The 72,089-nt window shown below is 45.5% G+C and overlaps 1 protein-coding gene across 1 annotated transcript; it reads left to right on the forward strand.

Moving 5' to 3' along the window:
* The first annotated feature begins 18,108 nt into the window (after positions 1-18,108).
* Positions 18,109-59,978, forward strand: LOC122946650 (serine/threonine-protein kinase Nek1-like). Its single transcript, XM_044306405.1, has 4 exons — positions 18,109-18,213; positions 33,805-34,946; positions 35,604-35,789; positions 59,213-59,978. Exons 2-4 carry the CDS (start codon positions 33,818-33,820, stop codon positions 59,371-59,373), a joined length of 1,476 nt encoding a protein of 491 aa, XP_044162340.1. The 5' UTR covers positions 18,109-18,213; positions 33,805-33,817; the 3' UTR covers positions 59,374-59,978.
* Positions 59,979-72,089: the final 12,111 nt, after the last annotated feature.

The raw sequence follows: 72,089 nt of genomic DNA on the forward strand, positions 1-72,089 counted from the left end.
GAAGTCAATGAGGACCCGAACTTTTCGGCACTAAAAAGGCTGTAAAATAGCCCAGGAAAGGGCTAGAGGGCTGCAAAAGGTAGGTAAATCCCCTGCAAACAAATGTGGATAGGGAAATAATTAAAATAAAATAAATTAAAATTAACCAATATCAATTGGAGAGAGGTCTCATGGCAGAGAATCAGGCTTCATGTCACCCACCACTGGAACAGACTACTGTCAGATATTTAGGCCCCGGCACCCAGACAGAGGAGAGAGGTCCCATAGCAGAGAATCAGGCTTCAGGTCATAGCAGAGAATCAGGCTTCATGTCATAGCAGAGAATCAGGCTTCACGTCACCCAACACTGGAACAGGCCACTGTCAGATATTTTTAGGCCCCGGCACCCAGACAGAGCAGACAGAGGAGAGAGGTCCTATTGCAGAGAATCAGGCTTCATGTCATAGCAAGGAATCAGGCTTCATGTCATAGCAGAGAATCAGGCTTCATGTCACCCAACACTGGAACAGGCCACTGTCAGATATCTTTAGGCCCCGGCACACAGACAGAGGAGAGAGGTCCCATAGCAGAGATTCAGGCTTCAAGTCATAGCAGAGAATCAGGCTTCAAGTCATAGCAGAGAATCAGGCTTCACGTCACCCAACACTGGAACAGGCCATTGTCAGATATTTAGGCCCTGGCACCCAGACAGAGGAGAGAGGTCCCATAGCAGAGAATAAGGCTTCATGTCATAGCAGAGAATCAGGCTTCATGTCACCCAACACTAGAACAGGCCACTGTCAGATATTTTTAGGCCCCGGAACCCAGACAGAGGAGAGGTTCATTCAAATTTGGGTTGCACCGCAATATAATGGTAAAATGAAAATAAAAAAACGGAATTAGTCTTACCGGTAATTCTGTTTCCATTAGATCATCACGACGGCATACAAGGAGAGATTGACCCCTGACCTCTGTAGGGGCAGGAACAGAGAAAGGTTAAATACCCTCCTCCCACCACCAACACCAGTGTTTCCAAAATCACACAGAGCAACCCGGTGGTGGAAAACAGTGAAAAAAGGTATTACTCCATACCTTCTAGAGACCCACTAGGTGAAACGATTTAAATCATAGGGAGGGAATAACGTGCTGTCGTGATGATCTCATGGAAACAGAATTACCGGTAAGACTAATTCCGGTTTTTCCATAGCATCATCACGACGGCATACAAGGAGATATAAAAAATATATCAGTTAAGGGGGGCTACAGCCTGGAGGACTTTCCGCCCGAAGGACAGATCAGATGATCTGGAAAGATCCAGGCGATAGTGCTTTATAAAGGTATGAATGCTGGACCAAGTGGCAGCACGACAGATTTCCTCCAGAGAAGCCCCAGCTCTCTCAGCCTGAGAGGAAGACATGGCCCGAGTGGAATGGGCCCTAATGTGGACTGGACATGTAAGATTTTGTATTTGGTAACAAAGACTAATGGCTTCTTTGAGCCATCTAGCTATAGAGGACCGGGAGGCTTTTTGGCCCTTAAATCTTCCTCCAAAGAGAACTAGTAAGTTGTCAGATTTCCTAAACTTTTCTGTCACAGCGATATAGTTTAGGACTGCCCGTCTAACGTCCAGAGAGTGAAATGCGGATTCTTTTTCATTAGAGGGGTGTTGGCAAAAGGAAGGTAGGGTAATTTCCTGGCTCCGATGAAAATTGGATACAACTTTGGGGAGAAATCCAGGATCCAGACAGAGAATTATTCTATCATCTAGAATACGGAGGTAGGTTTCCCTGATTGATAGGGCTTGTAATTCTCCTACTCTGCGGGCCGAAGTTATTGCAATTAAGAAGGCCGTTTTCAAGGACCATAATTTTATTGGACAGTCAGACATGGGTTCAAAGGGTGGTAAAGTAAGGCCTGTAAGAACGATGTTCAGATCCCAGGAAGGGACACGGGCCTTAATGAATCTTTTGATCCAACGATGGCCGGCTATATCTTGGTCAAAAAAACAACCCAGGGCTGAGATCTGGACCTTCAAGGTAGAGGGTCTAAGTCCCAGGTCTAGACCTTGCTGTAGGAAATCCAGTATTCTTTGGATGTTGGGTTTATGCAAATGTGGCTATTCGTCCCCACTCCAGGAACAAAAGCGTTTCCAGATCTTAAGGTAGATTGCTGACGTTACCTTCTTTCTGGAGGCTTTCAAAGTAGCAATAACTTCGTCTGACAGGCCCTGAAGTTTCAGGGTTTGGGACTCAGGATCCAAGCTGCCAATTTTAGAAACTGCGGGTTTGGGTGTAGAACTGGACCCTGCTGGAGTAGATCCCCCCCGCACAGGAAGGGGCCATGGATCCTGTAGAGAAAGTTTCTGGAGAGATGAGAACCAACTTCTCTTTGGCCACAGGGGAGCGATCACAATCACCGTGGCCTTGTCCTGGAGAATTTTTTGTACCACCTTCGGAATTAGAGGAAGTGGAGGGAAGGCATAGCACAGATTCCAATGCCAACGGATGGCGAAGGCGTCTAAGGCATGAGGTCTGTCCCTGGGGTTTAGGGAACAGAATGTTTCCACTTTTGAGTTTGCCCTGGTGGCAAACAGATCCACGTCGGGCATCCCCCATTTTCTTACAACTAGCCCGAATATTTCTGGACTTAGAGACCACTCTGTATGATCGATCCTGTGGCGGCTGAGAAAATCCACTTCCTGATTTAGTATTCCCTTCAGATGAACTGCCGATATTGAGGCCACCTTCTGTTCTGCCCAAGCAAAGATTTTTGTTGTCAGTGCCTGTAGGGTTACGGACCGTGTTCCCCCCTGATGGGAGAGGTAGGCAATGGCCGTAGTGTTGTCCGATAGCACTTTTATGTGATGATGACACAACATTTCCTCTGCTACCTTCAATGCTTCCCAGACTGCTCTCAGTTCCCTGAAATTTGATGACTGGGATCTGATCGAATCTGGCCAAGTGCCCTGGAACATACGATCCCCCACCTTTGCGCCCCAGCCGGACAGACTTGCGTCTGTTATTACCTGAACCTGGGGAGTCTTCTGCCAGGGATTTCCTGTGATAAGTTCCCGTGGTCCTTCCACCAATTTAGGGACTGTAGCATCCGAGCTGGTGGACTTACTTGATGATCTAGCAAGGATGGGCACCTGTCCCAGACACTCAGGATCCAGGACTGAAGGGGTCTGAAGTGTATTTGACACCAGGGAACTGCCGGAATACAAGATGTTAGCAGGCCCAGCATACTCATCGCCTCTCTGATAGAGATCTTCTTTTCTGAAAGGACCTGATCTTTTGTTGGAGAACTGATATTTTGTCTCGAGGTAGGAATACCGCTTGCTTTCGGGAGTCTAGGATCATACCTAAGAATCGAATTTCCCTTGAGGGGGTGAGGACGGACTTTTCCTTGTTTACGATCCACCCCAGGTCGTCTAGGATGGAGAGAAAGAACCTCAGATTCAAATTGACTTGGCTGAGACTTTCGCTGATCAGAAGGAAATCGTCCAAATAAGGGATTATCATAAGTCCCTTTCTTCGGGCGAAGGCGACCATCTCTACCACTACTTTGGTAAATATTCTCGGGGCTGATGAAATCCCGAAGGGAAGGGCTCTGAACTGGTAGTGATGGATGTTCCCTGATATATCCTGGATTGCAAACCGGAGAAAACTCTGTGAGTTGGTGTGAATGGGAATGTGGTAATAAGCGTCTCGCAGGTCTATTGTGCACATGAAGATGTCTTTGCTTAGCAGAGGGATTGTAGATGCTAGGGTCTCCCTCCTGAATTTCTGATAACGAATGAACCTGTTTAGTGGTTTCAGGTTTATGATAGTCCGAAAAGTACCTTCTTTTTTCCTGATTAGAAATAGAGTTGAATAGAAACCCTTGCCTCTTTCTAGAGGCGGGACCGGTGAGATTACGTTCATTTGATGAAGTTTCTGGACTCCTTGCCAAAGGTTCGTTTGGAACCGTGTCAGTGAAAAGTTGTTTGGGGGTCTTGAAGACCACTCTATTTGATAGCCTGCACCGACTACCTTGGATATCCAGGGGTTCTGGGGAGATAGATTCCCATGACCCCAGGAATTTTGAGAGTCTTCCCCCCCACTCCGGCATCATTGCTTATCTGAAGATTTTTGGTGGGAGAAGGATTGGCCTCTTCCTCTTCCCCCTTTTGGATAGCTCCAACGCCCTGATTTCCCTTTCCCCCTGTAGCTTTTTTCTTGACCCAAGGAGGGGCGAAAAGGAAACCGGCGTCTGGAGGGGCGATCTTCCTGAAAACCCTTCTTTTTGTCCGCGGCCTTCTCTAGAATTTTATCTAGCACCGGGCCAAACACATATTCTCCAGAAAAGGGAATGGAACAAACTTTTAACTTAGACGTCTTGTCCCCCGACCAGCACTTCATCCAGAGGGCTCTTCTGGCTGCATTGGAGAGCGCCGCATCTCTGGCGGAGAATCGGACTGATTCGGCAGAGGCATCCGCCAGGAAGGCCGTGGCGGATTTTAAAAGAGGGAGAGAATTAAGAATCTGCTCCCTAGATGCTTTATCTTTAATATGAGTTTCTAATTCTCCCAACCAAAGATACATGGATCTGGCGACTGAGGTAGCCGCAATATTGGTTTTAACATTAAACATGGACGCCTCCCAGGATTTCCTGAGAAGACTGTCCGCCTTACGATCCATCGAATCTTTAAGTTGGGAGGCATCCTCAAATGGAAGGGACGTTTTCTTGTTCACTTTGGCAACCTGTACATCGATCTTGGGAATTTCATTGAAAATTTTAGACTCCTCTGGATCAAATAGCAACCTATTTTTGAACGCCGCCGGGACTCCCAGTCGTCTTTCTGGGTCTGCCCACTCATCAAGGACCATATCCCTAATACTTTCATTGATGGGAAACACACGGGTTTTCTTAACTCTTAGGCCCCCAAACATTTCTTCTTGTACTGAATGGGTACGTTGCACCTCCTCCACGCCCATGGTCGACCTTACTGCCTTCAATAGGTCGGACATTCCTTCCGTAGAAAAGTAATATCTACGACCGTCGTCCACTGAGTCCGAGTCAGAGACTCTCTCCCCCTCTTCCCATGACCTGACGGAGTGGGCACTTTCATCCGCAATGACTTCTAGTTCAGAAGGGGATGGAGATCTAGCCCGCTTCCTCTTTGGTTGCGGCAAATCGGGGGGACTAGTGGACAAGTGGGCCAGGGATGAACGAATCTCTTCCTGAATCAAAATTTTTAATTCCTCTTTTAGAGAGGGTGCCTCATCCCGTACAATATTTGAAATACAAAGCTTGCACAATTTTTGGAGGTAGCAGTCAGGGAGTCTACTATTGCAGGAGATACATTTGAGTGATTTCCTGATCTTTTTCGGGGCTTCTTTAGCCTACAAGAGAGGAGAAGGCAACGTATAAGGGTATGCCACTAGAGGGAGAGAGAGCAAGGGAGGGGGCAGAAGCAAGCTCCTTGCCGCAGACAGCTCGCAGCATGGAAACAAGTGCCCTCTCTCTCTCCCCCCTTCACCTTATTACAGCAGGAGAGGGGGATCAACAGACTCCCTGACCCGCTCATATAATACCCCCGAAGGGGACTCACGGTTGGAAGCAGCGCCGGTGGCTCAGCTCTAGGGGACCGCTCTGATGCCGACATGGTCGTCCTCTTCTGCAGGCAAGGGTTCCGCAACCAGTGGGGACCGATCCTGGGAGCGTTTACCAGAGTTCAGGCCTCGGTTTTAAGCCAGGCCCCACGCTGCCGCCGCGACGTCACTTCCGGGTCGCCGGCCGCGACGTCAAACATGCGCCCCATGCGCCGGCGCGCAACCCAGCTGCCGCCTTAATAGGCCAGGAGGGAGGCTGCGCCAGGGAACAGGCCCCGGAATTACCGGGACGAGATAGAGCCCTGAACCCCTGCCCAGCGTTAGTACTGGACCGCGGGAGGGCAGGGGGACGCCATGCAGGATGCCGAAGATTTTCTAAGGTAACAACCAAAAAGAAAAATTCAATTTCCTTAGCTTCATCTCCCTGCATACAGGGAGACCTTTCTCTGCCCTGTCCTCTGTAGGGACAGGAAACACTGGTGTTGGTGGTGGGAGGAGGGTATTTAACCTTTCTCTGTTTCTGCCCCTACAGAGGTCAGGGGTCAATCTCTCCTTGTATGCCGTCGCGATGATGCTATGGAAAAAAGGATTGAATGAGGAAGTGCCCTGGAGTACAATAATATATGGTTAAGGGGAGGTAGTTATAAATGTCTAATCTGCACAAGGGATGGACAGGTCCTGTGGGATCCATGCATGGTTAATTTTTATGAACGTCAGCTTGTCCACATTGGCTGTAGACAGGCGGCTGCGTTTGTCTGTAATGACGCCCCCTGCCGTGCTAAATACACGTTCAGACAAAACGCCGGGCAGGCCAGCACCTCCAAGGCATAAAAGGCTAGCTCTGGCCACGTGGACAATTTGGAGACCCAGAAGTTGAATGCCGAACCATCAGTCAGTACGTGGAGGGGTGTGCACACGTACTGTTCCACCATGTTAGTGAAATGTTGCCTCCTGCTAACACGTTCCGTATCAGGTGGTGGTGCAGTTAGCTGTGGCGTGGTGACAAAACTTTTCCACATCTCTGCCATGCTAACCCTACCCTCAGAGAAGCTGGCCATGACACAGCTGCGTTGGCGACCTCTTGCTCCTCATCTGCCTTCGTCTTGGGCTTCCACTTGTTCCCCTGTGACATTTGGGAATGCTCTCAGTAGCGCGTCTACCAATGTGCGCTTGTACTCGCGCATCTTCCTATCACGCTCCAGTGCCGGAAGTAAGGTGGGCACATTGTCTTTGTACCGGGGATCCAGCAGGGTGGCAACCCAGTAGTCCGCACACGTTAAAATGTGGGCAACTCTGCTGTCGTTGCGCAGGCACTGCAGCATGTAGTCGCTCATGTGTGCCAGGCTGCCCAGAGGTAAGGACAAGCTGTCCTCTGTGGGAGGCGTATCGTCATCGTCCTGCGTTTCCCCCCAGCCATGCACCAGTGATGGGCCCGAGCTGCGTTGGGTGCCACCCCGCTGTGAACATGCTTCATCCTCATCCTCCTCGTCCTCCAGTAGTGGGCCCTGGCTGGCCACATTTGTACCTGGCCTCTGCTGTTGCAAAAAACCTCCCTCTGAGTCACTTCGAAGAGACTGGCCTGAAAGTGCTAAAAATGACCCCTCTTCCTCCGCCTCCTTCTGGGCCACCTCCTCTTCCATCATCGCCCTAAGTGTTTTCTCAAGGAGACATAGAAGTGGTATTGTAACGCTGATAACGGCGTCATCGCCACTGGCCATGTTGGTGGAGTACTCGAAACAGCGCAACAGGGCACACAGGTCTCGCATGGAGGCCCAGTCATTGGTGGTGAAGTGGTGCTGTTCCGCAGTGCAACTGACCCGTGCGTGCTGCAGCTGAAACTCCACTATGGCCTGCTGCTGCTCGCACAGTCTGTCCAGCATGTGCAAGGTGGAGTTCCACCTGGTGGGCACGTCGCATATGAGGCGGTGAGCGGGAAGGCCAAAGTTACGCTGTAGCACAGACAGGCGAGCAGCGGCAGGATGTGAACGCCGGAAGCCCGCACTTTATGCAGCAGCTCTGACATGTCGGGGTAGTTGTGAATGAACTTCTGCACCACCAAATTCAGCACATGCGCCAGGCAAGGGATGTGCGTCAAACAGGCTAGTCCCAGAGCTGCAACGAGATTTCGCCCATTATCGCACACCACCAGGCCGGGCTTGAGGCTCAACGGCAGCAGCCACTCGTCGGTCTGTTGTTCAATACTCCCCCAAACATATGAGTTTCAGAATGGCCTGCTGACGTTTACCCCGGGCTGTGCTGAAGTTGGTGGTGAAGGTGTGTGGCTGACTGGATGAGCAGGTGGAAGAAGAGGAGGAGGAAGCCGAGTAGGAGGAGGAGGTGGCAACAGGAGGCAAAGAATGTTGCCCTGCGATCCTTGGCGGCGGAAGGACGTGCGCCAAACAGCTCTCCGCCTGGGGTCCAGCCGCCACTACATTTACCCAGTGTGCAGTTAGGGAGATATAGCGTTCCTGGTCGTTCTTACTGGTCCACGTATCTGTGGTTAGGTGGACCTTGCCACAGATGGCGTTGCGCAGTGCACACTTGATTTTATCGGATACTTGGCTGTGCAGGGAAGGCACAGCTCTCTTGGAGAAGTAGTGGCGGCTGGGAACAACATACTGTGGGACAGCAAGCGACATGAGCCGTTTGAAGCTGTCTGTGTCCACCAGCCTGAATGACAGCATTTCATAGGCCAGTAGTTTAGAAATGCTGGCATTCAGGGGCAGGGATCGAGGGTGGCTAGGTGGGAATTTACGCTTTCTCTCAAATGTTTGTGAGATGGAGAGCTGAACACTGCCGTGTGACATGGTTGAGATGCTTGGTGACGGAGGTGGTGGTGTTGGTGGTACATCCCCTGTTTGCTGGGCGGCAGGTGCCAACGTTCCTCCAGAGGCGGAGGAAGAGGCCGAGGCAGCAGCAGCAGAAGAGGTAGCAGGAGGAGCCTGAGTGACTTCCTTGTTTTTGAGGTGTTTACTCCACTGGAGTTCATGCTTTGCATGCAGGTGCCTGGTCATGCAGGTTGTGCTAAGGTTCAGAATGTTAATGCCTCGCTTCAGGCTCTGATGGCACAGCGTGCAAACCACTCGGGTCTTGTCGTCAGCACATTGTTTGAAGAAGTGCCATGCCAGGGAACTCCTTAAAGCTGCCTTTGGGGTGCTCGGTCCCAGATGGCGGCAGTCAGTAGCAGGCGGAGTCTCTTGGCGGCGGGTGTTCTGCTTTTACCCACTGCTCCCTCTTTTGCTATGCTGTTGGCTCGGTCTCACCACTGCCTCTTCCTCCGCACTGTGAAAGTCAGTGGCACGACCTTCATTCGATGTGGGGTCTAGGACCTCATCGTCCCCTGCATCGTCTTCCACCCAGTCTTGATCCCTGACCTCCTGTTCAGTCTGCACACTGCAGAAAGACGCAGCAGTTGGCACCTGTGTTTCGTCATCATCAGAGACGTGCTGAGGTGGTATTCCCATGTCCTCATGATCAGGAAACATAAGTGGTTGTGCGTCAGTGCATTCTATGTCTTCCACCGCTGGGAAAGGGCTAGGTGGATGCCCTTGGGAAACCCTGCAAGCAGAGTCTTCAAACAGCATAAGAGACTGCTGCATAACTTGAGGCTCAGACAGTTTCCCTGATATGCATGGGGGTGATGTGACAGACTGATGGGCTTGGTTTTCAGGCGCCATCCGTGCGCTTTCTGCAGAAGACTGGGTGGGAGATAATGTGAACGTGCTGGATCCACTGTCGGCCACCCAATTGACTAATGCCTGTACCTGCTCAGGCCTTACCATCCTTAGAACGGCATTGGGCCCCACCAAATATCGCTGTAAATTCTGGCGGCTACTGGGACCTGAGGTAGTTGGTTCACTAGGACGAGTGGCTGTGGCAGAACGGCCACGTCCTCTCCCAGCACCAGAGGGTCCACTAACACCACCACGACCATGTCCGCGTCCCTTACTAGATGTTTTCCTAATTGTTACTGTTCACCACAATAAGAAAAAAAATTATTTGGCCCAATGTATTGAATATTTTTTTTACAGACAACTAACACTATCTGGCTTTCTATTTAGGTACCGTATTACACTAATACAGGCACAGCAGTAACGACAGATTTAGCTGAATATAAATTGTAGGCCTAGTATTTAGGCCCTGGATGACAGGTATACGTTTACGGACAGAATTAGACTTGGAAATGCACGGTAGCGTGTGAAGTTATTGAGGATGACCCTATCAGCACCTTCAATCTAATATACCCTTTTATGGATAGATTTAAAGTAGGCCTGATACAGCAGAAACCACTAATTTAGGGAATTGCTAAGTTGGGAATTGTATTTCAACCCAGAACAAAAATATATCCTTTGCCAGACAGCAGACAGTATGTCAATTGGCTAGCCACAGCTGAAACACCGGATTTAGGGTACTGCTATTTTGGCAATTGTATTTCACCCCTCAATAAAATAGCAAGCACAGCCAAGCCCCTGATGTAGGATATAGCAAAAAAAAACAAAAACAAAAAAAACTATTGATGGTTAAATGTACTTGGTGGCAGCTTGTGCTGGCGCACCACAAGAGACAAAATGGCCGCCGATCACCCCAGAAAAAAGTGACTGAAAAACGCTCTGGGCAGCCTAAAAACAGTGAGCAATTGAATAGCAGAAGATGAATGATTCACAGCTGTAGATCGATCACTTCATTCAGTGTTTTTGCTGAGTAAATCCCTGTCTAGTGCCTAATCTCGACCTAACAGCAGCTGCAACCTCTCCCTACACTGATCAGAGCAGAGTGACGTACGGCGCTACGTGACTCCAGCTTAAATAGAGGCTGGGTCACATGCTGCACTGGCCAATCAAAGCCATGCCAATAGTAGGCATGGCTGTGATGGCCTCTTGGGGCAATTAGTATGACGCTTGTTGATTGGCTGCTTCGCAGCATTTCAAAAAGCGCCAAGAAAGCGACGAACACCGAACCTGGACTTTTACGAAAATGTTCGGGTTCGGGTCCGTGTTACGGACACCCCAAAATTCGGTTCGAACCCGAACTATACAGTTCGGGTTCGCTCATTCCTAGATGTGACGTTTTCACAATCCTTCAGAAGAAAAAAAAAAAAAAAGGCAAGTAATCGCATACCGTTACTACATAAGTACCATCCTTTTAACCCCTGCTTTGATAACATTGTACGTAAACATTGGCATATTTTAGGAAAGGCGTATCCAACAGTTACAGAATTCCATAATCCAGCCCTTATTTGTAATAAACGAAATTCTAGTCTGAAAGATCAACTGGTACATGCAGATATAGGGAGTAGGAGGTGTAATCAGGTACGGAGAACTCTGACACAGCAGAAACCTGGGACTTTTCCATGTCTGCGTTGTATGCAATGTTCCAACGCATTAAAAGGTTCTTTCTTTCTTTCATCATCCACATACTGGAAAGCAGTAGCTATTTAGAATTAGTGACTTTTAAAAATACCTTTATTAGTGATATTATGGGTATAGGTATGTATATACCAACAAAGTGTACTACAGTTTCAAAAGGTAAGTCCTTTTGGTCCTTGAAATCACTGTGATTGTTATTCTCTAGAGCTGTGATGAGTTATTCCATACCTAAGTGTCCGCCTTACCTATACATCTTTTTAGGTATCTTTCCTGTTGGATGTAATCATCATGCCTTTTGGTAATGCTGTATCTACGCCCTCTTCTCTGAACATCTGTAGCTAAGTATCTTTGCATTCATACTATCGCCCTTGTATCAGTTTCACATCTATATCTTAGTTGGACTCAGTCCAAATCTCTACCTACCTCCTGATGAGCCTGATTCCATACAGGCGAAACGCGTTAAGGTGTGTATAATAGGATGTGTTTTTTATTAAAAAAAGTGCGTATTGTATAGTTGAGTGGAACAGATAGTATCCGGGCTTCCTTCCACTCCTATTTTTGTGTATTTTTGATTGTTAGATAAGGGTGGGTGGTGACTCCATATATTGTACCACCTTCCATTCCCGTTATATCATATCATTTAATTTTCCCTGGCTAGGGTCAATCTAGGGATTTGATAGTCTTAGGTTCGGGGACAGGGAACCCCCACCATTAGGAGGTTACCCTGGGCTGAGCAGTTTTCAGGGCTATTTAGGGTAAGCATCGTGTCTGCCCTTCCCTTTTCTCAGACCCTGTCCTTTTCTTATTTTTTTATATGATCCTCGAACCGTACAAGTCTATGGACATTATTGTATCACTAGTAGGGGTCACTACTCCCCTATCAAAAGAAATTTATATATAATCCCTTTTGAAACTGTAGTACATTTTGTTGGTATATACATACCTATACCCATAATATCACTAATAAAGGTATTTTTAAAAGTCACTAATTCTAAATAGCTACTGATTTAAAACCCAGGTGACAATAAAATCCAATAAAAATCTAATTACTAGTCAATTACATACTGGAAAGCCCTTTAAAGGGAACCTGTCATGTGGATATTTGATGATAATCTAACTAATTATATACAATCATTAACTACTAAAAAGTGCCTTAGATGTAGTCACTTACTGGTGTGACAGATGGTTACCTCATAATATACACACAAAGATGCTGCATGCTAATGAGCTGATATGAGTCCAGCGTGATGTCATTGAGTCCAGCATATATTTAATTCGGAGCTATAGCCACTCCCCTGCCCACCTGCTGCTGATTCATATGGAAACAAACTGTCACTCAGCAGCAGGTGGGCAGGGAGAGTCAGGAGCTCATGAATATTCAGGACTCTTCATTATCAGCTGGAGCTTTTCAATACAAGATGTTGGCAGATTGACTGGGTTAATTAAAGAAAGTGACCCAGCATTTTGCTAAGAGAATCAGTCACTTATTTATGCTGCCCTTAGTTAGGACACCATAAAACTGGTGACAGGTTCCCTTTAAGATCAGGGGTTATTACACTTGTGATACCTCAAATGTAATATATCTTGTTAAATGCCCTTGTGGCTTGTTATATATAGGGGAGACCATGCAGACCATCGCATTTGTAAACACAAGAAGAACTTTCTACTACCAATACCCTTTCATTTTCACAACTGCAGACAATCACTTTCCCAGTTGCAATATCAGGTAATAGAGCAGGTTCAGTATCCAAGAAGAGGAGGAGACATTAAGAAATTGCTACTCAGGAGAGAAGCCTTCCGGATCCACACGTTGGACAGATTACATCCCAGAGGTCTGAATAGGGATTATGAGGTTATGGCGTTTTAAATATAATTTTCTAGGTGTTTTTTTATACTTAATACAGGGAGTGCAGAATTATTAGGCAAATGAGTATTTTGACCACATCATCCTCTTTATGCATGTTGTCTTACTCCAAGCTGTATAGGCTCGAAAGCCTACTACCAATTAAGCATATTAGGTGATGTGCAGCTCTGTAATGAGAAGGGGTGTGGTCTAATGACATCAACACCCTATATCAGGTGTGCATAATTATTAGGCAACTTCCTTTCCTTTGGCAAAATGGGTCAAAAGAAGGACTTGACAGGCTCAGAAAAGTCAAAAATTGTGAGATATCTTGCAGAGGGATGCAGCACTCTTAAAATTGCAAAGTTTCTGAAGCGTGATCATCGAACAATCAAGCGTTTCATTCAAAATAGTCAACAGGGTCGCAAGAAGCGTGTGGAAAAACCAAGGCGCAAAATAACTGCCCATGAACTGAGAAAAGTCAAGCGTGCAGCTGCCAAGATGCCACTTGCCACCAGTTTGGCCATATTTCAGAGCTGCAACATCACTGGAGTGCCCAAAAGCACAAGGTGTGCAATACTCAGAGACATGGCCAAGGTAAGAAAGGCTGAAAGACGACCACCACTGAACAAGACACACAAGCTGAAACGTCAAGACTGGGCCAAGAAATATCTCAAGACTGATTTTTCTAAGGTTTTATGGACTGATGAAATGAGAGTGAGTCTTGATGGGCCAGATGGATGGGCCCGTGGCTGGATTGGTAAAGGGCAGAGAGCTCCAGTCCGACTGGAGTACTGGTTTGGGCTGGTATCAAAGATGAGCTTGTGTGGCCTTTTCGGGTTGAGGATGGAGTCAAGCTCAACTCCCAGTCCTACTGCCAGTTTCTGGAAGACACCTTCTTCAAGCAGTGGTACAGGAAGAAGTCTGCATCCTTCAAGAAAAACATGATTTTCATGCAGAACAATGCTCCATCACACGCGTCCAAGTACGCCACAGCGTGGCTGGCAAGAAAGGGTATAAAAGAAGAAAATCTAATGACATGGCCTCCTTGTTCACCTGATCTGAACCCCATTGAGAACCTGTGGTCCATCATCAAATGTGAGATTTACAAGGAGGGAAAACAGTACACCTCTCTGAACAGTGTCTGGGAGGCTGTGGTTGCTGCTGCACGCAATGTTGATGGTGAACAGATCAAAACACTGACAGAATCCATGGATGGCAGGCTTTTGAGTGTCCTTGCAAAGAAAGGTGGCTATATTGGTCACTGATTTGTTTTTGTTTTGTTTTTGAATGTCAGAAATGTATATTTGTGAATGTTAAGATGTTATATTGGTTTCACTGATAAAAATAAATAATTGAAATGGGTATATATTTGTTTTTTGTTAAGTTGCCTAATAATTATGCACAGTAATAGTCACCTGCACACACAGATATCCCCCTTAAATAGCTAAAACTAAAAACTACTTCCAAAAATATTCAGCTTTGATATTAATGAGTTTTTTGGGTTCATTGAGAACATGGTTGTTGTTCAATAATAAAATTAATCCTCAAAAATACAACTTGCCTAATAATTCTGCACTCCCTGTATGGTATGTGTTTTTCTTACAGACTGCAACATTGCACTTCATGAAATAGAAACATATTCCCAGTCATGTGATATTTAACGCCGAGTCTGGGATTAGGCCTCTTTCACACTTGCGTTGTCCGGATCCGTCGTGTACTCCATTTGCCGGAATTACACGCCGGATCCGGAAAAACGCAAGTGTACTGAAAGCATTTGAAGACGGATCCGTCTTCAAAATGCGTTCAGTGTTACTATGGCAGTCAGGACGCTATTAAAGTCGTGGTTACCATAGTAGGAGCAGGGAGCGGGGGAGCGGTATACTTACAGTCCATGCGGCTCCCGGGGCGCTCCAGAATGACGTCAGAGCACCCCATGCGCATGGATGACGTGCCATGCGATCACGTCATCCATGCGCGTGGGGCGCCCTGGCGTCACTCTGGAGCGCCCCGGGAGCCGCACGGACGGTAAGTATGCTGCTCCCCCGCTCCCCGCTACACTTTACCATGGCTGCCAGGACTTTAGCGTCCCGGCATCCATGGTAACCACTCTAAAAAAGCTAAACGTCGTATCCGGCAATGCGCCGAAACGACGTTTAGCTTAAGGCCGGATCCGGATCAATGCCTTTCAATGGGCATTAATTCCGGATCCGGCCTTGCGGCAAGTCTTCAGGATTTTTGGCCGGAGCAAAAAGCGCAGCATGCTGCGGTATTTTCTCCAGCCAAAAAACGTTCCGTTACGGAACTGAAGACATCCTGATGCATCCTGAACGGATTTCACTCCATTCAGAATGCATTAGGATAAAACTGATCAGGATTCTTCCGGCATAGAGCCCCGACGACGGAACTCTATGCCGGAAGACAAGAACGCAGGTGTGAAAGAGCCCTTACATTGATTGATTTAATTGATGTCATGAACACGTGATATAGTTTGTTACCTATAAAATGCTGCTCTATGTCATTATGATTGTACGGTTGAGAAAGGCTACATGAGCCGAAACGCGTCCTGTTGATGGACATTTTTTCTTGAATAAAAATACAAGGTTGAAGCAAGCACGTCTGCTTGGAATAATTCATTGGATTTTGTTGTGGGGACTACCCCTTTCCCGTGCAGCGGCAAGGGGATTGTGAGCGGTTGAATTTGGTTCCATTTTCTGAAAGTTATATATATATATATATATATATATAGAAAAAGCAATGTGGGCAGCACCACTATCCGTATTCTGTAATGGGAGTGCCAGCGGCTGAGTCGGCGATCCACCTCCAAATTATAAAATAAAGAAATTCCGCAGCACATCCACGTAGTAGAAAAATAAAAAGACTTTATTCACCCAGCGTGCGACGTTTCAATCCTCTCAATGGGATTTTCCTCAAGCAGTCACTGCTTGAGGAAAATCCCATTGAGAGGATTGAAACGTCGCACGCTGGGTGAATAAAGTCTTTTTATTTTTCTACTACGTGGATGTGCTGCGGAATTTCTTTATTATATATATATATATATATTTATTTATTTATTTTTTGCTGATAGTCTTGTGCAGGGGCTCATTTTTTTTTTTGGGCAGAAAGTTGACTTTTTTTATTGGTACCATTTTTGGGACATGATTTTTTTTGAACATTCAATATTACACTTGATGGGGCAAGGTGACCCAAAAATTGGTTGTTTTGACAGTTTTTATTTTTTACGTTTTTTTTTAATGGGTTAGGTCATGTGATATTTTTATACAGCAAGTTGTTATTGACATGGTGATACCAAATATGTACACTTTTTTTTATTTATTTAAGTTTAACACAATAAATGCATTTTTGAAATAAAAAAAAGATGTTTTAATGTCTCCATATTCTGAGAGCCACAGTTTTAGTTTTATTTTTGGGGCGATTGTCTGATATTGGGGATAATTTCTTGCGGGATGAGATGTCGGTTTGATTGGTACTATTTTGGGGCGAATACAACTTTTTAATCACTTGCTGTTATACTTTTTGTGATGTAGGGTGACCAAAAAATTGCTTTTTTGGCATATATATATATATATATATATATATATTTTTTTAGTGTTTATCTGACGGGGTAGATTATGCGATATTTTTATAAAGACAGTCGTTACAGATGTGGCGATACCCAATATGTGTGTTTTCTCTTTTTTTTATTATAATATCAGGGGAAAGGGGCTTTATCTTTTTATTATTAAAACCCCTTTTTTTTTGTCCCACTCTGGGACTTCAACTTTTGGGGGGCATATCCTCTGCAATGCATTACAATACATCTGTATTGTAATGAATTGCCTTTTAGGGTATTTCATTGAGTAATACCCTAACAGGTTGCCTGGGGCTGAATCTCCTAGGCTTGATGCCCTTTTCACCCACCGAACCATGTCACCGCAGCGCGGAAACCTGATGGGATCCCTCACCAGCTGAAAACACCATCTATATACTGCTGTCAGTGCCGATACAGCAGGGGCTCGGCTGCAAGTGACTACAGGGCCCCTGCACTGAATGGGCGGGCACTGGATCCAGGGCCGGTGCAAGGATTTTTGCACCCACAAGCGAAGCTACATTTTGGCGCCCCCCCCCCCCCCCCCACACACACACACACACAACTCGATGGGGGTGATGTAAAAAGGAGGGCGTGATGTGACATGGAGGGGGATGAGAAATGTGACATGGAGGGGGATGAGAAATGTGACATAGGGGGGTGATGTGACATGGAGGGGGAGAAATGTGATATTTCTCCCCCTCCATGTCACATCACCCCTTGCTTTTTACATCACCTCCTTTGTGTCACATTTCTCCCCCCCCCATGTCACATTTCAACCCCCTCCTCCCCCCTCCATGGCACATTTCCCCCCTCTATTAATGTGTAAAAATAAACATTTTGCTCACCTAGCCCTGTCTGCAGTTGCTCCCCTTCTCCTCTGTGTGGTCCTGGTATCTTCTCTCTGTGCTCCCGACAAGACTTTGAGGACCTCTCCCACTCAGCCAATCAGCGGCTGCAGCTGTGTCATGTGTCAGACCACTGATTGGCAGAGTGGGAAAGGTCCTCAAACAACTTGTCAGGACTCGGGAGCCCAGAGAGAAGATATGAGGACCACCACACAGAGGAGAACAGCCACAGGAGGCCGGCGGCATGCAAGTGATTAATGAAGAAAAAAAAAAGGTTAATTTTTCCGCCCCCCCCCCTCTCAGCGCCCTAAGGCGGCCGCTTGGTCTGCCTTATTATAGAACCGGGCCTGACTGGATCAACATGACGTAATAGTACGTCAAATTGTGTGAAGACAATTCCCGCTATGATGTACTATTATGTCATTAGTTGGGAAGGAGTTAAGCCTCATTCACATGTCAGTGATTTCCATCAGCGATTGTGAGATAAAACCAGGACTGGAGCTACACAGACATAAGGTATAAGGGAAAGCTCTCCTCCTGCTCTGTGTTTAGAGCCGCACCTGGTTTTGGCTCAAAATCACTGACCAAACACTGAAGTGTGAATGAGGCATAATATTAGTGTGATGAAAATGACCACTGCACATGTAGCAAGCTGTTGTACCTCTGGTCTTTCAAATGTGGTATAAATAATATGTCCCCAATAATGTGCCCGATTTACGCATAAGTGAAACTGACATATTTACATAAGACTATAGACTGCTTATATGGCAGCAAATAAGCTTACACAGTTACACAAGGCAACAGCCAATCACAATATACTTTCTAGCCTACGCTGTAGAAATGAAAACTGGAATGCGATTGGGTATAGAGCCACATGTGCCTGCTTGCCCCGCCCAGTCCCCGCGTCGTCCTGGAGACTGGAAACAAACCAGGCCAGAGCTGTAGTGAGGCCGAGCTCCGTGATGTGACCGGAGAAGAGCAGCGTTCGGCACAGGTATGACCGGGGGCATGCCCATTGACCAGCCGCACCTGAGCACGCAGTCTAGACACATAGGACGCTGGTTACACAGTGCAGTGAGGGCTCAGCCTTTTTCATTTGGATATATTTTCCCTGCCATGGTTGTGAGTATTGTCATGGCCTCTCTGTGACGTTCCTCAATGTATGACGTCACCATCCACATGCGCAAGAGATAAATAGCGTCCCCTACGGTGGGGCATTCTGCTTGGTTGACGGTATCCGCCTATCCACAGGATATGGGGCCCTTCAGTTCTAAGGGAGGTCGGGAGATTATCCCTCCGTTCACCGATCTAGTAGTTAACCAATAGGTTGGTACCATCTGGAATACCCCTTTAAGGTATGTCCAACACCTGGCACCTCCACATCCATTGGATAGGACTGAGCTGTGCTTAACTCCTTCAGTGCCGAGCCATTTTTCACCTCAAGGACCAGGCCACATTTTGGAAATCTGACACGTGTCACTTTATGTGGTAATAACTTTGAAACGCTTTTACTTATCCAGGCCATTTTGAGAGTTTTCTCGTGACACGTTGAAGTTCATGACAGTGGTAAATCGGAGTCAATATATTTCACCATTTTATTTATTTTAAAAAAATTGAATTTTCTGATTATTTTTTTTTTTAAATTAGCACTTTTTATAATTTCAATTTCTCTGCTTTGCTGTTGTTCCATATCAGATTTTTTTTTAATTTTATTTTTCTCTCTAATTTAAGTGCTCTTCCGTTATTCCACAAAACATATCTGTATGGTTTCCATATGCGTCCTGTTTTTTGCAGAACGGAAACAGTAACTTATTAATCACCATACGGATGTGTTCCGTGTGCGTTCTGTATTTTTTTTGTGGACCCATTGACTTGAATGGGGCCTAAGACCATGATTTGCGGACAATAATAGGACATGCACTACTTTTTTGTGGAACGGAAATAGGGAAATGCAATGCACACGGAGTACCTACCTTCCGTTGTTTTTGTGGACCCATTGAAGTGAATGGTTCTGCATATGGTCTGAACCCCCCCCCCAGAACGGAAGTGGAAAGAAAATACGTTTGTGTGCACAAGTAAGGCAGATAGTAACACCTCATAAAATGATTACTTTACAGTTACCATATATCTACTTTAGAAGGCTTAGAATTGTAGAAGAAATTCTTAAAATTGTCTGAAGAGGTGGGTTTTCAGGTTTCTTTTGAAGGATTCCACTGTAGGTGAGAGTCTGATGTGTTGGGGAAGAAAGTTCCAGAGTATGGGGGATACACGGGAGAAATCTTGGAGGCGATTGTGGGAAGAGGCGATAAGAGGAGAGAAGGAGGTCTTGTGAGGATCGGAAAGTGCGTGTGGGGGTGTATCGGGAAAGTATCTCAGAGATTTAGGGAGGGGACAAGTTGTAGACAGCCTTGTATGTATTTGTTAGTACTTTGAAGTAAATTTGCTGGGCAATGGGGAGCCAGTAAAGGGATTGGCAGAGGGGAGAGGCACAGGAGTAACAGGGTGAGAGGTGGATTAGGCTACTTTCACACTAGCGTTCGTCGGTCCGCTCGTGAGCTCCGTTTGAAGGGGCTCGCGAGCGGACCCGAACGCAGCCGTCCAGCCCTGATGCAGGCTGAATGGATGCGGATCCGCTCAGACTGCATCAGTCTGGCGGCGTTCAGCCTCCGCTCCGCTCGCCTCCGCATGGACAGGCGGACAGCTGAACGCTGCTTGCAGCGTTCGGGTGTCCGCCTGGCCGTGCGGATCCGTGCGGATCCGTCCAGACTTACAATGTAAGTCAATGGGGACGGATCCGTTTGAAGATGCCACAATATGGCTCAATCTTCAGGCGGATCCGTCCCCCATTGACTTTACATTGAAAGTCTGGACGGATCCGTACGAGGCTATTTTCACACTTAGCTTTTATATGCTAAAATAATGCAGACGGATCCGTTCTGAACGGAGCCTCCGTCTGCATTATTATGATCGGATCCGTTCTGAACGAATCCGATCGAACGCTAGTGTGAAAGTAGCCTTAGTCGGGCAGCAGAGTTGAGGATAGATTGGAGGGGTGCAAGAGTGCTAGATGGAAGGCCACAGAGGAGAGTGTTGCAGTAGTCTAGGCTAGGGTTGGACGATATCAAAGATATTCAGACGATAACGATATAAAAAAAATGTATCGCGATAACGATATATATCGTGATAAATACCCGTTTAAAAGAAAGAAAAACACAAGGAGACGTTATACTGTATGGGGGGCCACAAGGAGACGTTATACTGTATGGGGGGCCACAAGGAGACGTTATACTGTATGGGGGGCCACAAGGAGACGTTATACTGTATGGGGGGCCACAAGGAGACGTTATACTGTATGGGGGGCCACAAGGAGGCGTTATACTGTATGGGGGGGCCACAAGGAGGCGTTGCACTGTATGGGGGGCCACAAGGAGGCGTTACACTGTATGGGGGGGCCACAAGGAGGCGTTGCACTGTATGGGGGGGCCACAAGGAGGCGTTGCACTGTATGGGGGGGCCACAAGGAGGCGTTGCACTGTATGGGGGGGCCACAAGGAGGCGTTGCACTGTATGGGGGGGCCACAAGGAGGCGTTGCACTGTATGGGGGGGCCACAAGGAGGCGTTGCACTGTATGGGGGGCCACAAGGAGGCGTTGCACTGTATGGGGGGCCACAAGGAGGCGTTGCACTGTATGGGGGGCCACAAGGAGGCGTTGCACTGTATGGGGGGCCACAAGGAGGCGTTGCACTGTATGGGGGGCCACAAGGAGGCGTTATAATAAGGTCTTATGGGAGCGAGGAGGAGGGAGAGCCGGGGCGGCCGCTGCGGGAAGTAGTACGTTTATAACTTCGTCATCAGACAGAACGCACTAGTGAGGCAGCCGCAGGAAAAGTCTCTCCAGAGACAGTACTCACACAGGGGATCGCCACATATACAATAGAGCTGGCGCCCGGCACTGGTGGGTGACGACGGTGATGATGTCAGATGGTGGGTGGAGATTTGACTAAGGGAGGCGGAGCAAAAAGGAGGAAGGCCAGGAGCGAGAGGAAGTAATGTTGTGTTACCCAGCGCTATGCAAGGTGCAGGGGCGGGCGGTAAGTGATCAGTCAGTTCCTGAAGGCGAGTTGTTAGAAGCGGGAAAAATGGGCAAGCGGGCGGATGCACGTTTTGATGACGAAACAAAATACTGCGGTATTTAGGAAACGGCGATATCACCATATCGACGTTTTTTTAATACCGCAGTATATCGTGATACCGGTATATCGCCCAACCCTAGTCTAGGCGGGAGATGATGAGGGCATGTACAAGCATTTTCGCAGATTCAAAGTTAAGGAAAGCGCGGATGCGGGAGATGTTTTTGAGTTGGAGGCGGCAGGTGGTGGAAAGGGCTTGGATATGCGGTCGGAAGTAAAGGGCAGAATCCAAGGTCACTCCAAGGCAGCGGACTTGTTTGACTGGGGATAGTGTTCAGCCATTGATCATGATAGATAGGTCTGTTGAGGGGATGAGCAAGATGGGGGAAAGATGATGATGTTTTATCCATGTTAAGTTTTAGAAAGCAAAAAGCAAAGATGGATGATATAGCAGATAGACATTGTGGGATTCTTGATAGTAAGGTGGTGATGTCTGGACCACAGAGGTAGATTTGTGTGTCGTCAGCATAGGAGTGATACTGAAAGCGATGGGACTCTACGAGCTGTCCCAGGCCAAAAGTGTAGATAGAGAAGAGCAGGGGTCCTAGGACAGAGCCTTGTGGGACACCAACAGAGAGGGAATGAGACAAGGAGGTGGTGCGAGAGTGGGAGACGCTAAACGTCCGGTCTGTGAGGTATGATGTGATCCAGGAGAGGGCCAGGTCAGTGATGCCAAGAGATGAGAGTTTGCAACAGAAGGGAGTGGCCAACAGTGTCGAAGGCAGAGGACAGGTCAAGGAGAAGGCGGACAGAGTATTGTTTCTTGGTTTTGGCTGTTAGTAGGTCATTGGTGACTTTGGTAAGGGCAGTCTCAGTTGAGTGGTGGGGTTGGAAGCCAGATTGTAGGCGGTCGAAGAAGGAGCAGGAGGAGAAAACCGTTCAGAATGGACTTGTTGTTCAAGTAGCTTTGAGGCATACGGAAGAAGTGATATGGGGCTATAACTGGACAAAGATGGGTCAAGTGAAGGCTTTTTGAGGATGGGTGTAATGGTAGCATGTTTAAAGCAGAGGGGAAAACACCAGAGGGTAGTGGTAGGTTGAAGAGATGAGTTAGGGCTGGGATAAACACTGTGGTGAGGTTAGGGATGAGGTGGGATGGGATTGGGTCAAGTGCACAGGTGGTCAGATGAGATTTGGAGAGTAGAGTGGGAAGTTTTTTTCCTTCTGTAATGGTGGAGAAGAGGACCGAGCAGTTGTGTAGAGGGTCTGTGGGGACTGTGTAGTGAAGCTGGAGGCTGCCGGACTAAAAAGTCGGACATGCAGTACTTTTAGTCCTGCAACCTATCGCCGTGCACTTCCGTGCTGCGCCACAGCTCCGCCCCCGTCGCCATTATAGTAAATGGGGACGGAGCGGAGGTCCGGCGAAATAGCGGCAGGACGGATCCGACAGGGTGAACGTCCTGCTGCTAGTGTGAAAGTAGCCTTAATTATGGCATACAATGTAGTGGGAAGCGGTAAAAAAAATTCAAAACTGTTCTAGTCCCTCCTTCCATTCCTCCCCCAGTCCCACTACCTTGACCCCGGTCTCTATCTGCACTGTCTTCCCATCCTATAACCAGTCCACAGAAAATCCATTACTAAATGAGATAGACGTGGCGCCAGATCATAATGAGGTTGTTGTTATGGGCAGAGGTCACAATAACGCCTGTACAAGCGTCATAAATGCCTGTTCAGGCCATTTTACTCCCTGGAAATAGTCTAAGGCGTACCAATACACCTTAGACTTTTCCCTGCCATTAATCAGCGCAGTGAGCGCAGCGATGCTGCTGCCTGAAACAACCAATAACAAGGCTCCTTATAGTGAGGAGCTATGTTATTGGTCAGTTTGAGCCGGCTGCCGGAGCTTCTGGCACACCGCTGTAATGGGAGGAAGGAGACGCGCAATCCTCATTGGCAGGGTAAGTGGGGATCTAAGCGCCTTGTTTTTACCCTATAGTGATGAGTCTGAAGCACTCAGCTGAGCGCTGTCTCTCCTCCCTGCTGAACGCGGTAGTGAAGACGGCCTCAATAGAAGGTCTAGGGCAAAGATCTCAAACTGCGGCCCTCCAGCTGTTGCAAAACTACAACTCCCAGCATGCCCGGACAGCCTACAGGTATCAGCCTACAGCAGGGCATTGTGGGAGTTGTAGTTTTGCTTATAGAAGTCAGCGGTTGTCCCAGCGCTGGATACACCAACAGGAGACCTCCATAACGGACAGACCTGTCACCCATAGACCTCTGTCACCTGTCGGCTTATGAATCCATCAAGGATTCATTGCAGCATGTTTCATCAGACGCTGCTATAAGGATTTCTTCTGTAATGTGGCGGGACATGGTGCTACAAGGACTGCATGTGGCCATTTACAGCCTCCAGGACATACAGTCCATCTGCCAAGCGCAAAGCTGTATAATCCAATTGGCAATTTTGTGGCATGAGATAGGGCAATGGGTCATGGAAGGCAAACTATCCTTTATTGCAAGATGACGCATAACACAAAATGACAGCCTCTAGATCAGGGATCAGCAACCTCTGGCACTCCAGCTGTTCTGAAACTACAACTCTCAGTATCCTCCTTTCACTTCTTTGGGAGTTACAAGAATAGCTGAGCAAGTGTGCATGCTGGGAGTTGTAGTTTCACAGCAGTGCTGGAGTGCCAAAGGTTGCTGCACCCTATATCAGTGGTTATCACTGCGTGATGACATCATCCAGATCCACAACATGTGACTGTGGCGGTGCAAGGTATGCGCCCGGGTTTTTCGCTTGTGCCTGTGTCCTGCTCCGCCAGTGCCTCAGGTATCTTCAGAGTCTACCAACAGCCCCGGTGGCACGACATACCCACCTGAGAGCTCATCTACAAGGACGTAACTTTGATGAATAACAAACCCCAGTGACCAGCGGCACAGAAACAGCAGCAAAAAAATAAGCAAAAAGGGACTGTCCCAAGATCAACACTATTTACCTATCCATACTTAACCCAGAGAACACTAGAACATGGTAACCAAGGTGGGGCCCCCAGCTATCATGTACTCGAAGGGGACATGTCTGTTTTAGTAACGACTTGCATTTCCCATGCAATAACAATTCTGGTGAGTAAATTCTTGTGACTCTATATTGTACCATTCCTCTATTATTCCTACTAGAACTTATGAACGAATTGCTAGTACTCTGCAATAAAGGTCCAGCTGGATGTTACCAGTTGACAGCACTGATTGAATAATGTCAGGCTGTGCAGGGACACCCCCATCTGGACTTTCACTGCAAACTGCCAGCAAGTCATTAACTAATAACAGGAATAACAGAGGAATTGTGCAACATAAGGTCATAAGAATAGATGCTCCAGGATTTTTATTAAATTAGGGGGCGGGGGGTGCAAGTAGTTACCAAAACAGACAAATCCGGAGAGGTGAGGGGTCCTCTTTAACGACGGGTGATAAATATCGATCTTAGGACAAACCCTTTAAACCTCATAAAATCACTGCAACAGTGACCTCAGTGGCGCCGACCCCCTCAGAGCAACAGTGACCTCAGTGGCGCCGACCCCCTCAGAGCAACAGTGACCTCAGTGGCGCCGACCCCCTCAGAGCAACAGATGCAATCATTAAAGAAACTGGCTCACTCTCCAGCCTTGTTCTTTCAAAATGTATTCGCCAGTGCAATGCGACGTTTCGATCTGTGTGATCTTTTTCAAGCAACTAACAATGTGAACTAAAAACCGGATACATATACCCTACTAAACAGGTCACATGACCTAATCAATTATGTTAATAAACAATTGCAAAAAAGTGTACCACCCCTTTCAGTGTTCACCCCGTTATGGGGATGATATTGCATATAGTGTCAATCATCTCACATTATACATTTTAAAACCTACTCACTGCGATACAAAACTCAGGTAGACCAAACTCAGTCAACATGTGCAGCCGGTTACTACGCTACCCTCGGCGTTCCTCTATGTCCAATGCGCCTGCGCGCCACTTCTATGACGTCAACCATGAGCGCCCACGCAGTATACTCCCCCGGCTCCAAGGAAACCAGACGCCTCTCATCCATGCCGCCACAAGCGTATACTGCGCTTACGCGCCCAACGCACATAGTAACAGGATCTGACGTCAGGCCCTCCGTCACCGTGTAGCGTTCTTACCGCCGGCGTCATGGTAACGATATATACAATCATCTTCCGAACATTGTACTAAATCACTCGTATATAGTAAAGGCTAAACCTTCCATTTTCCCATGCGGTGTCTTTACCACATTATTATAGGGCTCATTTACATACATCACACCATCAGGAGCAAATTCGTCAATTGGAATTCCGTAATCGATGGTATTAGGACTCAGAAGGTTGCTAAATATACTAGGTGTCCACTACTCGTCCACAATTTAAGGTTAGAGTACCTAGTCCATTTAAACTGAGTATAGCCTCATGGTGAATCATTTAGGGCTCATGAACTCATATCATCAGGGGGGGCCACTCTCCAAATCAGACCACAAGGGGTAAATACCACCTCAGATCTAGAGTGGATCAGTACCCTCCCCTACCAAGCGACTATGGTAGTCACACTGGTGACTCCATTATGTTATGGGGTCGACGTGCACACCCCTGGACCACCCCATTCAGTTCTAGGAGGGCTAACCCTCCAATCAAGAGGGACGCCCTTCCTTGATTCCAATCACTTCATTCCTGTCCTGTCAGGTAGTAATTATATCCGTCCCCGGGTATACCTCTTTTAACCCAACATTCCCAGGTCTTCTCATTCAAAACAGCCCCCATTATTTCGAATATGCAGACCATATGGATACTCAATAACAGCTATGCAGCTCCAATACCCAAATATAGGACAAGCAATGGAGGCCATATTTTACAGACCAATATTACATGAACAAACCAAAAACTTTCTCCCCCCCCCCCCCCCCCTGTGTGATGAATAGGCAAATAGGCCCAGATCCAAGTCTATAGAGGTGGCTACCATTCTATTGCTTGTGTTCGGTCTTTCCTCAGTCCGTGTCCCCAGGTCTCATCAGCATACGCAGTTTTCTATAAAGAAAAGAGAGAGTGTGAGAAAAATAAATAATACTTATGCATATATACATAATTAATAACTCATCTCAGCCTTTCAGGTTGGGTACAAACTTAATTAAAAAATCCAATACTTAGATAGAGTACAGTATTAAATGAACAAGTGAGGTGAAGACTAAACTTCGTACAGTCAGTAAAGTGGATCAATCCTAAACTCCCTGTTGAGGCCTTTGGGTTTGAGTGTTTGTAACTTGTAAATCCACCTTAATTCCATCCTTTTTAAGTTTTCCCTGTCGCCCCCTCTTTGGGGTGGAACTCCATCTATAACTCAGAAGCGTAGTTGCGAGATGTTATGTTTAAATTTAAGGAAATGCTCTGGAACTGGTAATTCGGTCTTAGAAATATCAGCCTCTTTTACACCTGAAAGTAATTTACGTATGTGGTACCGATGTTGGTTTAATCTCTTTCTAAACTCCTGGGTCATTTCTCCCACGTAAAAGAACCCACATGGGCATTGGAGCACATAAATCACATACTCCGATCTACATGTGTACTAGTTCCTGATCTGGTAGTTTTTCCCTGTCCTGGGATGTGTAAAGGAGCTTCCCTTTAAAATTCCATTACAATTACAACACCCCAAGCAGGGAAAGCAACCCTTTCTCTGAATTTTAGGCAGACTAGGCTGTTTGGTATCTGCACGTACTAGCCTATCACCTACATTGCGTGGCCTTCTGTATGACATAAGGGGAGTGGTACGGAATGTCAGGGAATGACTCTGTGAGAATATGCCAACTGTTCTTGAGGATATGTGATACTTGTCTACTGAATGCTGTGTAGGTCGAGACGAAGGGAACCCTCTTATTCTCCTCTCGTTGTTTCTTATTCTTCAAAAGATCTTCCCTTTTAAACTGATTAACCCTCTGCTTATGCCTCTGTACCATGGTCCTCAGGTAACCCCTCTTATAGAATCTGCTGCACATCTCACTGAGTCTCACCTCCAATTTCTCTTCATCTGTTACTATTCTTTTCACCGTAATTAACTGACTATAGGGCAATGACTCTTTCATAAACCCTGGATGGTCACTCTGGAATAGTAACATGTTGTTCCTATCTGTAGGTTTTACAAACAGATCTGTTTGGAGTTTACCCCCTATACAGTTCACTGTCGTGTCCAGGAACTGTAGGCTAGTTTGTGAGTACACAGCCGTGAACTGTAGTTCCGCATGGACTGAATTTATGTACCCCTGAAACTCTAACAAGCTTTCAAGAGTTCCAGTCCAGACAAAAAATATGTCATCTATATGCCTCATCCAGCCCTTCACCGAAGTAAAGTGGCTGGATGGGTATATAAAGCACTCCTCGAATTTGTTCATATAGATGTTTGCATAAGTTGGGGCCACGTTGGACCCCATTGCGGTCCCCCGCTGCTGTACATAATAAGTATCCCCAAAGAGGAAATAGTTTCACGTGAGGACGATCTCCAACAAGGAAAGAACAAACCTTGCAATCTCCGGCCTGATCTCACCCCTGGAGAGGGTCCATTCTACTGAATCCAATCCTTTGATGTGGTCAATACTCGTATAGAGACTGAAAACATCAAAGGAGACAAGATACTGTCCTTCCTCAACCCGCAATGTTTGCAACTTGTTGAGGAAGTCAGTTGTGTCTTTCACATAAGACCTAGTTGACATGGCATAGTCCCTAAGAAATCTGTCAAGGAAGGTAACTGCTGGTGTAAACATTGAGTCTATCCCAGAGACTATGGGACGCCCAGGTGGATCAATCAAGCTTTTATGAATTTTAGGCAGAATATACAGTAATGGTGTCACTGGTTTGTCTACCAATAGATATTCATGTAATTTATCATCAATTAAATCAGACGCATAAGCGTTATCTACTAGTAATTTAAATCTTCTTTTAATAGCGATTTTGGGGTCCGCATCTAATGCTCGGTATACTACACTATCCTCCAATTGCCGTTGTATCTCCGCTATATATTTATCGGTATCCATGATTACCGTAGCTCCTCCTTTTATCAGCTTTTTTTATTGTGATCTCCTTCCTACTACTAAGTTCTCTCAACGCTCTTTTTTTTCTCCCTGACTCAAATTGTTGTTACTACCATATCTGTTGTTGCTAGTTTTAATTTTTTTTCTATGCCTTTTTTTAACTAGGTCTATATACGTGTTCACTGCATATTTCATGAACAGGGGGTTGGAAATCACTATGCAAGTGTAAACCCATCTCCTTCAAACACAACATATCAGTACTCACAATGTCCTGTTTAACCATAGCGGTAGTCATCTTAGGGGTTTATTTAAAGAAAACCTGTAATTTAATGCGCCTAAAAAACTTTTACAGATCTATCTCATAATTAAACCAATCTACATTGGAACCAGGGCAAAACGATAACCCTTTTTTCAACAGCGAAATTTCATCACTAGATAAAACAGCAGATGATCCGTCTGTTCTTTCATTGTCATATAATCTTGTGATGTCATCATAGATTTCAACTGTAGTTTCAATCCTTCTGTCCTTTTCTTGTTCTCATTAGTTCTTTTTATAAGTACTCCATATTTAGGAGCATTATGTCCATTGAATACCGGTTGGAGATTTGTGTGAACTTCATACAGAAATCTGCATTCTTTGGTAACAGGATTGGCCTCAAATGTGTTCTCAGCCCCCGTGGGATCCGCTCCCCTCAGAGCAACAGTGACCTCAGTGGTGCCGACCCCCTCAGAGCAACAGTTACCTCAGTGGTGCTGACCCCCTCAGAGCAACAGTGACCTCAGCTAAATTTAAAATTAAATTTGCTAATTATGCATGGAAGACTAGGTTCTAGATACTAATAATGGTTCCCCTGCATAAATAGCAACCCCTTAATGTTATGTAGGCCTTCGTATTAACTATTTGAATTACTGTAACTTTCGTACTCATCAGCTAAAAATACTCCTCCAAAATGGTAAGAGGAGTATTTTCACTCTTCCAGAAAAAATGTAGTGTAACCGGATTATGGGGGACTTCAACTGCCCAGATATAGACTGGGAAACTGAAACCTGTATTTTCCCTTCCCCATGACGGGACCACATAGAGAGAGGGGATCCGCCCCCAGGGACAGGAAACCTGCAGAACAAAAAGGCGGAGCCTCTCTCCAACCTCAGTGGTTTCCTGTCCCTGGAGTGGGAGACCTGCAGTTTTCTTTTCAGATACCGCTAATCTGGAAGTCCCAGAAATGTTCTAGAGGGCTATGTGGTAATAACTGCTGGGGTCTATCTTGGGGCCTGGTTGTCTGCCTCATGGCTTTGGGGCCTGGTTGTCTGCCTCATGGCTTTGGGGCCTGGTTGTCTGCCTCATGGCTTTGGGGCCTGGTTGTCTGCCTCATGGCTTTGGGGCCTGGTTGACTACTTTTGGAGGACTGGTGATCGTCTCTGTTGGTCTGTTCAGTTTTTTTCTGTTTACAGATGCCTGTATGGCTAAACATCTTTGCATATATGCCTACTTCCTTGAATGTCCTGCATTATACCTGCTTGTCAAACATTGATCGGCAGAATGCCTGTAGCATCTTTTTGCCTATGCCTGTCTGTCTGGCTGCCTTTGAATCTGTTCTTCTGTCAGGAAAGATGGGTATGCTTTCTAGCACTCTCCTCCCCAGGGCTGAGTTCCTCGACCAGTCCAGGTGGGAGTGCTTCACAAACGTGGGTGAAGCCCAAGTTGCAGTTCTACAAATCGCCTCCTGTAGCGGTACATAGCAATATTCTGCCCATGATGTTGTCGTGGACCTTGTAGAGTGAGCCTTAAGACTCTGCGGTGGGTCCAGACCTTCTTTGTCATAACAGAATAATATGAAGTTTTTTATATAGTTAGTTATAGTGGATTTAGCTGCCCTGTTTCCTTTTGACTTCTCCAAATTGTATGAAAAGATGTTCATCGTTTCTGAATATTTCTGTCCTAGCTACTTAAGCTAACACCGATCTTCTCGCATCTAGGACTGAAGCCTCTAGAGCATTCTTTGCAGAAGATAAAGCCGGAAGAATAATTTCCTGGTTTAGGGTTATAGTGGATGAGACTTTAGGTCTAAAATCTGGTCTTAGTGTGAGTGCATCCCCCAGATCTCTGCATGATGGGGCTTGCAACTCACTGACTCTTCTAGCTGACGCTATTGCCACTAGAAAAGCTGTTTTCCACGAGAGGTATTTCAGATCGATGGAGTTAATAGGTTTGAATGGACTGATCGCGAAGTGTTTCAACACAGTCACCAAATCCCAAGATGGTAAGGGTTTGTGAATCTTAGGGGCAATGTTCCTGGCACCTTCGAAGAACTTCTTTATTAATGGATTATTAGAGAATTGTCCATTTAACTGGTGGTTTATGGTGGCAAACTGCACTTTTAATGTTGTTTGTTTTAGTCCTTTCTCCAGACCTTTCTGTAGGAACTTTAATATTAAAGGAATTGCAATTTCTTCATTCGGATAAGATATAGAGAAAAGCTTCCAAATTCGATCATACAGTCTTTTAGTTCCTGGCTTGCTTGCAGAGGACAGTGTGGTAATGACATTTTTTGGAATGCCCTCTTTCGTTAACCTATCCTCCATGCTGTGAGATGTAAAGATTGCAGGTCTGGATGATAAACTCCCTTCTGGCACAGAAGATCTGGAATTAGAGTTAGATGCCAATATCTGTTGTATAGAGACATTTCTTTCTCTGACCAGACCCCTTGAGCCCACTGATGTTCCATGTGTGCTCCCCATCCTTGGGCTGAAACGTCCGTTGTTAGGATGATCTTCTGCGAGTGACGCAGTGATCTGCTCCCTGAGAGTCTTCCTGGAGCAATCCACCACCTGAGATCTTGGCATACCTTTTCCGAAATCGCTGTTCGTTTGTCTAACGACTGGGTTGATCTGTTCCATACTGAGAGGATATGTGATTGTAGAGGTCTTACATGGCACTGCATCCAACGTTGATGTCAGACTTCCTAGAATTCCCACGGCCTTCCGAATAGACATTCTTCTTTGTTGGTACGTGTATGATCTTCTTCTTTTTATTGTCCACTCTGACCTTTTGATATGGATATTGTCATATCCTCTGAGTTTATGACAACCTAAGAAGAGAATGTTCTGAGATGGTGAAAGTTGCGACTTCTTGAAATTGATTAAAAACCTGTGTCTCTGTAGACACAATTATTATGTTGATATGGAGCAATAGCACCTCTTGTGATGGTGCTCTGAGCCACCAATCGTCGAGATATTGCACAATTGAAATTCCTTGTACGTGAAGTGCTGCTGACAGGATGATGGATATTTTCGGAAAACTCAGGTTACTTAGCATAACCCGAAGGTGAGGCAGCAAAACTGAAGGTGCCATATAGAGTCGTCTTTCCTGATAGCAAACCTGAGGAATTTCCTGTACCTTAAGGCTATTGGCACATGTAGGTAGGCGTCAAGTCAGGTCCAGGGTAGCCATGAAATTTCCATTTTGAAATGGGACTTCTGAATATGCTGGTTGAGGATTGTTAGGTTTCCACTCTAGGGCCACCTCTGGGTGTCTTCATATGTGACATAGCTCCCAATTACCATTCCAGCTAAATCCGTTCTCCAAAAGTCATATGGTGCCCCTTCCACTCTGAAGCCCATACATCATTTTTTGAGCACACATGGGGTGTTTCTGTAAACTCCAGATTCAGGGTAATAGATTTTGAGCTTTGTTTGTCTGTTAACCCTTGATGTGTTGCAGAAAAAAATAGATAAAAATTCAAATTCTGCAAAATTCTGCACAAAAAAAAAGTAACATTTTGAAAATGTATTCCCATTTTCATTTTAATTCTCATGGGGCACCTAAAGGATTAACAAATTCTGTAAAACCAGTTTTGAATACCTTGAGGAGTGTAGTTTCTAAAATGGGGTGATTTGTAGGTGGTTTCTAATATGTAAGCCCCAGAAAGTGACTTCATAACTGAACTGGTCCTGAAAAAATTGGGGTTTGGAAATGTTCTTAAAGATTTGCTTCTAAACTTCTAAGGCTTCTAACGTCCCCCAAAAATAAAATTTCATTTTCAAAATGATCCAAACGTGAAGTAGACATATGGGGAATGTAAAGTAATAACTATTTTTGGAGGTATTACTAACTATTATAAAAGTAGAGAAATTGAAATGTGTAAATTTTTAAATTTTTTAAATTAATTTATTCGTAAATTTGGTATTTTTTATTTTTTTTATTTACCACTGTGACAAGAAAACTGTCTCAGAATGGCCTGGATAAGTAAAAGTGTTTGAAAGTTATCACCACATAAAGGGACACATGTCAGATTTGCTAAAAATCGCCTGGTCCTTAAAGGGAACCTGTCACCGGGATTTTGTGTATAGAGCTGAGGACATGGGCTGCTAGATGGCCGCTAGCACAGCCGCAATACCCAGTCCCCATAGCTCTGTGTGCTTTTATTAAAATCTGATTTGATACATATGCAAATTAACCTGAGCTGAGTCAGGGACAGGACTCATCTCAGGTTAATTTGCATATGTATAAAATCGTTTTTTTAACACAATAAAAGCACACAGAGCTATGGGGACTGCATATTGCGTACGTGCTAGCGGCCATCTAGCAACCCATGTCCTCAGCTCTATACACAAAATCCCGGTGACAGGTTCCCTTTAAGGTAAAAAATGACAGGGTCCTAAAGGGGTTAAGGTTTCAAAGCGCGGTCCTTTCCAGCATTTATTGTCAGCATAAACAGGCAGCACATGTACGGGATGCACGTTTCAAAAAGAAAACATAACGTAAAGAAACTCCTGCTCGTCGAAGCACTAACTAGACAGTAACGTACCTGACTGTCCCAAATAATACAGAGTAACAGCAACCTGTACCTTCTGCTCACACGGAGCAACTACCCTGTTTGGCTCTCCTCACATAATGCAGCCTGGGTAGGCCTCAGCCCAGCTGCATTAATCAAGTGGCTGCAGAGTAAATTGTTCCAGGGCTAGGAACGGAGCCCCTCACCATCTATAGATAACAAACCTAGGTGGAATATATACGCCATTTAACACTTTACCTGCTGCCACCTTACACCACATAGTGACACATGTCAAATAAAAAAAAAAAAATGACCTGGTCCTGAACATGTAAATATAAACTGCTCCATAGACTGCATGATTAAAATGTGCATATGTGAAAGCAGCATATAGCATAGTGCTTCAGATTACATCTTCCCAAAAAGATGAGACATCCACTGGTATTGTGTATAAGCTTCATTTCACCATTGAATTTCTTTGGTAGACAGTGTGCTATATTGTAATTCTTTTGCTAGACTACACTCTATAGTACCTACTTGGGGTCTCCCGGGCAGGTGTTTTAGTCAACATTACATACGTTTATGTTATGTTCACGGTGCTTTCTATTGCATGTAGATGTGGACTCATCATGGAGAACTATGAGAAAATATTGAAAATTGGAAGAGGTGCTACAGCTGAAGTGTTCCTAATGAGAAATAAAGAGACTAAGAAGATGTATGCCGTGAAAGCTATTAAGATAGATGCATCCAAACAAATGAGAACCAAGGAGTGTGTTGTACAAGAAGCAACTATTCTACGTAAACTTATACACCCAAACATTGTCATGTGCTATGAATACTTCTGTGACCCAGAGGATGAACATGTATTCATTGTTCAGGACTATTGTGATGGTGGAGCGCTGGATGATTACATTAAACAAAGAAAAGGAGTTTTCTGCTCCGAAGACATTATCATGGATTGGTTTATTCAGTTGACTATGGCCATTCAGTACATCCATTCCATGAAAATCCTCCACAGAGATATCAAGACTTCAAATGTCTTCCTCACCAAAAAGGGCATGATTCGACTTGGGGATTTTGGCATATCCAAAGTTATGAACAGCACCTTGGATATGGCAAGTACATGTGTAGGAACACCATATTATCTCAGTCCAGAGCTGTGTCAAGATATTCCATATAGCTCCAAATCTGACATTTGGGCCCTTGGTTGTTTACTCTATGAATTGTGTGCCCTAAAGCCAGCATTTCATGCAACCAACTTAATAAGCCTCTTTTACAAAATTGTCAAAGGGGACTATTTTCCACTGCCAGACTGCTACTCCGCTGATTTACACTTATTGGTTAAAACTATTCTTGTTAAATGTCCAGAATCGAGACCAAGTGCAAAAACCATACTGAGTTTAGGTTTTGTTCAGGGACATTTAAAAGAATTTATCCAAAAACACGAATTTCACCTGTACAAACAGAACATGGACAAGAAAGATAGAGAGGTTTGTCCTACAGAAAACCGGAGCAAAACATCACTGACATGTCATGGAATAAACAAAGTTGATTTAAGGTGCAAATCTGCTCCACCAGCTGCCTGTAAAATAGATGTTGGTTCTTGTGAGTTATGGGATCACGATGAATTGTCAAGTACCGGTGATGGATCTGATTACTCTGAGGACTTTGACAAAGACAGCATTTCTTCTATAGAAGAGGATATTGAGGGTGAGACGTCCCTTCGGCACCAGAATAATGATGTTCCAGAAGACATTGGTAAGCACCATACCAATGCGATGCTACGTTTTCTGGCTATTGGCAACTAACCCTGCACTATATACATGGATGAAAACTTTATTGGTATTGAGTAAGATAATGTGTGTGTATATGGGTGATATTTGCATTACTTTTACTGACCTTGGAGTGTCCTTCCTTACCTTTCCTCTTGGGTTGCAATGTAAAGAAAAAAAGGACATAATAACTGATGTCACAGATAGACAATTGAAGAAATAGAACTTATTGTGCATTCTGTGAATTGTTTAAAAAAAAAAAAAAAAACAGCATAATTATTAACTCCTATAAATAAAGTGTGACAGCACAGCACAAAATATGTGAATTGCATTACATGCTTTTGCATACAGTTTTGCATACAGTTAATTATAGAGCTGACTCTCTAGGTGTAATGGCAATGTCTCATTGCTCCTGGAGCCTCATTTACTTAGAGTATATTAAAACATAATTTTTCTTAGCAATGTGGGCCCATATGAACATGGGACTAACACACATGCCTTTAGCTGCCAAGTGCACATGAAACAAGTCAGCCAATATCATAGGTACAGATCTGCTGACAGATATATTAGGGTCTCTTTGGTCACTGAAGAAATTCTACCTTTTATAAAGTCAGTCATTTACATGTTCCTTGTACTCCCTAAGGTTCCAGTGATGAAGACTTGCCAGAATACCCTGATGATTTTGAGGAGGTTGAAGGAAACACTCTGGAGATGATTGTTAGTCATGCAAGATCAGCAATGGATATATTTGCTGATAATGAAACCTTCCAAGATGAAGAAACACACTCCTTGTCAGAAACTCTCAAGACAGTACATCAGCAGTACATAGGTATGAAATAATATTTCCTCTGCTCATTATAAAATCATGTGGGAGCTATAAAAGGTCTACTTTGGAGGATTATTTGATCTAAAACATTATTCAGCTTGTCATTGCAGATACTTTGCATTCACAAAGTCTTTTAGACCTTTTCACCTTTTTTCACATTATATTATGTTGCAGCCTTCTGCTAAAATTTTTAAAAAATTAAGTTTCCCTGTGTTTCCTATAGCAGCAATTATAGCCTCCAGTCATTTTGGGTATGATCCACCAGGTTTGCAAATCTGGATTTGGGGATTTTCTGCTATTCTCTGCAGATCATGTGAAGCTCTGTCAGGTTGGAAGCTTGAAATAAATCTAGCCGAACAATTGTAGCAATGAATTGGGAGATGTCTGGGTCCATATGAGGTACAGGGTTGGTTCTAGCTTTGTTAGAAAGAGGTTGTCATTACTACATGATGTCCGGTTTTTGACTTTTTTACTTTATTCATGCCACTTAAGAACATTCACAGAGTTGTCCAAAGGCCACTCCTGTGTTGTCTTGGCTGTGTGCTTAGGGTCATTGTCTTGTTGGAAAGTGAACCTTAGTCCAGTCTGAGGTCCTGAGCACTCTGGATCAGGTTTTCATTAAGAATATCTCTGTACTTTGTGCCATTCAACTTTTTCTCAACTGCAGCTCTAGAAAGAGTCCCGGTTGTTCCAAACATGTACCATTTAAGAATTATAGAGGCCACTGTGCTCTTGGGAACTTTGAGCAGATTATTATTATTATTTTTGTGGCAGGGGCTGAGGTGTACATTGGCGTGGAGTCGGGAGGGATGCCTATCACCCTCCATAATCCATCTGGCTGAACTGTGCCCGGAGCCAGTGCGGGGTAGGCCTGAATAAGTGGGCCACCCAAGAGAGTGAAATGAAAGAAGAAGGGTCGGGAGGGTGGGGCATGAAGCGACCGTCCTCAGGGGGAGGTCGCGTGGAAAGATATGGCCAGCAGCCCCGCCCACAAATACAGGCTGTAACCAGCCTTAATACTTGTGGCAGGGGCTGAGGTGTACATTGGCGTGGAGTCGGGAGGGATGCCTATCACCCTCCATAATCCATCTGGCTGAACTGTGCCCGGAGCCAGTGCGGGGTAGGCCTGAATAAGTGGGCAAAAAGACTACCCACGCTGTAGGAGGGAAATAGATAATTGGACCGACCGACACGGGAAGTAACAAGGGCCAGAGTGATTCAGGCAGGAGCTGGGCTGTTAAATGACCTGAGCGAGCCGGGAAGGCACTGGGTAGTTGGTAAGTGACGGTCCAGGATGACAGCGGAAGGGCAAGCTTGGGCGATCCAGGATGAGAGAGGCAACGTGGGCCTGGGCGATCCAGGATGAGAGAGGCAACGTGGGCCTGGGCGATCCAGGATGAGAGAGGCAACGTGGGCCTGGGCGATCCAGGATGAGAGAGGCAGAGTGAGCTTGGGCGATGCCGAATGACAGACAGGGCGAGCCTGGGCGATCCAGGCTGACAGGAGCAGAGCGAGCCTGGGCGATCCAGGATGACAGGAGCAGAGCGAGCCTGGGCGATCCAGGATGACAGGAGCAGAGCGAGCCTGGGCGATCCAGGATGACAGGAGCAGAGCGAGCCTGGGCGATCCAGGATGACAGGAGCAGAGCGAGCCTGGGCGATCCAGGATGACAGGAGCAGAGCGAGCCTGGGCGATCCAGGATGACAGGAGCAGAGCGAGCCTGGGCGATCCAGGATGACAGGAGCAGAGCGAGCCTGGGCGATCCAGGAAGACAGGAGCAGAGCGAGCCTGGGCGATCCAGGATGACAAGGGCAAAGCGAGCCTGGGCGATCCCGGATGACAGGGGCAGAGCGAGCCTAGGCGATCCAGGGTGACAGGAGCAGGGCGAGTCTGGGCGAACCAAGATGACGAGAGCAGGGCGAGCCTGGGCGAACCAGGATGACAGGGGCGGAGCGAGCCTGGGCGATCCAGGATGACAGGGGCGGAGCGAGCCTGGGCGATCCAGGATGACAGGGGCGGAGCGAGCCTGGGCGATCCAGGATGACAGGGGCGGAGCGAGCCTGGACGATCCAGGATGACAGGGGCGGAGCGAGCCTGGACGATCCAGGATGACAGGGGCAGAGCGAGTCTGGGCGATCCAGGATGACAGGAGCAGAGCGAGCCTGGGCGATCCAGGATGACAGGAGCAGCGCGAGCCTGGGCGACCCAGGATGACAGGAGCAGAGCGAGCCTGGGCGATCCAGGATGACAAGGGCAAAGCGAGCCTGGGCGATCCCGGATGACAGGGGCAGAGCGAGCCTAGGCGACCCAGGGTGACAGGAGCAGGGCGAGTCTGGGCGAACCAAGATGACGAGAGCAGGGCGAGCCTGGGCGATCCAGGATGACAGGGGCGGAGCAAGCCTGGGCGATCCAGGATGACAGGGGCGGAGCGAGCCTGGGCGATCCAGGATGACAGGGGTGGAGCGAGCCTGGACGATCCAGGATGACAGGGGCAGAGCGAGTCTGGGCGAACCAGAATGACAGGAGCAGAGCGAGCCTGGGCGGTCCAGGATGGCAGAGACAGAGCGAGCCTGGGCGATCCAGAATAACAGGGGCGGAGCGAGCCTGGGCGATCCAGGATGACAAGAGCTGAGCGAGCCTGGGCGATCCAGGATGACAAGAGCTGAGCGAGCCTGGGCGAACCGCGATGACAGAAGCAGAGCGAGCCTGGGCGATCCAGGATGGCAGAGACAGAGCGAGCCTGGGCGACCCAGGACGACAGAACGGGCCAGGGCGATCCTGGATGACAGGGGTAGAGTGAGCCTGGGCGGACCCGCCAGGGGACTTCGGATGACGTGAGAGTGTGTCAAGAAGCAGGGAAGACAGACAGAAGAGGTATGCCTGATACCTGAAGAGTTCGGGAAGCTGATGAGCGGCTACTTGGCTGATCGGGAGGACTGAATATCAGACAGTACCGCAGCCGTGTTTGATTTAAGAAAATAGTGCCCAAAATGGTACATTAGGAAACCGAAAAATAGCACGGCAACTGAACCCCACTACTAAGACAACCTTAGACACTTTTTTTTTTTTTTTTTTCTGTTCCCAGGAATAGAAGCTCTGGCATACGCTCCCTCCCCTCTCTGTCTTCATACTTGAACTCTCCCCCCAGCAGAAGCAGGACCAGCCCACTCCCACCAGAATGGAAAAACAGGCCGGCAAGCCCCGTGCCTGCCAACTGATGCCAACCATGGCTCCTCGGCTGAAATGCACTGTGAAATAAATGAAAAATAGAAAACAATACATGCAATTATACCTGATTACAGTTGGAGATGCCCCCAGGTCCGGTGTACTGAGGAAGTACTTGAACCAATTAGATTTTATTCTTATTATTTTAATGGACACCGCTTTAGGAGAGACAGGAAGAGAAGGAAGATGGGGGAACGGAGGGCCGTGGACAGGGAGCAAGGAAGGATGACAGAGGCAGCGTGGGCCTGGGCGATCCAGGATGACAGAGGCAGCGTGGGCCTGGGCGATCCAGGATGACAGAGGCAGCGTGGGCCTGGGCGATCCAGGATGACAGAGGCAGCGTGGGCCTGGGCGATCCAGGATGACAGAGGCAGCGTGGGCCTGGGCGATCCAGGATGACAGAGGCAGCGTGAACCAGAGACAGCGTGTACCTGGGAGATCCAGGATGACAGAGACGGAACGAGCCTGGGTGATCCAGGGAGACTATAGATGAAGTGTGAGAGCGAGACAAGAAGCATGGAAAACGGACCAAGTGACGTGTGCGTGATACCTGAAGAAATTCGGGAAGCTGAGCAGCAACTTGGCCGAACCGGAAGACTGGATATCAGACGGTACTGCAGCCCTATTCATTTTGGAAAAATTTATCAGCACCTAGATGAAGACAACAAGCTCATGAAGACAGCCCCGAGCCCGAAATGGCACATAAGACAACCGGAACAGCTGCTGCACCTGAGAAAGGAAGGGCCCGTTTAAGGGTTATCGCGCCCTCCCCCATACATGTGGCAGGGCGGAAAAACATGGCAGAGCCACACGCATGTGCACAGGAGGGCGGCACGAGACAGCTGTGCCAGGTACCCGAGCATGGAGGGTGGCACAACACCGCAAGCCGTGTAATGCGCCCAGGAGGGTGGCATAAGATAGGGGTGCCGCACACGTGTGCACAGGAGCGTGGCATCACACCACTGCGCTATAACCAAGTGCTCAGGAGGGTGGAATGGAGAAACAGGCCGGCCAGCCCCGTGCCTGCTAACCATGGCTTCTCGGCTGGAATGTACTGCAAAATAAATGAAAAATAGAAACAATACATGCAATTATACCTGATTACAGTTGTGGATACCCCCAGGTCCGGTGGACTAAAGAAGAACTTGTACCAATTAGCTTTAATATTGTCATTATTTTTAAACATTGCTTTAGGAGAGCCTGGGTGATCCAGGATGACAGAGGCAGAATGGGCCTGGGCGAACCAGGATGACAGAGGCAGGACGAGCCTGGGTGATCCAGGATGACAGAGGCAGAACGAGCCTGGGTGATCCAGGATGACGGAGGCAGAATGAGCCTGGGCGAGCGAGGTAAGAAGCATGGAAAAACAGACCCAAGTATAGACAACAAACAATAATCAGCACCCAGGTGTAACACGGTGGTGCCACACGCATGTGCACAGGAGGGCGGCGGGGCAGCTTGTGCCAAACCTGAGCATGCGAGGACGGCACTGCAATGGTGCCAGACGCATGCGCCCAGGAGGGCGGCAGACACAGCCGCCAGTCCTGTGTGCACAGGAGGGCGGCACCACGCTGCCGCGCCATAAACCAATGCCCCGGGGCGGAAAACATATGGAGTGATGCACAAGCACGGAACAAAGGTAGAATTCGCAAGAGCAGTTTGAATTTAAAAGAAAACATTTAGAAGGAAATCTTTAAGGAAATAAACTCTTGGCTCCGAATCAGAAACCCTTTTCCAGAATATGAATGTATTATTCAATACTCAATTACTTTACTGTACTGACGGGATGAAAAATAAAAATGCAACGTTATTAGCCGTACAAGAAATGTTTTATCCCAAGATGGCTTGCTTTATAGGCCGATTTAGCCTTCTTGTGACTAATGGACAGAGAAGGGCGTTCACACTCTTCCATGTCAGTTACATCCGGCCATTCATATCCATCAATTACAGAGGCCAACCTGTTGTACCCATGATTGTGGTTGTGGTGGGGGGTGACCATGTGGACGGGTGGACTGGGGAACAGGGCCCCCCGTCCCAAGTCGCAGGGAGAGCAGGAGACCCAGATGTAGGAGCAGGTATCGGCGTGCGTTCCACGCTGGAACGCACGCCGATCCGACCACAAGAAGCCCGGAACATGGGGGCCCGGATGGCATATGGGGAACCACATAACATTTGAGGAACCTGCTGGATAAAACAAAAGCATAAGAAAATGGAACACGGGCAGCAGAGCAGTGTGTGCTTTTTTTTTTTTTTTTTTTTTTTTTTTAACACACTCCAGCTCTGCTACACCGCTGAAGACCTGAGGCGCAGGGGGAGCCGAGCGGAACAGTGCGCCCCCACCTGAAGCGCTGCAGGCGCCGGACCCGCCGAACCCTGCTGAGGAACAAAACCGACCTGAGAAGAGGAGGCTCCCTCGGAACTGGAGGGAAGAGAGAGACCGGCCGAGCCCGGCCGGGCGATGGACGAACGCTGCCCCGAGCCGAGACTCACCCGGAAGTGACGCGACCGCGCACCGGAAGTGACGGGCGGAACGGAGAAAGCCTGCATGAAGCGACCGTCCTCAGGGGGAGGTCGCGTGGAAAGATATGGCCAGCAGCCCCGCCCACAAATACAGGCTGTAACCAGCCTTAATACTTGTGCCACCGGTGAACTCCAATCATGTAGAAACATCTCAAAGGTGATCAAGAAAAATAAAAGGCCCCAAGAGATTTCAAGTATCATAGCAAAGGGTTGAAATATTTGTCCATGCAAAATTTTTGTTTTTTCCTTTTTAATACGTTTTCAGACATTTCTAAAATTCAGTTTTCACTTTCTCATTATGGGGTATTGAGTAGAGATTGATTGAGAAAACTAGAATTTTGTATTTTATTTTAACACTAGGTTACAATATAACAATGTGAAAACTGAAGGGATCTAAAGACTTTCTGTATGCACTCTAAATTATAACTGACAAATTTTAGTGTTCTTTTTATACTGCATCTTTTGTGTCCATTTACCATATATACTAGGAAATCTCCTAACAAATATGGTTTGTGTATTATATTTTTTTTTGTATCAGATCATTTTAGAGTTTTTATAACATACAAAAATGACAGTAATAACCCCATACAATATTTCACATTGATATCCCCCTAAAGCTACAAACCTAAACCACCCCCCCCCCCCATGCAGCAACCACTAGCAAATGAGAAAAAAAATAGTCCCTATTAGGCCCCATGCACACGGCCGTGTTTCACAGCCGTGTGCGGGCCGTGGAACCGCGGCCTGGATCCCTCCTGAGAGCAGGAGCGCACAGCGTCACTGGTTGCTATGACGCCGTGCGCTCCCTGCTGCCGGCACAGTACAGTAATACACTGGTATAGATCATACCAGTGTATTACTGTATTGCGGTGGCAGCAGGGAGCGCACGGCGTCATAGCAACCAGTGACGCCGTGCGCTCCTGCTCTCAGGAGGGATCCAGGCCGCGGTTCCACGGCCCGCACACGGCTGTGAAACACGGCCGTGTGCATGGGGCCTTATACTTAGAGGGTAACATTTTATTCATTCAGTCATTCCTAATACACTAAGATTGTGTGCTTCCGATTCTAAGGGCAGACGATCCATAATATTCTATTCATGTGTGCCATAGATCAATCATATCTTTTTTGTGTTCCCCTTTTGATGAAAATTCCTTATTCCCCCCTCCCCCCCCCCCTTAACTTCGAGATTATTTTCATGAGGATGCAGAGAATAGGGGCCTTCGGGTCTTTCCATGGAGATGCTATTAGTTTTCTAGCCTGGTATAACACGTTTGCTATTGCCATTTGAGTTAATTCATCAATGCAGACAACATGTAATAAATATGCCAGGGTTCCTGATCATCGTGCACATTTGGGCTTGTCACGTACCCCGATTTTTGTGTACAAAAAAAAAAAAAAAAAAAAAAAAAAAAAAAGGGGGTACAGTGCACTCTATGGAGTAAAAACTGTTGAGTTTACATGGTGTGCAGGACTGATGGACAGATACTTAGTTTGTTGTAGCACCCATTCCCAAATATCAAGAGATATCTCCCCAACATCCTGTATCTATGAGTTCTTGACTTCCTGTAGACACGAGGCTTGTTGCCTCATTAAATGTCTGTACACCGCAGAGATCAGCCCTTTTTATTGAAGGGTCAGTTTTCAATAAGTCACAGGGCTCCAGATGGCAACCAAAATGGTCGCCAATGCGACTTAAAATTTACAAATGGCGACAAGACTTGTTGCCCACCAATGTTTGTTATACTGGGTGGGGGGGGAAGCGCACTGCGCCACCATTGTTTATTATATAGGGGAGTTGCGGGGGGCGCACTGCGCCACCAATGTTTATTATACTGGGGTGTATATAATGTTTATTATATTGACCTTCTGCTAAGCATTCTGTATTAAAGAATGCTATTATTTTCCCTTAGAACCATGTTATAAGGGAAAATAATACAGTGAATAGACTTTCATCCTAGCACCCATGCATGAAAATTGCACCACATCCGCACTTGCTTGCGATTTTCATGCAGCCCTATTCACTTCTATGGGGCCTGTGTTGCATGACAAACACACAACATAAAGCATGCTGAGATTTTCGCGCAACGCACAAGTGATGCGTGAAAATCATTGCTCATGTCCACAGCCCCATAGAAGTGAATGGGTCCGGATTCAGTGTGGCTGCAATGCGTTTACCTTACGCATTGCACTCGCACAGAAATCTCGCCCATGTGAAAGGGGCCTAAGGGTGAATAGGACAAGGGTTCAGCCCCTAAGGGGGCTAATAGTAAGTATAAAAAAAAACACAAACACTAAGACTACTTTCACACTTGCGGCAGTGTGATCCGGCAAGCAGTTCCTGCCTGCCGATCTGGATGTGACTGAAAGCATTTGTGAGACGCATCCGGATGCGGATCCGTCTCAGAAATGCATTGCAAGAACGGAACCATCTCTCCGCTTGTCATGCTGACAGACGGATCCATCTTGTATCTTTTTACACATTTTTACCAGTCTGCGCACGCGCAGACTGGAAGGACGGGTCCTGGGTTCCAGTAGTTTGAATGCCGGATCTGGCACTAATACATTCCTATGGGGGAAAAATGCCGGATTCGGCATTCGGGCAAGTCTTCAGTTTTTTGGGCTGGAGATAAAATCGTAGCATGCTACGGTTTTATCTTTTGCCTGATCAGTCAAAATGACTGAACTGAAGACATCCTGATGCATCCTGAACAGATTGCTCTCCATTCAGAATGCATGGGGATATACCTGATGAGTTTTTTTCCGGTATAGAGCCCCTGTGACGGAAGTCTATGACGGAAATGAAAAACGCTAGTGTGAAAGTACCCTAAAATATTAAGTTTAAATCCCACCTTTCCCAATTTTATATATAAACAATAAATAAACATATTATATAGCGCTGCGTCCGAAAAGTCCAAACTATTAAATTATTTAAAAATATCTCCTATGCGGTGAGCATTCGCCATTTTTTAGTCACCTTGTCACCCCAAAAAATAGGATAGGACTGTTCTATTATGGGCCGAACGTTTCATAAAATGCGAAATGCACACTGCTGTTTTTGGTGTTTGAGTCGCGGTATTGAGTATCGCAATACTTTTTTTATGGTGACGAAAGCGAATCAAAATTTTGGTATCGAAACAACCCCGATCTGATCGGCGTAGCGTTGTCACGATACCCAAATTTTTATTCAGTTTCGATTTGGTGACTACATTTTTCAGTTCAGGAGCCAATGGCTACTAGGTATTTTTTTTTATTTTTTTTTGTCTGGAGTCATATATAACACATTTGGTTGGGAGAATAGATCTAAGTTTATTCTGGGCCTGCAAGGCATGCCTAACCTGAAGATAGTAATAACATGTGGTGTGGGGTATCTGGAACTCCTGTAACTGGGTGAATGATTTAAGAACCCCATCCCTATACATAGCTAACCATTACAATGCCATGTGAGTGCCAAGTATCAAGTTTGTGATAGTTTATACACCTGGCGTTATTCCAAAGAGGTGCACAATACACATTGCCCTCCATTCCCTGCTCCTGTTTGCCCCTATCCCAAACTCTGTACATCAACTGAAAAATTGGACTTGCTTTTCAACAGGTGGGAATAGGATGTTTTTGAAAAATGGGACTGTAACCTACCAACTTCTGGATAACATTGGCATTAGAATCTACAGAATTGGAAGAGCCCCACCCAGCAAAATGTTGCATCTGGGAGGCTAGAAAATAGAGCCACATATTAGGCAATACTATACCCTTTAATTCTAGGTGGGCCAGCATTCTATATTAATGAACTAAACAATTTATTTATCTTTTGGTAGATGTGACCTGGCACCGATACTGGGGAGGTACAGTGCTGCCCATAATTATTCATACCCCAGGCAAATTTTTTACGTTACTATTATTCAACCGGCAAGTAATTTTTTTGACGGGAAATGACATAGGTTTCTCCCAAAAGATAATAAGACGATGTACAAGAGGCATTATTGTGGGAAAAAAACTTTTATTTACATTTGAGCAAAATCAATAGAAAAGCCTTTATTGGCTATTACAGCTTTTTGCATGTCTCCACAGGTATTTTTGTCTATTCATCTTTGGCAATGAGCTCCAAATCTTTCAGGTTAGAGGGTCTTCTAGCCATCTGATCTTTAGCTCCCTCCACAGATTCTCAATTGGATTCAAGTCTGGACTCTGGCTGGGCCACCCCAAAACGTTAATATTGTTGTTTGCTAACCATTACTTAACCACTTTTGCTGTGTGTTTTGGGTCATTGTCATACTGAAATGTCCAATGGTGCCCAAGGCCAAGTTTCTCTGCAGACTGCCTGATGTTGTCGTTGAGAATCCTCATGTATTGCTCTTTTTTCATGGTGCCGTTTACTGTGATTAGGTTCCCTGGTCCATTGGCTGAAACCCCCCCCCCCAAAGCATTAGGTTCCCACCACCATGTTTGACAGTGGGGATGGTGTTCTTTGGGTTCAAGGCTTCTCCTTTTTTACGCCAAATGAAGGAAACCTCATTGTGACCAAACAATTCAATTTTTGTTTCATCTGACCATAACACAGAAGACCAGAAGTCTTCCTCTTTGTCCAGGTGAGCTTTTGCAAAGGCCAAGCGAACTTTTGTGTGCCTTATCTGGAGAAGTGTAACCCAGCAGTGTGCAGTGTCCGTTGGATTGTCTGCCTTGAGACATTTGCCACCAGCAGAGCCCAGATTCACCAGGATGGGCTTGGTGGTGATCCTTGGATTCTTTTTCACCTCTCAAACTATCCACCTGGCCAGCACAGGTGTCACTTTTGGCTTCTGACCATGTCCTCTGAGATTTTCCACAGTGCGGAACATCTTGTATTTTTTGCTCAAATGTAAATAAAAGCTGAGAAATGTTTTTTTTTCCCCTCACAATAATGCCTCTTGTACATCGTCTTATTATCTTTTGGGAGACACCTATGTCATTTCCCGTCAAAAAATTACTTGCTGGTTGAATAAAAGTAACTTTAAGTCAAAATTTGCCAGGGGTATAAATAATTATGGGCAGCACTGTATATAAAAAAAATATAAAATTTGTGGCATAAGTATCATTTTAATAAGGTTAGTCCTACCCACGATTGACAGTAGAAGTTTATTCCATGCAGTGATGTTAGCTTGCCATCTGTCATAGAGAGGTTGTATATTTAAAGGGATATACTCTTTAGGCTTCATGGATACCACTACTCCTAAATACTTAAAGGAGGTGACACACTGTAATTCCTCCATTACTGTGACCCCATGCTGCTTCCAAAGGTCTACTGGCATAAGAACCGACTTTTCCCAGTTAATGTGCAGCCCTGAGTAGGTGCCAAAAGTATGTATAGTGGACATAGTATACACAAGTGAATCGGCAGCATTTGCAAGAAATAGTAACATATTATCGGCATAAAGAGCTATTTTTCCTCCCTGTGACCATGCCTAAAGCCCTCTATAGCCATGCTCTCTCGAATATGGACTTCCAGTGGTTCAATGGATATAGCAAAGAGTAAGTGGGGAAGCGGACAGCCTTGTTGTGTCCCCCCCTACCCAGCCGAAAGTGTTCAGAAGTAGAACCATTAACTTGCATACATGCCTGTAGTTGTGAATATTTTTTTTATCGCCGCAGCGCGTGTAAAGTGAATGTGCAGTGATCAAAAAAAATATATATTTTTTGTCACTGCGGTGGGGCGGGTGATGGCGAACGCACGTGTGGGCGACCGATCAGGCCTGATCGGGCAAACACTGCGTTTTGGGTGGAGGGCGAACTAAAGTGACACGAATACTATTATAGATCTGACCGTGATCAGTTTTGATCACTTCCAGATACTATAAAAGTACAAATGCTGATTAGCCATACGCTAATCAGCGAATCAGTGACTGCGGTGCGGTGGGCTGGGCGCTAAGCGATCCCTAAACTATCCCTAAAACCTAACAGTCAATACCAGTGAAAAAAAAGTGACAGTTTGCACTGATCACTTTTTTCCTTTCACTAGTGATTGACAGGGGCGATCAAGGGTTAATTGGGGTTCAGGGGGGTGATCTGGGGCTAAAGTGTGGTGTTGGTGCTACTCACTGTGAAGCCTGCTCCTCTGCTGGATCCAACCGACCAAAAGGACCAGCAGAGAAGCAGGGCAGCCATATAACAGATCATATTTACTAATATGATCTGTTATCTGGCACTTGATAGTTTTTTTAGTAAATTCGCTGATGGGCATAGTGAGCAAGTTAGCGGAAAATTCGGATTTTTTTATTTTTTTTTTATTTTTTTCCTTACAAAGTCTCATATTCCACTAACTTGTGACAAAAAATAAAAACTTCCATGAACTCACTATGCCCATCATGAAATACCTTGGGGTGTCTTCTTTCCAAAATGGGGTCACTTGTGGGGTAGTTATACTGTCCTGGCATTTTAGGGGCCCAAATGTGTGCAAAGTAGTTTGAAATTAAAATCTGTAAAAAATGGCCTGTGAAATCCGAAAGGTGCTCTTTGGAATGTGGGCCCCTTTGCCCACCTAGGCTGCAAAAAAGTGTCACACATGTGGTATCGCCGTACTCAAGAGAAGTTGGGGAATGTGTTTTGGGGTGTCATTTTACATATACCCATGCTGGGTGAGATAAATATCTCGGCAAAAGACAACTTTTTCCATTTTCTTTTTTTTATACAAAGTTGGCATTTGACCAAGATATTTATCTCACCCAGCATGGGTATATGTAAAATGACGCCCCAAAACACATTCCCCAACTTCTCCTGAGTATGGCGATACCACATGTGTGACACTTTTTTGCAGCCTAGATGCGCAAAGGTGCCCAAATTCCTTTTTAGGAGGGCATTTTTAGACATTTGGATTCCAGACTTCTTCTCACGCTTTAGGGCCCCTAAAAAGCCAGGGCAGTATAAATACCCCACATGTGACCCCATTTTGGAAAGAAGACACCCCAAGGTATTCAATGAGGGGCGAGTTTATAGAATTTTTTTTTTTTTTTTTTTTTTGGGCACAAGTTAGCGGAAATAGATATTTATTTTAAAATTATTTTTATTTTCTCACAAAGTCTCACTTTCCGCTAACTTGGGACAAAAATTTCAATCTTTCATGGACTCAATATGCCCCTCAGCGAATACCTTGGGGTGTCTTCTTTCCAAAATGGTGTCATTTGTGGGGTGTTTTTACTGCCCTGGCATTTGAGGGTCTCCGCAATCATTACATGTATGGCCAGCATTTGGAGTTTCTGCTATTCTCCTTATATTGAGCATACAGGTAATGAGATTTTTATTTTCGGTTCAGCCTATGGGCTGAAAGAAAAAATGAACGGCACAGATTTCTTCATTCGCATCGATCAATGTGGATGAAAAAAGGAGGGGAAAGGCATCTGCCAGGACATAGGAGCTGTGCCCAACATCCATACCCACTTAGCTCGTATGCCCTGGCAAACCCGATTTCTCCATTCACATCAATCGATGTGGATGAATAAATCATTGCCGGGATTTATTTTTATTTTTTTATATATACAAAGTGTTTGCCAAAGCATATGAACACCACCGCCTCCTCAGCTCATATGCCTCAGCAAACGTATCTTTTACTGCAGAGGAGAAATCTCGTCTTGCAGCGCCGCATACACCGACTTTTGTGTAATCTGACAGCAGCGCAATGCTTCTGTCAGAATGCACATTAGTGCTGCAGCTAGTCGATTGGTTGGTCCACCTGGAAGGTAAAAGAAAAAAACAGGCCACAACGCAATAAATTTTGTTAACTTTATAATAACATTTGAACAGAACATATAAACTTTATTTAACTTTTTGAATTGAACGTTAACTTTTTTGCTTACTGGTGATTTTTTTTTTTTTTACCTTTTTATAGGACAAACCTCTCCTTCCCCATGGGACAATGTGCAAAGTGCAAATCGCCCAAAGATGTGGCAAAGTACATTATGCACTTTGTCCCAGGTGAAAGGAGAGGTTTGCAGCAGCTGTGTGTGAATGTGCCCTAATAGCCCTGTGTGCCTGTCCTGTGAGATGCAATCCCTATGCTAAGTGTACCTGTGTGTGGTACTTCTGGAAACACTCCCCTAAGCATAGGGCAGGGTGGTCAGGACAGAAATAGCGGGTGTCACGCCTTATTCCACTCCTGCTACAGACACGACATCTTTTTCGGGGTAACGGTCGGTTTGAGGTACCAGCAACGACACTGGGGAAATGTCACTCGTGTAGACGGCTCACTACACTGGTGGATAGGGCCACAGAACCTCCTGGATACAGGAGGTTCTCGATGATCTCTTCCTGAAATTTGAGGAAGGATCCTGTTCTCCCAGCCTTACTGTAGAGAACAAAACTATTATATGCAGCCAATTTAATTAAATATACAGACACCTTCTTATACCAGCGTCTGGTCCTGCGGGAAAGGAGATAAGGAGCCAACATCTGGTCATTGAAGTCCACCCCTCCCATGAGCGAATTATAGTCGTGGACACAGAGGGGCTTTTCAATGACACTGGTTGCTCGTTCAATTTGGATTGTCGTGTCTGCGTGAATGGAGGAGAGCATGTAAACGTCACGCTTGTCTCTCCATTTCACCGCAAGCAGTTCTTCATTACACAAGGCAGCCCCCCCCCCCCCCCCCGCAAGACGGGTGGTAAAGAGCCATTGGGGGAAGCCCCTGCGACTAGGTCGCGCGGTGCCACAGCAGCCAATCTGTTCTAGGAGCAAATGCCTGAAGAGGGGCACACTTGTGTAGAAATTGTCCATATAAAGATGGTACCCCTTGGGTCTTCCCACTGCTCCCCAGGTAGTCAGGGCAACCGACCGGCTCCAGGGTCTGATCTTTACCCTCATAGATCCGAAACTTGTGGATATAGCCTGTGGCCCTTTCACAGAGCTTATACAATTTGACCTCATACCGGGCGCGCTTGCTTGGGATGTATTGTTTGAAGCCAAAGCGCCCGGTAAAATGTATAAGGGACTCGTCTACGCAGAAGTTTTGCTCAGGGGTATACAAATCTGCAAATTTCTGGTTGAAGTGGTCTGAGGGGCCGAATTTTGTGGAGCTGGTCAAAAGCTGGGAGGCCTGTGGGATGGGAGGAGCTGTTATCAAGTGCAGGAAATGCAGGATAGTCTCAAATCGTGTCCTGGACATGGCAGCAGAGAACATGGGCATGTGATGAATTGGGTTCGTGGACCAATATTACCGCAATTCATGTTTTTTTGGTTAGACCCATGTTGAGGAGAAGGCCCAGAAAAATGTAAAATTTGGAAACTTGGATGGATTTCCACCGGAAAGACTGGGCATAATAGCTTCCCGGGTTGGCGGCTATAAATTCAGTGGCATATTGGTTTGTTTCTGCCACAACTATGTCCAAGATCTCCGCAGTCAAGAACAGCTCAAAAAATCCAAGGGCCGAACCGATCTGAGCTGTCTCAACCCGAACTCCAGACTGGGCGGTGAAAGGGGGAGCTAATAGTGCGGCTGAAGTTGGGGACTGCCAATCAGGGTTTGCCAGCACCTCAGGGACTCTAGGGGGTCTACGGGCCTGTCTGTCTTCAACTGCCTTTCTGGTGCTCGCCACTTCACCATGTTGTACGGCAGTGCTGGTACTAGGTCCAGGATGGGCTGCGCTGCTGGTGTATGCCTCACTACATAATCTGACAGCGCCAGCCCCACTCTACTGCCCTTGAAGCGGATCCTGCGCAACCTGTGGTCTAGCAACACGGGGCCGGGTACGCCTGGTGCTCCTCGTCCGAACTTTGGGTCAGACTGCCACTGCTTTCTACAGGTTCATATTCTGACCCGCTGGATTCGTCAGATGAGGGTTCCCATTCCTCATCCGACTGGGTCAGAATCCTGTAGGCCTCTTCAGAAGAATACCCCTTGTTTGACATTTGTACTACTAAATTTAGGGGGTATTCTCTGAGACTACCCAAGAAAAAAAGCAAGCCTGTCTTACAAATGGGAGGCTAGCGAAGTACCGGAGGCCGCTGCGATTGATAAAAAATATCAAAACAGATTTTTTTTTATCGCCGCAGCGCTTGTAAAGTGATTGTGCAGTGATCAAAATAAATAAAAAATTTTGTCACTGCGGCGGAGCGGGTGTGGGTGAACGCACGTGTGGGCAACCGATCAGGCCTGATCGGGCAAACACTGCATTTTCGGTGGAGGGTGAGCTAAGGTGACACTAATACTATTATAGATCTGACTGATCAGTTCTGATCACTTACAGATACTATAAAAGTACAAATGCTGACTAGCGATACGCTAATCAGTGACTGCGGTGGGCTGGGCGCTAAACGATCGCTAAACTACCTAACCAAGGGGCCTAAACTGTCCTAAAACTATCAGTCAATACCAGTGGAAAAAAAAAGTGACAGTTTACACTGATCACTTTTTTTCCCTTTCACTAGGTTATTGACAGGGGCGATCAAGGGGTTAATTGGGGTGCTGGGGCTAAGTGTAGTGTTTGGTGGCTACTCACTGTGATGCCTGCTCCTCTGCTGAGACCAACCGACCAAAAGGACCAGCAGAGGAGCAGAGAAGCCATTTAACATTTTATATTTATAAATATAAAGTGTTAACTGGCTTCTGATTTGATTATTTGAAAATCGCCAGCCTGCCAGCCATGATCATTGGCTGGCAGGCTGGTGACGAAATACAACTCTAACTTTTGCCGGCCCGCGATGCGCATGCGCGGGCCGGCTTTGGCCGAAATCTCGCGTCTCAAGAGATGATACACCGGCGCGTCGACCCGTAATAACAGGACTGCCGCCAGGACGCGATCCTACGTACGGCGGTCCTCCGGCGGTTAATATGTGGTGATGCAAAATATATATATATTTTTTTTTAACACAAAGGGGATTTTATGCTGAAAAAGTAGTAAAACATGAAAAAAATATATATATTTGGTATCAGCACAACTGTATGAACCCACAGAATAAAATAATCATAAAATATTTACCACAAGAGGAAGCCCATAAAAAATAAAAATATAAAACAATGACAGAATTGCCATTTTTGCCCACTTCACCTCCACAAGAAATAGTATACAAAGTGATCAAATAGACATATGTAAACAAAAAGGATACCAATAAAAACTGCAGCCGATCCCGCAAACAACAAGCCTGCATACAGCAACATTGGTGTAAAAAAATTATAAAAATTATGGGCCCTAAACTAATTACATGTTAGAAAATCCTGATGCTGCTCCTTCACTTCTGAATGCTGCCGTGTCCCCAAACAGCGGTTTACGACCACACATATGGTGTTGCCATATTCAGGAAAAAATCCATGACCAATTGTGGGGTGCATTTTCTCCTGTTACCCCTAGTTAAAATGGAATTTTGGGGTTAAAGCAACTTTATATTGGAAATAAAAGTGAATTTTTCATTTTTACAGCCATGTGTTTCTAAATTCTATGAAACGCTTGTTGGGTCAAAGCATTCATTTCATCGCTAGATTTATTCCTTGAGGAGTGTAGTTTCCAAAATGCGGTCACTCTTTGGGGTTTTCTTTCTAGGGGTACCTCAAGGTCTCTTCAAATGTGACATGGCACCTGAAAACCATACCAGCAAAATCTGCCCTTCGTTAACAATATGGCGTTTGTTTCCCTCTGCACCATGCCGTGTGCCCATAAAGCAGTTTATGACCACATATGGTGGATTTCTGTAAACTGCAGAATCGGGGTAATAAATATTGTGGTTTCCTTGGCTGTTAACTCTTGCTGTGTTACAGGAAAATTGGATTTAAATGGAAAATCTGAACAAAAAATAGAAATGAAATTAAAATTTCCCCTCCAATTTCCTTTCATTTTTGTGTAACACCTAAAGGGTTAATAAAGTTAGAAAAATCGGTTTTGAATAACTCGAGGTGTGTCGTTTCTAAAATTGGGTAATTTATGGGTGGTGTCTACTATTTAGGTCCCACAAATTGACTCCATAACTGAACTGGTCCTCAAAAAAGTGGGATTTGAAAATTTTCTTAAAAATATAAAAATTTTGCTTCTAAGCCTTCTAACTTCCTAAAAAAATTAAATGACAATTACAAAATGATGCAAACATAAAGTAGACATACTTCCTGATATTACTTTAAAACCTTTGCCCCTCTAATTTAAAACTGTCCTCTTGTAGCAGTTTTTCTTCTTTTAAGTATTCTCTCCTCTCTTTTTTACCGTGTTGATTCCCCTAATGTATTTAAAAGTTTCTATTATATCCCCTCTGTCTCGTCTTTCTTCCAAGCTATACATGTTAAGGTCCTTTTAATCTTTCCTGGTAAGTTTTATCCTACAATCCATGTACTAGTTTAGTAGCTCTTCTCTGAACTCTCTCCAAAGTATCAATATCCTTCTGGAGATATGGTCTCCAGTACTGCGCACAATACTCCAAATGAGGTCTCACTAGTGCTCTGTAGAGCGGCATGAGCGCCTCCCTCTTTCTACTGGTAATTCCTCTCCCTATACACCCAAGCATTCTGCTGGCATTTCCTGCTGCTCTATGCCATTGTCTGCCTACCTTTAAGTCTTCTGAAATAATGACCCCTAAATCCCTTTCCTCAGATACTGAGGTTAGGACTGTATCACTGATTAAATATTTTTTTATGCCCCGAGGAGCATTATCTTGCACTTATCAACATTAAATTTTAGTTGCCAGATTTTTGACCATTCCTTTAGTTTTCTTAAATCCTTTTCCATTTGGTGTATCCCTCCAGGAACATCAACCCTGTTACAAATCTTTGTGTCATCAGCAAAAAGACACACCTTACCATCGAGGCCTTTTGCAATTTCACTGATATAGATATTAAACAATATGAGTCCCAGAACAGATCCCTGAGGTACCCCACTGGTAACAAGACCATGGTCTGAGTATACTCCATTGAATACAACCCTCTGTCTGTCCCTCAGCCACTGCCTAATCCATTCAACAATATGGGAGTCCAAGCTCAAAGACTGGAATTTATTCAGAAGCCTTCTATGTGGGACACAGAAGCCTTACTATAGTCTAGATAAGCGATGTCTACTGCACCTCCAATCCTCTCCTTAAGTATCATTTCCATTAATTTCTCCACTATTGATGTCAGGCTTACTGGCCTATAGTTGCCCGATTCCTCCCTACTACCTTTCTTGTGAATGGACACAACATTTGCTAATTTCCAATCTTCTGGGACGACTCCTGTTACCATTGATTGGTTAAATAAATCTGTTAATGGCTTTGCTAGTACACCGCTAAGCTATTTTAGGCCTCTGTGACTTATTTATACTAATTTTAGTCAGCTGACTTAGAACCTCTTCCTCTGTAAAGACACATGCATCAAAAGATTCAGTAGTCTCCCTCCCTAACTGAGTTCCTTTTCCTCAGGTCCTCGTTTTGTTTTTTTGTTTTCATATAATTACTAAATTCAATCTTTTTGTTTTTAATGATTTTGGCCATGATTTTCTGCAGTGTACCACAGTGGTCTCTTCCTTTTTTTTTGTTGCTTTTACTGACAAACCTAATGCAATTATCTGTTCCCTTCCATAGTGCCACTTTTAGGCTACTTTCACACTGGCGTTTTGGCTTTCTGTTTGTGAGATCCGTTTAGGGCTCTCACAAGCGGTCCAAAACGGATCATTTCTGCCCTAATGCATTCTGAATGGAAAAGGATCCGCTCAGAATGCATCAGTTTGCCTCCGTTCAGTCATCATTCTTCCCTGGAGGTGGACACCAAACTGCTGCCTACGGATCCATCCTGGCATACAATGTAAGTCAATGGGGACGGATCTGTTTTCTCTGACACAATCTGGCACAATAGAAAACTGATCCGTCTCCCATTGACTTTCAATGGAGTTCATGAATGATCCGTCTTGGCTATGTTACAGATAATACAAACGGATCCGTTTCTGACGGCTGCATGTGGATGTATTATTGTAACCGATCCATTTTTGCAGATCCATGACAGATCCTCCCAAAAATGCGAGTGTGAAAGTAGCCTTAAGTAGTCCGATTTCTTCTGCACTCTATTGAAACTGTTCCAGTCTGATAGGGACTTGTATACCACTAATCTAATTTTAGAAAAGTCACTGACTGGTGATAACTAGATCCCAAGCTTTCTCCTACAGTCTATCAGATACCAAATTCCCATTTGTGAATACTAAATCTAAAATGACCTCCTTGCGGGTTGGTTCCTCAACTACTTGCAGTAGAGATAATCCCAGTAGGGAATTTAGAATATCCGTACTCCTGGCAGAACTAGCTATTTTTCCAGTTTACATCAGGAAGATTAAAGTCTCCCATAATGATAACTTCCCCTTAACACTGACCTGCATAGCGGACTGTCCCCTTAACTTTGACCTAGCAGCCTGCCCCTAGGGTGGCCAAAGGTCCGGTTTTAGGCCGAACAGTCTGGCTTTCAGACTCCCTGTCCTCCGTCCGGCGCAGGGCCTGGACGGACACAGTGGGCCAGATTTATCATGACTCTGACAGCTCACTCCACTTTCACATATGGCTAAAGTCAGTTTTAGCCAAGTCAGATTTATGATCGGCCCTTTAAGACTGTAATAAATGTGGTTTGACGGTAGCAGTTTATCTGTCAGTAAGCAGCTTTACAAAAGTCGCACATCTTTACGAAAAAGTCGCACATTTTATGAAAAAGTCGCATGTTCTATTAAAAAGTCTCATAAGATGAGCATGGTCCTCACTGGAGTGAAATTGCGACTTTTTTGTGACTTTTTTTGCAACTTTTTAAATAGTCCCAATAGTAAATCTGTCTAGAGATTCATTTACATAAGAAAACACGCCCACTTTAAAAAAACTGGCGAGCATAGTGCAGAGCAGAAAAAAGTCGCAAATTTGTGCGCAGTTTTAGCGTTTGGGACTTTTTTGGGACTTTTTCACTCCATTATTCTGACCTGAGCTAATGATAAATCTGGCCCAGTGATGTCCTTTTGAACACCACTCTCAGACAGCAGCACTGTGCTGTCTGGGCGTGAGTTGCAGGGAGAAAGCCACCCCTTGCACCTAACAGAAGTTGATTTTTACCTTCATTTTTTCAATCCCCGTTGGCTGCGGAGTGGTGGTGGCTTAGCCGGACCCAGGGGCAGGGTTTTGAGGGTTTTCAAGTCTGTCTTTTGAGGGTGGGTTGAATGGCCACCCTACCTGCCCGCTGAACTGTGACCTCTACAGCACGCCTCTCTTAACAGGGCACAGTGCCCTGCCCCTTTAAAGCTGACCTACATCGGTGAAGAAAAATGGCTGGGCGTTATGGAAACCTGGTGTAAAACTGTGTGTATGTGGAGACTAAGTACCTTTGAGCTTCTATATATCTGTATAGCAGTTGGGATAGGAGGAGAAAGACCTGCAGGCTTCTATTGGCTAATGCATTTGGGAATATCTCAGGAACAGTACTTTTTAGGGTACTTTCACACTTGCGTCAAAGTTTTCCGGTATTGAGTTCCGTCCTAGGGGTTCAATACCGAAAGTTTTATCCTAATGCATTCTCAATGCAAAGCAATCCGTTCATGATGCATCAGGATGTCTTCAGTTCAGTCCTTTTACGGTATTTGGACGGAGAAACAAACGCAGCTTGCTGCATTTTTCTCTCCGGCCAAAAATCCTGAACATTTGCCGGAATGCCAGCTGCAGCATTTTATCCAGTGTTGCAATGCATTTGTGACACAGATGACTGTGACGGAACTGCCTGCCGGAATCCAGCAACACAAGTGTGAAAGTACCTTTAGAGAGCTGAGACCTGGTCTAAAACCTTCCTGGACACCTGATGTGCCTGTGTTCCAAATTTCGTGATTGTAAATGCGACGGTGCGGATTCCTTTAGCGGACATGCATACACATATACATACACTCAGAATTTTATATTAGATGATCCTCCCTATACCTTTTCCTACATCTTAAATCTTTCCCTAAACTTCTAAATCGACTTTTCAGCACAATATAGTCTTTCCTAGTAGGGAATCGACCGATATTTTTTTTAGAGCGGATACTGATAATCTGTGAACTTTCAGGCCGATAGCCGATAATTTATATCGATATTTTGTGCATTTTAATTTTTGAAAAAAATCCTACACAAATCTGCTGAAAATGAACATGTTTATTGTTAACATTTAACTATTTTTTTTTTTTTTTACTATTAGCCCCCTTAGGGGCTAGAGCCCTTGTCCTTTCACCCTAATAGAGCTCTATTAGGGTAAATTGGACTTTGCACCCTCCCTGCTGCTCTGTGCTTTGTGCACACAGCAGCAGGGAGCTGACTATGGCAGCCAGGGCTTCAGTAGCTTCCTGGCTGCCATGGTAACTGATCGGAGCCCCAGACTTACACTGCTAGGGCTCCGATCAGAAGCTGCCACTGCACTACCAATGAGAAGAAGGGGACCCTGTGGCCACTGCTACCAATGACTAATACTGGGGGGTTTGGGTGGGGGGGGGGGTGCACTGCGCCACCAATGTTTTTAATACTGGGGTTGAGGGGGCGCACTGCTCCACCAATGAAGATAACTCGCCAATTAATTCAAATACGGGAGGCGGGAGCTTGCTGCAGAATCATATAGCCGCACCCGACCTCTATGGGTGGTAGCTGTGATCTGCGGCAGTTAACCCCTCAGGAGTTAACTGTCGCGGATTGCAGCTACTTGTCATAGAGGTCAGGTGCGGCTATATGATTCTGCAGCCAGCTCCCGTTGGGTTTCCACACTGTTTTGTTCTTTTTTTTTATTTTATTTTTATTGATGTCTTTTAAGCCAAAACCAGGTGTGGTTCATAAAAGTCATAAAGAGTAAGAAAGTACTGTATATAGTACAGGCACTACTATTCTTCTTTTATTAAGTTCACTTCTGGTCGTGGCTTCAAAAGCAACAACAACAACAACAAAAAACTTAACAAAAACTAAGTGTGGATACCCAGCCTAATCTTAGTAGTCATATTGCATTTGACATGAACTGCTGGGTTGATTTTTACCACAGATAACACAATGATAATGCTCAGAGTAGAGATAACGTAGTAGAGGTTACCTTTGTAACGCCACAGATAACACAATGATAACTGAGTGCAGGTAATGTAGATGTTACCTGCAGTAGCCTGTGCCTCTTCTTCAGGACTCCAAGCTGGTGCTGCCTCCTCCTTCTTGCCGTGCTGCAGTTATTTCCTCTACCTCTTCCAGCAGCAACAGCATGGCAAGAGGTAAGTGGTGGAGCCAGCTTGGAGTCCTGCACAGAAGATCCTGCTGCTAGCTAGCCTCAGGACCTTAAGACTGAGCTCTGTGGACACTATTGTTTCTGCCTGTTCTGAGTTCTGACGCCGCCCACCCTGCCAAAGCACACAGTGAAAATTGTCTGCATTGTCGGCTGGGTGGCCCTAAAATTTGGAACAGATACAGTGTAACCTGAAGTCCGGGGCTGGGCATGCAGTTGTGGTGATTAGCAGGCCTACAGAGGAAGCTATTGCTTAGCTTAGAGGGACCGCTGCTCCCATGCACAGTCAGCATCTGTACCCTTGGTGGGACCCCCTCATAGTAGGCCATGGGTGGCCCATTCCTTGCTATCCTTTATCGGGCTGAAACATTATCCAATTTTACCAAAACTACATTTGGGTGGAGGACCTTTCTGATACAAGAAACCATTCACTGTGGCAATGATGGTAGTAATAAGATATTGGGGGTGCAGATATTTTGTTACTTCGCTGTATAACAAGTTTTGTAATTGCCTTGTGTTGTCTTTTGTATAGGGACTGTTGGGAAAACGCTTTACGATGAAATATCCAACCATTTCCTGAAGGGCTTAACACCAGAAGATCTCCGGCCCCAGTTTGAGCATAGAATTGGACCAGAAAGACTTGAAACATGCTATATCCTCTTCAGTATGGATCAGGAGACATCAGCATGTTAACCACATGAACAGTTTCTACTGTGAGGATATCAGGAAGCTACATTCTAAGGAGCAATTATTACTGACCTTCGCTACTTACTACATGGGGTCTTCAAGACTATGGACACCTTTTGGGGGCAGTTTTTATCGTTGCATTTTACTTTATTTTTTCAATTGGTCTTTATTGAAATTTTAAACAGTTACAGCTTTCACTGCATGTACAGACTATTGCTCTCTCCCTCAGACTATCAGGGAGCTAACAACTTGATGTAGCCCTCATCTATGAACTCCTGACAGATTAAGACTTTTAACCCCCAGAGGCCGTGGTCAATTGTGACGAAGGCATCTGAGTGTTCTTTTTTTTTTTTTTTTTTTTAACCCCAGTTTCTGGCATAGAGGTTCATGGTAAATGAACCTCAGGGTATCCAAACATTACTCCCAAGTACACAGCAAGAATTAAAAATATAACAGTTTTGGACCATTTTAATGCTTTAAAAAAAATAGAGGTGTTATGGATATATAAATTTAAAAACCCTCGCTCCTTAAGGACAGAAACTATTGTGTAAGTAAATATGGAAATTCAGCTGTCTAATGAGATATACAGTATATAAAAGAAATAACATTCATCTCAGATTGTTACCACCAACTGTTTAACCCTTTTTCCCCGTATTGATTCTGGGCCTTAAAGTGGTATTCCGGTAAAGAAACTTAAAGAGGACCTTTCACCTTGAAAAACATTGTGAACGAAGTATGCAGCCATGGAGAGCGGCGCCCGGGGATGCACATACTATTATTCCCGGGCACCGCTCCGTTCTCCCGTTATGCCCTCCGGTATCTTCACTCATTAAGTTTATAGTAGGCCAGGGCTCGACAAATCCCAGGTCGCCATGGCGACTAGGAATTTTGCCCTGGCGCCTGGGTATTTGCCCCTGCTTGAAAATAGGCCCAGCAGCCGGGCGCAGACACTGGAGGGTTAGGACCGCTAGCAAAATGAAACCTTTTTTTTTTTTTTTTATCACTTGCGCGGCGTGCCCAGGCTCGGACTGCCACCCTGCCCGGACCCCTCAGCTTTCGGCTCCATTGTGGTTTGGCCACTCTCTCTTGCCGTCTATCGGTCGCAGCGTGCGTCATCTCCAGGGCAGTTAAACATGGCGAAGCCTTTACAGGAGCCCGGCCGATACTTATCAGAGCCCGTGTGCCGGGGGGAGAGGAGTTAGTGCAGGGGAGGCAGAGCGGGAGCACAGGTAGCGGCGCTGCACTCGCTGACAAGTGGAGGTATAAGACAATCAGCCCATCATCATTCCAAGTGCTGCCAGGTCCCTGCACGGCCGGCTCTGCGGCGGTAAATTATGCGCTCTGCACTAAGTTTGTAATGTCTGCCTGCTGCAGCCAAGTTGGCCTCGAGCATGGCCATGAACCCAGGGGGGGAGCTGCATACCTGCTGCTGTCATTAGGCTGGAGCTCCTGCTAGCCACAACTGGTGGCCATTCCTGCACCGTCCTCCCTCCCTGCAGTTACCATTCGGCCACTTCTTAGTTCTTTCACTTTCTAGGAAAGCTGGGTGACGGCCTGTATACCACACAGAAAGCTGGGTGGCAGCTCCTAGGAGAGCTGTGTGGTATACAGGCGGTCACCCAGCTTTTCTGGTCTTCTGAAGAGAATATATCTCAGTATAGGAACATTTAGATACGTTATCATATGATTTACCCATTCAGGAGTCTCGGAAAGCCGGGTTGCAGCTCCTATGAGAACTAAGACTACTGAATGGCCAAATCATCTGATGACTTTTCTATCTGTTCCCATACTGAGATATATTCTCCTCAGGAAAGCTGGGTGACAGGCCGTGTGTGAGGATTTTTGGTAAAATTTTATCCATTTTGCTGGTATTTGCTGCAATACGCTGTGGATTTCATAGCTGCAGTTCTATGAGATGAATGAGCCCGGACCAAACATCCTGGGGAAGGGATCTCAGTTCAGTCAGCTGCAGCACAGGTATTATACACACAGTGACGTCACAGCGCAGGGATTATACACACAGTGACGTCACAGCGCAGGGATTATTCACACAGTGACGTCACAGCGCAGGGATTACACTCACACAGTGACGTCACAGCGCAGGGATTACACTCACACAGTGACGTCACAGCGCAGGGATTACACTCACACAGTGACGTCACAGCGCAGGGATTACACACACACAGTGACGTCACAGCGCAGGGATTACACACACAGTGACGTCACAGCGCAGGGATTACACACACAGTGACGTCACAGCGCAGGGATTATACACGCAGGGATTATACACACAGTGACGTCACAGCGCAGGGATCACACACACAGTGACGTCACAGCGCAGGGATCACACACACATTGACGTCACAGTGCAGGGATTATAGTGACGTCACAGCGCAGGGATTACAGTGACGTCACAGCGCAGGGATTACACACACAGTGACGTCACAGCACACTGATAATAAACAATGCCCATGTTGTTTGGGTCTAGACTTCTTTATATGTTAATTTAAGAGGTGTTATTTTTGTCGCTGAAAAAAAAAAAAAAAAACGGCTCCTAACTTTTTTAGCTGGCTCCTAGATTCCAAGGAAATTTGTCAAGCCCTGTAGTAGGCGGTGTCTGCTCTTGTCCTGTGGGCGTCTCCTTCTCCTAGGCTGCAGTGCTGGCGAATCGCAGCGCACAGCTCACAGCCTCATTCACACGTCAGTGTTTCACGGACGTGTGCTGGACAGCACACGTCCACATTCATTTAAATGTTTGTATTCACACATCTGTGTTTTAGCACGGTCCGAGGGTCTGTGTTTTCAGCACGGATGCATGTCCTATCTTGGTCCGTGTTCCCGGATCCCTCACGCCCATTATAGTTAATGAGTCAGTGAAAACCATGGATGCAACACTGACATCTGTGTTTCACAAATCATTAAGAAGAGATGCTTTGAAAAAAAAAATTCAGCTGTTCAGTGTCAGTGAAATATGGATGCAACACGGACAGCAAAAAACGGACACACGGATCCTTCACTGACAGCTTCACGGATGCATCACTGGCCACCTGCTCACGGATTTGAGCACGGACGTGTGAATGAGGCTTAACAAAGGCTCAGAACTACAGGTCGATGCCATGGTAATTTATGAGGAAACACAGGGGGTAGCAGAGGAAGAAAACTACTTTTATAACTACTGAACGGTAAATATGTGATATTTACATTATATTAGGTGAATTATATTGATGATGAATTAGTCTAAAACATAAGTTATATTTATGATAACTGGAATACCCCTTTAATGACCGAAGGAAAATGTAACAGCGACCTCTGTGCGGCGCTGTTCCCCCACTCATCACTGCGGTCCCGGGCACCGTGCTCATCTGTGATCTCTACTTCCAGCCTCTGTTGCAGCTCTGGACTCTGCCTGTGCGGTTGGTATTACCTATGTGGATTCCACTCTACAACTTCCATTTAACCTGGACACTGCTGGTAATCGGCTGCTGATGTGGCAGTATGCATCACTCCCTGGAGGCGGCTGAGTCATGTCATGTGATCTCGTTAACCTACCCTGGCTCTCCTGCAGGTATTTATGTGGCTCAGCCCTTTACCCAGATGCCTCAGAGTCAAGGTCCTAATCTTGTGCTAAATAGCTTGTTTACCACTCGTGTTCCTTACTTCGTTCCTAGACTTCATTTATCATCTGATCCCTGCCTGCTTGCATCCCCTCTCCCGTTGCAGATCCGGATTGTCTGACCTTGTTCCTGTGCCACCTGTACTGACCCATTGCTTGTTCTGACTACGTCTCTGCCTCTTCCTCCGGTACCTGTCTTGTTGCTCCAGGTAACGAACTGCCTGTCTGACCATGTCTGTACTGTCGGTACCTCCTGGTCTGCCTGGACCAGCTGCCACTGACTGGTTTATGCTCTGGAGTAGCCCCTAGCAACTACCGATGGTCAAGCCTATCCTCCCCATCTAAGGCTCTAGTGAAATCTGGGTAGTTGCTTAGTTACTTCCCTCCAGAGTATTGCTAGTTAGTGGCACAGTGGGTTCTCATCCACTGATACGTGACAGTACTCTGAGGCCATGGACCCCGCTGGTCATCCCAAGACCATCATTCATGATCTCTTACAGGAATTAAAGCACCAGAGTGAACGACGAGACGTATGATGCAGTTCATGAAAAGATTTCGCTGCTCGCTTGGATACTGTCTCTCCTCCGGTGTCAGAATATTTATACTGCTTCTGATGAACAGTCTAATTTATTTATGTAAACAAATTAGGATCTATAATAGAGGAGATTCCAATTTGTTTTCATAAACCAAAAGCTCACAAGAGCTCTTGATCTGTGTTGAATCGAAGACGAAAAGAACTCGGTTGTAAACAAAATATATATTTATTAATAACTATTCAGTGCAAAATAATTTATATAATATAAAATTTGGTGACAGTCAAGCAATAATCAATTATAAAATCGGTAACAATAGTATTATAATCAGGAAACTCGAAACAACCTAAAGAATATGACTCTAATCAGTAATGTAATTAGATTTCTTAATAATAACCCAATGAGACAATTCCTTAACTGTACACTGGATTTCTCCCAGCCATGGATGTATCAGATGTCCAGCATATTTCCATATCTATCTCTATATATATATATATATATATATATATATATATATATATATTTATTTATATTTATTTATAACTAGAACTAAAACCAATATTCGGAGATGATACGGTAATATGATTTATCTCCCCATACTGAAAAGGTACACTTGATACTGCAGGTACAAGAACCCAATTCATATGTATCCTACACAAAAAATATAGTTGATACTATATATACATACATACACACACGCAATGAAATTAATGTATAGAAATTTATAATATACCAAAGAATCTAACTGGATGCAATCAGAGTCAAAGTTCGGGAATATAGACTGGTCTGGTCATATTTGTCCCCATATTGTTGTGGCCTCCTTGGATAGATTGAAGAATGGACTGATGGGTGGATCTGAATGGATCAAAAGGTGGCTCTCCAGAAATTAGTGGACCCCCCTGGATGGCTGGATAGGTGGTAGTCCTTCCTTCTCCCCACTCATGCGGCCTTTTTATCCCATTTAAAAGTGGGATTGGTCAAGTTGATCAGTAACTGACAGCAGTGAAGTTACTCCACCCACCTATTTCGCAACAATTGTCTTTATTTTCTCTACCATTAGATGGCACTAGAGATCCATTTAAAAAGGTTTTGCAATTACAGCTATTTTGTCTTTTAATTTGAAGTAGGGATAATCTTTAACCGAGATTTTAGACAGAATTTCTAAAACAATAGAATGCAAACATGAATGTGTATTAGGGATTTATACCTCTATTCCCACAGACATCTTAAGTATACACTCCTAGACATGACTAAGGCCTTTTCCATTCATAAGGAGAAAAACAAAGTCATATAACACTTGTCCTTATTATCTCTGTGAAAATCCATTGTTTGCTTTTGAACCCCATATGTCTACAATTCCCCTTCAAGAGACTCTGAAAAACTTCTGACCTAACACTCTGAGACTAAATTTTCACATTAATCCTAACAACACATGAATATAACGTAATTACCACACCTCTAGTTATTTAAAACATACAATTTTAGGACATATCATATAAAAACTCAAGTCCATTCATATGATTAATATAACATTACAATGAATAATAAAATTATATCCTCCTTCTATTCACTGGAAATAACCAAACCTCATCACCTTCCCTCCATTTGGTTACCTATCTACAGACAACATTTTATGATACGTCTCTGTAAACACATGAAGACTTTTATGATATGTGTTAAACCCCCTTTTCTCAAGGGAATACTTATACAAACTTTTTTACACAAATCCTTAAAGGGAACCTGTTACCGTAATTTTGCGTACAGAGCTGAGGACATAGGTTGCTAGATGGCCGCTAGCACATCCGCAAAATACCCAGTCCCCATAGCTCTGTGTGCTTTTATTGTGTAAAAAACCCAGATTTGATACATATGCAAATTAACCTGAGATGAGTCCTGTATGTGAGATGAGTCAGGGACAGGACTCATCTCAGGTTAATTTGCATATGTATCAAATCTGTTTTTTTTTTACACAATAAAAGCACACAGAGCTATGGGGACTGGGTATTGCAGATGTGCTAGCGGCCATCTAGCAACCTATGTCCTCAGCTCTATACACAAAATCCCGGTGACAGGTTCCCTTTAATCTCGTTAGGGATTTTAAGTCCAAAGGGTTTGAACTCGTATTGCCCTTTTGACAAAACCAGACAATATGGCTTCTTCTAATGTTCATTTCCATATATCTATATAGGCCTTATACTATGGACTCTTTTTATATCCAATAGTTCTGACACCGGGCATGGCAGGGTTGCTCCTCCACCTGCTATGATGCCACCGTTGATTCCGAAACAGAGTGCTGCTGGAGTGCAACTCCTGCTGCCAACCCACTATGGTGGTAATCCAAAGACATTGTCGGAGATTCGTTAATCGGTGCTTGATCCACTTCAAGTTACTTATGCAGAGGTTCCCTACGGAGCGGCTGCTGTCTGAGGCCCTATTTGGGAACGTGGAGGTCCAGAGACGACTAATCTGCAGTCCTTCCTGACTACCTTCCGGGTGGTGTCTGAGGAGCCAGGTCGCACGCCCTCTGCTGCCTCAGCTCTGCTGCATCTACAGCAAGGTTCCTCATCTGTGGGTCAGTACGCCATCCAGTTCCGTACCCTGGCGGCCGAACTGGCGTAAAATGATGAGGGTCAACTGGCGGTGTTCTGGGAGGATTTTTTTTGCCTGAATTAAGGACGAATTGGCTGGGTGCGACCGCCCGTCGTCTCTAAACGACCTGATTACATTGGCTACACGGATTGATAAGCGTTTCAGGGAACATTCCAAGCAGGTCCCATGTACCAGAAACCCACCTTGTCTGGCTCCTTCGTTTCAGAGGCCGATCCTTCCACCAGCAGTCGTTCCTCCTGAAGAGCCCATGCAGATTGAGCAACTTCGGCTGACTGACCAGGAACTACTATGTCGCAAGGCTTCCCACCATCCATCTGGAGAGGCCTCTGTCAGTGGCTTCCGTTAATGGACTACCACTTCTTGAAACAGTACTCCATTACTGTGCCTCTTAAATTGCAGGTGGGGGTACTGCACTCTGAGTTAAACTCCTTCTATGTGCTGTAAGTCTCCGTGATCCGTGAATCCGATTATTCTTGGCACTCTGGAGAGATCCTGCGATGGGAATCCTCTTGTTGCTCCACCTGCTTAGCGGAGGTCCAGCCTGCTTCCTCCCCTACGATACCTGTAGATCTGCCTGGACTATCGCAGCAATATGCCAATTTTGCTGACTTATTTAGTAACAAAGATGCCCAGACTCTGCCTCCACATAATCTATCTGACTGTCCAATCGATCTGCCTGGTGCTATTCCTCCTCATGGTCAAGTCTACCCCCTCTCTCTTCCAGAGACACAGGCGATGTCAGACTACATCAAGGAGAATCTTGAGAGAGGGTTTATCTGGAAGTACACTTCGCCAGCCGGGGCTGGGTTCTTCCTTATGCAGAAGAAAGATGGTTCCTTACGGCCTTGTATCGATTGAGGTCTAAATAAGATTGCGGTAAAAAATAGATATCCTCTTCCTCTGATCTCCGAGCTATTTGACAGTATCCGGGGAGCTTAAGTCTTCTCCAAGTTCGACCTGCTCAGTGCATATCTGTATCAGTGCATAATCTTATCCGTATTCGAAAAGGTGATGAGTGGAAGACTGCTTTCAACATTTGTGATGGACACTATGAGTATCATGTCATGCCCATCGGTCTATGCAATGCTCCTGCGGTATTCCAAGAGCTAGTTAATGATGTCTTCTGTGATCTGCTCTATACCTGCGTGATTGTGTATCTGGATGATATATATTGGTTTTCTATCCAGATTTGATCACTCAACGGAGGCATGTACGGCTAGTCTTACAGTGTCTGAGGGAAAATAGGCTCTATGCCAAACTCAGGAAATGTACCTTCGAAAAAACTACAGTACCATTTCTCATATACATCATCTCAGATGCTGGATTATAGATGGATCCTGAAAAACTAAATGCGGTAAAGAACTGGCCTCGCCCACAGGGTCTTCGTGCTATACAGTGCTTCCTGGGATTCGCTAACTTCTATCGGCGGTTTATTCTGAACTTTTCATCCCTAACGTCTCTGATCTCCGCTCTTACTAAGAAAGGGGTGAATGCCAAAGACTGCCCTCCTGAGGCAGAGGCCGCTTTCATCCAATTAACCACTTCAACCCCGCTAGCTGAAACCCCCTTCATGACCAGAGCACTTTTTACACTTCGGCACTACACTACTTTCACCGTTTATCACTCGGTCATGCAACTTACCACCCAAATGAATTTTACCTCCTTTTCTTCTCACTAATAGAGCTTTCATTTGGTGGTATTTTATTACTGCTGACATTTTAACTTTTTTTGTTATTAATCAAAATGTAACGATTTTTTTGCACTTTCAGCTGTAAAATTTTGCAAAAAAAACGACATCCATATATAAGGAGACTTTGTAAGGAAAAAAGAAAAATCATCATTTTCCACTAACTTGTGACAAAAAATAAAAAATTCTAGGAACTCGCCGTGCCCCTCACGGAATACCTTGGGGTGTCTTCTTTCCAAAATGGGGTCACTTGTGACGTAGTTATACTGCCCTGGCAATTTAGGGGCCCAAATGTGTGAGAAGTACCTTGCAATCAAAATGTGTAAAAAATGACCTGCAAAATCCGAAAGGTGCACTTTGGAATATGTGCCCCTTTGCCCACCTTGGCTGCAAAAAAGTGTCACACATCTGGTATCGCCGTACTCAGGAGAAGTTGGGCAATGTGTTTTGGAGTGTCATTTTACATATAACCATACTGGGTGAGAGTAATATCTTGGCAAAAGACAGCTTTTCCCATTTTTTTTATACAAAGTTGGCATTTGACCAAGATATTTTTCTCACCCAGCATGGGTATATGTAAAATGACACCCCAAAACACATTCCCCAACTTCTCCTGAGTACGGCGATACCAGATGTGTGACACTTTTTTGCAGCCTAGATGCGCAAAGGTGCCCAAATTCCTTTTAGGAGGGCATTTTTAGACATTTGGATCCCAGACTTCTTCTCACACTTTCGGGCCCCTAAAAAGCCAGGGCAGTATAAATACCCCACATGTGACCCCACTTTGGAAAGAAGACACCCCAAGGTATTCAATGAGGGGCCTGGCGAGTTCATAGAATTTATTTTTTTTTTGCATAATTTAGCGGAAATTGTTTTTTTTTTTGTTTTTTTCTGACAAAGTCTCACTTTCCGCTATCTTAGGACAAAAATTTCAATCTTTCATGGACTCAATATGCCCCTCACGGAATACCTTGGGGTGTCTTCTTTCCGAAATGGGGTCACATGTGGGGTATTTATACTGCCCTGGCTTTTTAGGGGCCCTAAAGCGTGAGAAGAAGTCTGGAATATAAATGTCTAAAAATGTTTACGCATTTGGATTCCGTGAGGGGTATGGTGAGTTCATGTGAGATTTAATTTTTTGACACAAGTTAGTGGAATATGAGACTTAGTAAGAAAAAACAAACAAAAAAATATATATATTTCCGCTAACTTGGGCCAAAAAAATGTCTGAATGGAGCCTTACAGGGGGGGTGATCAATGACAGGGGGGGTGATCACCCATATAGACTCCCTGATCACCCCCCTGTCATTGATCACCCCCCTGTAAGGCTCCATTCAGACGTCCGTATGTGTTTTGCGGATCCGATCCGTGGATCCGTAAAAATCATACGGACGTCTGAACGGAGCCTGACGGGGGTGATCAATGACAGGGGGTGATCAGGGAGTGTATATGGGTGATCACCCCCCCTGTAAGGCTCCATTCAGACGTCCGAAAGATTTTTACAGATTCATGGATACATGGATAGGATCCGCAAAACACATGCGGACGTCTGAATGGAGCCTTACAGGGGGGTGATCAATGACAGGGGGTGATCAGGGAGTGTATATGGGTGATCACCCCCCTGTCATTGATCACCCCCCTGGTAAGGCTCCATTCAGACGACCGCATGTGTTTTGCGGATCCATGGATCGGATCCGCAAAACACATGCGGACGTCTGAATGGAGCCTTACAGGGGGGTGATCAATGACAGGGGGTGATCACCCCTCTGTCATTGATCACCCCCCTGTAAGGCTCCATTCAGACGTCCGCATGTGTTTTGCGGATCCGATCCATGGATCCGTAAAAATCATTCAGATGTCTGAATGGAGCCTTACAGAGGGGTGATCAATGACAGGGGGTGATCAGGGAATCTATATGGGTGATCACCCGCCTGTCATTGATAACCCCCCTGTAAGGCTCCATTCAGATGTCCGTATGTGTTTTGCGGATCCGATCCATGTATCCGTGGATCCGTAAAAATCATACGGACGTCTGAACGGAGCCTGACAGGGGGGTGATCAATGATAGGGGGGTGATCAGGGAGTCTATATGGGGTGATCATGGGTTCATAAGGGGTTAATAAGTGACCGGGGGGGGGGGGGGTGTAGTGTAGTGTGGTGTTTGGTGCGACTGTACTGTGCTGCCTGTGTCCTCTGGTGGTCGATCCAAACAAAAGGGACCACCAGAGGACCAGGTATCAGGTATATTAGACGCTGTTATCAAAACAGCGTCTAATATACCTGTTAGGGGTTAAAAAAATCAGATCTCCAGCCTGCCAGCGAGCGATCGCCGCTGGCAGGCTGGAGATCCACTCTCTTACCTTCCGTTCCTGTGAGCGCGCGCGCGTTCACAGGAAATCGCGGGAGGACGCGTATATGCGTCCACCCAGAAGAGTAGGGCCGCCGGCAGGACGCAATCCTGCGTACGGCGGTCCTGGAGTGGTTAAAGAGCTCCTTTGCATATGCACCTATTCTGTGACATCCTGATGTCTCCCGCCAATTCTTTTTAGAAGTGGATGCCTCCTCCATAGGAGCCGGTGTGGTTTTACTACAAAAGAATTCCAAGGGCAAGATGTTAATTTGTGGATTCTTCTCCAAGCTCTTCTCTCCCGCAGAAAATAATTACTGTATAGGAGACAGGAAGCTTCTGGCCATAAAACTCGCCTTGGAGTGGCGTTATCTATTGGAACAAAACAATAGCTGATCTTAAAGAGACCAGCTAAAGAAAACACAGTGGAGACTAATTTAAGAGTCTCAACACAGCAATCCAAAATGCAAAGCTCCCTGGGAAACATTAATATGCAAAATGACTATGGAGCCCCAGTTATGGGTCTTCAACACAGAGAAAGCCAGATATCCTTCAAGGGAAGGAAAACCAAGCAAAGGGGTGTCTCCATTACAGAGATCACCAGATCCACCAAATTAAGTGGTGATGAGGGGCAACACCCCAAAATGGGGATAACTGGCTTAGGTCTTCCCCGTCACATCCTTAAAGCTTTTAAAAGAGCGGGATCTTGACTTAGGGGCCACTTAATATGGTGGATCTGGTGATCTCTGTAATGGAGACACCCCTTTGCTTGGTTTTCCTTCCTTTGAAGGATATCTGTCTTTCTCTGTGTTGAAGATCCACAGTCATTTTGCATGTTATCTATTGGAGGGAGCCCAGTATCCGGCAATAATTTTCATTGACCATAAGAATCTTATGTACCTACAGACAGCTCAACGTCTGAACCCTCGCCAAGCCAGGTGGGCACTCTTTTTCTCCTGTCGTGGGGCACAAATGTAAACTAGCAGGTCATCCTGGGATCCGCAAGACCACAGAACTAGTGTCTCGCCACTACTGGTGGCCCACATTGTCCAAAGACATGCCGTGACTGTTTCCGCTTGCACCGTCTGTGCTCAAAATAAAATCTCCAGGAGCAAACCACCAGGCCTATTGCTAACCCTACCTGTTCCTGATGTTCCATGGCAACACATTTCCATGGACGTTATTACTGATCTGTCTTCTTCGGATAAATCTACCATGATTTGGGTGGTTGTGAACCACTTCTGATGATATGCTATTTTTTTTAGACAAGTGCAAGATCTAAAATACATTGTTTGACTTTAAATTTAAAAAGTCAATTATATTTTTTATTGGTGTCTCCACAGTGGTACTAACAAGCGGGTTCCCTGCCACATAAGGACAGGAAACAACATAGAAACAACACATTAAAAGCCCCTTACCTACCAACAGATTAATAGCCTTGGGTGTATTGCTTACATCAAGATTGCTTGCAGGCCGGAATTCCCTATGGGAATGGGAGTCCTGTCCCTACTTCCGACACACATCTCTGGTTTCCCTGATGTGTCTTTTCTGGCTCACTAGCTTTGTGATGTGACGTCTGGTGTGCTGGGTATTTCTGGAGCTTTAGTGGGGAATCAGGGCACCTCTTGCTTCTGCCTCCTATTCTAGCTGCTGCCCGTTGGATTCAAGATGTCTGTGCTGAATAAACCAGCTACCCCTTCCCGCAAGTCTGCCAATCTTTCTGTAGCCTTCAGCCCAGTAAGCCTCCTACAACTAATGGTTCCTTTTCCCTTTGTTTGCTGGAGGTGACATGTTGTTCCTAATGTACTATCTTGGTTAATGTGTATGTTTGACATTCATTTTCTGGGGTTAATACACATTTTCTTTGTGCTTTTACCCCCTGGGTTGTGGTCCTCCCTTAAAAGGGTTTTTCAGGAATAATTTAAAATAGCC

The sequence above is a fragment of the Bufo gargarizans genome, chromosome 9 (genome assembly GCF_014858855.1).
Source record: "Bufo gargarizans isolate SCDJY-AF-19 chromosome 9, ASM1485885v1, whole genome shotgun sequence".
Lineage (NCBI taxonomy): Eukaryota > Metazoa > Chordata > Amphibia > Anura > Bufonidae > Bufo > Bufo gargarizans.

Bases quoted from the DNA above. Each gene is read 5' to 3' on its own strand.
- LOC122946650 (XM_044306405.1), top strand. From the start codon at position 33,818: ATGGAGAACTATGAGAAAATATTGAAAATTGGAAGAGGTGCTACAGCT. The intron at 34,947-35,603 runs GTAAGCACCATA...GTACTCCCTAAG, and splicing joins TGATGTTCCAGAAGACATTG to GTTCCAGTGATGAAGACTTG. The intron at 35,790-59,212 runs GTATGAAATAAT...TCTTTTGTATAG, and splicing joins AGTACATCAGCAGTACATAG to GGACTGTTGGGAAAACGCTT.